The 69,751-nt window shown below is 44.6% G+C and overlaps 5 protein-coding genes across 17 annotated transcripts in view; 4 read left to right on the top strand and 1 right to left on the bottom strand.

Annotated features, from left to right (window-relative positions):
- Positions 1-5,410: 5,410 nt before the first annotated feature.
- Positions 5,411-19,024, top strand: Znf382 (zinc finger protein 382). Of its 8 annotated transcripts, none has more exons than XM_042268148.2 (5): positions 5,411-5,617; positions 8,152-8,225; positions 13,086-13,212; positions 13,930-14,022; positions 16,888-19,024. In XM_042268148.2, exons 1-5 carry the CDS (start codon positions 5,563-5,565, stop codon positions 18,279-18,281), a joined length of 1,743 nt encoding a protein of 580 aa, XP_042124082.2. In that variant the 5' UTR covers positions 5,411-5,562; the 3' UTR covers positions 18,282-19,024. The 8 variants fall into 8 exon arrangements, with proteins under 8 accessions (XP_042124082.2, XP_076401738.1, XP_042124085.2 ...); XM_076545623.1 differs by having other exon boundaries at positions 5,412-5,605; positions 16,891-19,024; XM_042268151.2 differs by having other exon boundaries at positions 5,412-5,617; positions 16,891-19,024.
- A 5,817-nt stretch (positions 19,025-24,841) lies between these two features.
- Positions 24,842-50,780, top strand: Znf567 (zinc finger protein 567). 3 transcript variants are annotated; one of them, XM_076546298.1, is made up of 6 exons: positions 24,842-25,047; positions 27,471-27,789; positions 29,097-29,148; positions 30,292-30,418; positions 30,739-30,825; positions 47,450-50,780. In XM_076546298.1, the coding sequence occupies exons 3-6, from the start codon at positions 29,140-29,142 to the stop codon at positions 47,542-47,544; spliced, it is 318 nt and encodes a 105-aa protein (XP_076402413.1). In that variant the 5' UTR covers positions 24,842-25,047; positions 27,471-27,789; positions 29,097-29,139; the 3' UTR covers positions 47,545-50,780. The 3 variants fall into 3 exon arrangements, with proteins under 3 accessions (XP_076402413.1, XP_042124097.1, XP_042124093.1); XM_042268163.2 differs by lacking the exon at positions 47,450-50,780 and adding an exon at positions 34,532-42,274 and having other exon boundaries at positions 24,948-25,047; positions 27,593-27,789; XM_042268159.2 differs by lacking the exon at positions 47,450-50,780 and adding an exon at positions 34,532-42,274 and having other exon boundaries at positions 24,967-25,047.
- On the bottom strand, positions 43,816-53,345 carry Znf146 (zinc finger protein 146). Of its 3 annotated transcripts, none has more exons than XM_076551464.1 (3): positions 53,207-53,345; positions 46,913-46,961; positions 43,816-46,815 (listed from the first exon to the last, which is right to left on the bottom strand). In XM_076551464.1, the coding sequence occupies exon 3, from the start codon at positions 46,174-46,176 to the stop codon at positions 45,298-45,300; it is 879 nt and encodes a 292-aa protein (XP_076407579.1). In that variant the 5' UTR covers positions 46,177-46,815; positions 46,913-46,961; positions 53,207-53,345; the 3' UTR covers positions 43,816-45,297. The 3 variants fall into 3 exon arrangements, with proteins under 3 accessions (XP_076407579.1, XP_006982083.1, XP_015856094.1); XM_006982021.4 differs by having other exon boundaries at positions 43,816-46,810; XM_016000608.3 differs by having other exon boundaries at positions 53,214-53,294.
- An 80-nt stretch (positions 53,346-53,425) lies between these two features.
- Positions 53,426-65,366, top strand: Znf565 (zinc finger protein 565). 2 transcript variants are annotated; one of them, XM_016000603.3, is made up of 5 exons: positions 53,426-53,729; positions 57,667-57,731; positions 58,878-59,004; positions 60,624-60,719; positions 63,226-65,366. In XM_016000603.3, exons 2-5 carry the CDS (start codon positions 57,720-57,722, stop codon positions 64,497-64,499), a joined length of 1,509 nt encoding a protein of 502 aa, XP_015856089.1. In that variant the 5' UTR covers positions 53,426-53,729; positions 57,667-57,719; the 3' UTR covers positions 64,500-65,366. The 2 variants fall into 2 exon arrangements, with proteins under 2 accessions (XP_015856089.1, XP_076404481.1); XM_076548366.1 differs by having other exon boundaries at positions 53,427-53,729; positions 58,882-59,004.
- A 4,246-nt stretch (positions 65,367-69,612) lies between these two features.
- Cox7a1 (cytochrome c oxidase subunit 7A1) overlaps positions 69,613-69,751 on the top strand; it is a 1,738-nt gene continuing 1,599 nt past the window's right edge. Inside the window, exon 1 of the mRNA XM_006982022.4 lies at positions 69,613-69,746. Within this exon, the coding sequence (XP_006982084.1) occupies positions 69,732-69,746 (15 nt within the window). The 5' untranslated portion in view covers positions 69,613-69,731. The remainder of the gene's footprint in view (positions 69,747-69,751) is intronic.

Below are 69,751 nucleotides of genomic sequence, written 5' to 3'. Positions count from 1 at the left end.
GAATTAAGTTTTTGTACTCTGAATGTACATAACAAATTATGGTCCTTTAACCTCTTCAAGATTTGCTGAATATGACATCTAAAATGTTTAAGTTTTCTGCAGTGAACCATGACCATGCTTAACAGATAGTTGGTAATGCAAATTAGGATAGAAAGTGAATTAGGTACAACCCTTTGGACTCACCAAGATAGGATAGATAATGGAGTATTTTCTCTGAATTTGTCAAATGTTTATGGACTAGACATTGTTGATGTATTTATTGACTGTATATACTGTATATAGTTATTGTATTTATTATAGATATTTTTCTTTTCTTTTCTTTTCTTTTTTTTTTTTTTTTTTTTTTTTTTTTTTGGTTTTTTGAGACAGGGTTTCTCTGTGTTAGCTTTGTGCCTTTCCTGGATCTCACTCTGTAGCCCAGGCTGGCCTTGAACTCACAGAGATCCACCTGGCTCTGCCTCTCGAGTGCTGGGATTAAAGGCATGTGCCACCACCGCCCGGCTGTAGATATTTTTCTTATATTAGTTATAACCTTTTTATTTTAGACAAAAAGGGGGAAATGTGGTGATATTTTATTTGTCCTCTAACAAATAAAACTTGACTGAAGATCAGGGTGGACCTAGCCATTAGTTAACCATAGAGGTCTGGGGGTCTGTACAGACAAGAGAGAGGAAGTGATATGGTTGGGCAGAAAAAGGAATATAAGGTTTGAAGGGACAGGAGCTTGACCCCTTTTCAGTCTGAGAAGTCAAGGAGATAAGAGGTGACTTTGCTACTTTACCTTTCTGATCTTTCAGCATTTACCCTGATATCTGACTCCAGGTTTTTATTATTAAGATCAATTAGAATTTGCAATACAGAAACAGGGTCTCTCTACATACGTAGCCCACGCTGGCCTCACACTCATAGAGCTCTTCCTGCTTCTTCATGCCAAGGGCCCAGCAATCTGTTTCTGTTTCTTAAGAAATATAACTGAGGGCTCAATGCCATGACAGGACAAAGAGACCCATATGCATACCTGGAGTGATTCATCCTGGGCTTTGAGGAGAAAACAAGGGCCCACCTGGCACCTTGCAATGTCAGGGAGATGGGTACTGTCATCATGAGCATGGTGTGGAGAGAGAGAGAAGAACGAGAGAATGGTTCATGTACTGCGGGCAGAGGAATGTCTGAAGAGGTGAAAGTGCTGAGGAGTGGGCTGAGCTTGGTGGTTTGATGGCCACCCAAGGCCATGATGATGACTAGGCCTGGGCTGTTGCCGGGACTCATGTCTGGGTTCAGGTTCTGAAGCAGCCATGGTCTCTGTAGATGCCCATGACTCCTAATAACACCAAAGACTGAGAGGATAGGGCTGTACAGAATCGGCCCCGCCCCTCACTGGCTGCAACACTAGGGAGAACTGGTCCTGCCCCTCACTGGCTGAAGCACTCAGGAGCGAGGGTCCTACACCTCACCTGGGCAGCACAACAGAACGGACCCTGTTTGCAGGGGCATGGGTGAGCTGGCCTTGAGGGTATAAAGATGGGGGAGCAGGTCACCCCTCTCACCTGCCATGTAGTGGTGTGGGTGATGGAAAGATGCCCTCCACCCCTCCCCCCTCCCCCCCTGCAACAGGTGGGAGACAGAAGCACAAGGACTTTTTGGAGGACGAGAGCAAGGAGAGGAGGTAAGCTACTTGCTATTCAGCTTCTCTGAGGAGCAGAATTCCACCTTAACCTTTGAATCTTGAGTTCTTTAGAGGCAGAGAGGTTTAGTTAAGTTCCCTTCATAGCTTTGCAAGAGTTGGAGCCTGAAGGAAGAGAATTCCCTCTGGCTACAGCCCTTGTGGCCTAACCGCTGCTACAACAGTGGCGTTGCAGTTGCTGATTCGGTGTGTTGTCACAAATATTACCTTAAATTTCTATCAATATACAAAAGTCCTTACAAATACAAAATACTTGAGATCAATAGTTGTCCCTTATAGTAGATTCAATATTATTCAATTATTTAAAGTAGATTCAACAATCTACCCTTCCATCCCATCATTCTATATCCCCCCTCTTTTTCTTTTTCAAAGAGATCCCTGAATGTAATGTTTTGTCTGCAGGTATACCTCTGTACTATGTGTGTGCCTGGTTCCTGCAGAGACCAAAGAGGGCATCAGAGTCTTTGGAACTGGAGTTACAGAGAGTTGTTAGCCACCATGTGGGTGCTGGGAATTGAATCCAGGTCCTTTGGAAGAGCAGCCAGTGCTCTTAACTACTGAGCCATCTCTCCAGCCACCCCCATGATTAAAAGGTTTTTGTTTTTTTTTTTTTAAATATTTTTCTTGTAGGGGCTGGAGACGTGGCAAAACACCAATGCACATAAATCAGTTAATCAAAATGTTTTTAAATATTTATTTATGTGTGTGGCTATTTTACCTGCATGTATATCTGTACACCACATTTGTACAAAACCTTTGGAGGTCAGAAGAGGGCTCCAAACCCCTGGCACTGGAATTTCAGACGGTTGTGAGCTGCCATGTGGGTGCTGGGAACTGAACCCAGGTCCTCTGGAAGAACAGCCAGTGCTCTTAACCACTGAGCCATCTCTCCCGCACCAACAATGCTGTTCACACAATGATATCTCCTAAGAAATTTGGTTTGAGGAGATTAATATTATTTGGTGGAAGTCACTTAATCTGTGAAACAACATTTAAAAACATATTTCTGTATATAGAATATACAAATTCACAGAGACAGAAAGATTAGACGTTATCTCAAGCTGGAGAAGAAAGGAATATAGAGCAATGATTTCCTAAGTACAGAATTTCTGTTTTGTGTGATGGAAAAGCCCCACAAATGGACAGTAGTATCAGAACATAATATCATGAATATGTAATAAATCAATATAATTAATATAAGTAATGAATATCATAAATATAGTTATTGAATGAATACTGTGAATGTAATCAATATATACCACAAATGTAATTAATATCATGAGTGTAATTAATGAATATCATGAGTGTAATTAATATTTTGAATGTAATTCATGCCCCTACATTATGAACTTAAAAATGGTTACAATAGCAAAAAAGATTAAAAAAAACATATTTCCAAGTTTGCTTCACATAACTGTCCTCCTGTTCTAGTAATTATGAATACATTGATTTATAATTCCCAAAGACATAAATACTAAAAAGGTTCATTTGAGTATCAGAGTACTTCCTTTTTTCCCCTACATGCACTGAAGTAAAATAAAACCAGTTAGTTGGTTGAATTCCTTTCACAACTAAGAATTAGAGAGGTGTCATTTAAATAATTCACATGAATTTTAGGGGTGGGGGAAACAGAAAATGGCAATGTATACCAAGTCATTGATAATGCATATTCCTGCTAGGTATCATGGCACTTCCCTTTAATCCCAACACTCCACAGGCAGACGCAGGCAGAGCTCCAGCCAGCCAGGACTACGCAGTAAGACCCCATCTCCAAAAATTTTTTTTCTCTTAAAAATGTGCCAGGCATAATGGTGTATGCCTTTAATCCTACTACGTGGGAGGCAGGGGCAGGCAGATCTCTCTGAGTTCAAGGCCAGCATAGGCTACAAATGTTCCTGGCCATCCAGAGCTACACCATGAGCCCTGTGTCAAAACAAAACAAAAGTCTGTCTGTCTGTCTCTGTCTGTCTGTCTCTGTCTGTCTGTCTGTCTCTGTCTCTCTCTCTCTCTCTGTCTCTCTCTCTCTGTCTCTCTCTCTGTCTCTCTCTCTGTCTCTCTCTCTCTCTCTCTCTCTCTCTCTCTCTCTCTCTCTGCCTGCTAGTGGACATCCTTGAATGCCCCATCTCTGGAGCTGTCCATCTTGATGAGATCCTGGGTTTGCTGACTCAGCTAGGCGGCTGGTTAGTGAACCCCAAAGATATTCCTGTCTGCTTCTCCAGCACTGGGACTGCAAGCTCGTACCATGCCAGGCCAGATTTTCTTATGTGGGCGTTAGGAGGGAACTCAGGTCCTCACACTTGTGCAGCAAGCACTTCAGTGCCTAATAATAGTGATAATGCTAAAAGTATAAATACTCAGGTCAACTTATGTTATGGACTATTTTCCTCAGTGAGATATTAATTACATCCCCCCAAAAAAACCATAGTAAAACCTATATTCATTTAAAGCATTTTTTTCTAAAGAAACGGGAAATAAATCTATTATGAATAGTTTGAGGAGACAAGTTAGAAAATGGCAGAGTACAGTACTAAAATCAAATGAAATTTGCCTACAAAGTCTTGTACATTTTAAAAATCTTTTTTCATCAATATAATGACACATTTTTGATAGTAAGATTTGCCTTCCAAAATAAACCATACAATTGAGATTAAATATCCCTTTCAGATTGAATAGTTTGGTCCAAAATAGAGAATCAATGTAGCTTTATCATTGCCTTTTTCCGTTGAATGACCAATTAATACATCATATTGGATTAAATCATTGGAAAATCATTATTAAATACAGGACTTCTAAAACGGTCATTGGAATCCTATTCTTGGAACCTCAGTACTCCATCTTCTCCTGCACTTTACTTTGGGGGAAATTCCAAGAGCTCCATACTGAACACAAGGCTGTGGTATTTAAGTCTGAATTCTAAGTTTCAGATACCAACTTCCCTCTTAATAGCCATTTCACTGCATTGCGCGCAGTGTGGCTATCTGGTGAAATGACAGAGGCGGTGACCGAAATCCAGTGCACACATTCCGAGAAACGACGGAACTTCTCATTGGCGTCTGCGCACGCCTACCCTCTCCTGCAGAGTAATACTGTGCGTGTGCAGACTGGAGTGAGAACGCAGCAGAGGCCGCACCTCGCAGGCTCTTCCACACTCTCAAGAGGATCTCCTGCACATGTTTTTTTTTCGGCCTAGAACCGTCAAAATGAAATTCTGCCATAATACGAAAAAGAGGGGTGGGGGGAGGATGGGAGCTACCTTGGGCCCATGTTGACCAATGCATAGTGCTGCCGCAAGATCAAATGGTCACAGTATGACATTATCGCAAACAGCCGGGTCCCGTTCTGTCACCCAAACCTCACCAGGGCCAGTCAAGCGCTCCCCACTGGGCACACCCACACCGAGGCAGCCACGCATTCCCACGCGACCACGCAGACCCTGGCGAGCAGCTGACAGCCACACGATCCCCAAGTCCCCCATGCCCACTTCGGGTTCCAGCAACTGGGAAGCGCGGCTTCCACTCGGACCCGGGTCAGCTCAACTCAGTCCACAGGGAAAAGAAGAAGAAAAAAAGATGATCACTACGGCAGAGGAAGGTGACCCCAAGCCGAGCTTCCAGCACCGGCCTGGAGGTCTGGGTGGAAGTAATTCAGGCCCCAGCCAAGAGGACATTGGCACCAGCGCAGGGAGAGTGACAGGCGCGCAGCATCTAACGGGCTGCCCCAGAGGCTCCTGGGAATGCGACTCCCCGGGATGTGTGCGCAGGCGCGGATGGCTGAACCACGGCAGGGGGGTGAGGCTGCTGAGTACTGGGGCGTCTGAAGAGGCTGAGGACCGCAGTGGATGCTCCCGATCCCGACAGCGACAGAGAGAGCGAATCCAGATGGGGAGGCCGGGGAGGAAACCAGGAGGCCGAGCCGGGCCTGGTAATTTGGGGGGTAAGGAAGCGGGACCCGGACACTCAGCCACAGCACAGGGCCTCGGGCGTGGCCCGTGGGCGTGACCCTGAGGATGGCTGCTGGTGACCCCGAGGGCGCAGGGGTAGTTTGCTTGTTTAAGCGCAAGAAAGCTCTGTCCCTGGGAACAGGGCCCTGGGCTGCAAGAGTCTTGCCTGTGAGGATGCATGTTGCGGTTTGTCTCCCTCGACTCATCCTGATTATGTTTTTTTTTGGGGGGGCGGGGGTGAGTGTGATCTCCTTGGATGTGTGAAAGATGGATGGTGGAGTCTTGCTTAGGGTTACTGCGGCATGCGTCTGTTTTTAGATTGTGACTCGTATTTGAGACAGGAGATTGAAAGTGATCTGTGAACGTGAGTGATTGTGAGGGACTTTGCCTGGAATTGTATCAGGTTCTGTGGGGCTATAGTTTGGTGGTTGTCTGAAGGATGTTTGGAAGGTTATCACTAATTGTGTGTTTTCTTCTGTTCTTTCTCATGGTTTTATGTCTGCAGAACCCTTAATATGTAAATGATTGAGGTATGCCATACAATCACATATGTGTAATTTTTTTTAAAAGACAGATGCATTATGTATCCCAACTGCTGGGATTCCATGTGGTGTGTGCACCACCAAGCCTGGAAGTTATGTACTATTTGATTATCAGATTAGTAGCCAGCAAGCCTGCTTCACAATTTCTAAGTAGGAACTTAGAAAATACGATGGCACTAATGTTGGGAAGGAATAGGTAAGGTTGTCATAATTCCCAGTGGTGAGGCCAATGACCTGGAAGCACAATAAACACAGTGCAGGCAAGAACGGTGTTGCATGGGAGCCTGCAGGAAGTGCAGCGCTTCCCACACTTTATGTAAGTGGATTTTTCTGCTCCTGAAAATTATAAAAAATATTTAGTACGCTTTTACTTCTAAGAACAGCCTCGTCTTAGTCATTAAAATAACTTTGCCAACCAGAGTATTCACTGTAGCAGTCAGTACCTCGGACTTTGCTTAGCTAAACGGGAGCCGGTAAGTTGTCAAAGCGTGGTTAGTTTCTTTTGTGTCTGCATCTGTACTACTAAAGGGTGTTATGCAGTACTTACTTCTTGAATTAACTGTTAGTACTGAGTAATGCTTATATATTATGCTTGTATAACTTTTTAAAATATATTTATTTTCATGTGAACGAGTGTTTTGCCTGCATGTATGTATTGTACCATGTGTGTGCCTGGTGCCCAGCGGTCATAAGAGGGTATCTCCTGGAACTAGAGTTACCAATGTCTATGAGCTGCCATGTGGGTGCTTGGAACTGAGTCCTCTGCAAGAGCAACAAGTTCTCTTAACCAACCACTGAACCATTCTCCAGCCCAACTATGCTTCTTGAACAGTGTGCTACAAGCAAATCAATAAGGAGATTGAAACAGAAAGTAGAAAATCCCGATTCTTTAAGCTATGGGGAAATGTAACATATGACCAGGTCTTTTGAAGCATATGTAGAAGTTTAACATGTGGTAAAGATGACATGTTTATCATGGGTGGTGGTGGCGGCGGCGGCGGCGGCGGCGGCGGCGGCGGCGGCGGCGGCAGCGCACGCCTTTAATTCCAGCACTTGGGAGGCAGAGGCAGGAGGGTCTCTCTGAGTTCGAGGCCAGCCTGGTCCTCAGAGTGAGTTCCAGGAGAGCCAAGGCTACACAGGGAAACTCGGTCTTGAAAATCAAAAAGAAAAAAAAAAGATGGCATTTACTATTAGTCGAGGAAACATTGATTATACAAAACAATACATAGTTAAACACAGTTTACAGGAGGAGATTTTCACGATGCAAAGCCGAATAAGAGAAACTAAGAAAAGTTATTCGACTCTCAAAATGATTTGCATCTTAAGCAGAAAATAGGATCTAAGAGTATAGTTCAGTGAGAGAACACTAGAAAAAAAATCAGAAGATGCAGTCAACCAATTAGAAAATACCCATGGCTAGGGTATAACAAATCAGATAAGCGTACAGAAAGGGAAATGTTCAACTTATTAAAGGAAGTTTATCACAATAAGAAAGATAGACCTTTAGACCACAGTGCAGAACTGATAAAGGCTTCCCCGGGGCTGGGAAGGTGATGGCATGTACTGCTGGTGACGATACAGGTCAGCAGAGAGAACGTGAAGACGGTGGGGGGGGGGGCAGTGCTGAGCATCGGACACAGAGTCTTGCTCACGCTAGCAAGTGCTGGACCCGAGTCACAGCCCAGACCTGTTCGGTAAACCTGTGTTCCACGGGAAATTGAAGGGCGAAAAATGTTGCATTTGCCAGCTGCAGCAGGTTCTATGGAATCCATCCTAGCTCCGCAAGAGATGGGGTTTCTGGTTTTGGCGAGAAAGCGAGACTCATTTGCTTCTACACAGACCTGTCCTGGGTTTCGGAAGTGCACCCAGAGACGGCATGGGGAAACAGTGCACATGTATGCAGATATAGTAGAGTTCTTCCGAGAGATCTCATTTGAGCCTGGTTTCTTCTGGCTCCTCACGTCCTTCCGTCTTTGCCTTTATAGGACTCCTCCCTTTTCCAAAAGAGGAGCCCAGACGGCGAGGTTCATCTCTCACAAGTCTCAAAGCCATGTCTAAGGTGAGATAGTTCCTTTCTTTTCTTTCAGGAAATAGGGACATTTGCTTAGTAACGCTGCTTCAGCTGCCAGGATATTAGGATTTGCTTCCATGAAACATTTTTTAGACTAGGGCCGGCATCTCTAGTTAAGGTCCTGATTGGAGAGACAGGTGGCACTGGGCTGTAATATTTAAGGTGGTGTCTTCCCAATTTTCTCCTGGAGATGGTTCGCCTGCCTCACTGATTCCAGTGCTGGTACCTAATTCCAACCAGATGAACTTAAGCCTTCTTCAGGTGTACCTCTATTTATGGCCACCGTTCACAGACTGCTCACTGTCTCCTTTGTCCGTCTCCTTACAGAAGTACTGCTGTAATAAAAAATGTATTGTCTTGATTTAGAGAGAAGTAAATTATTGTACTTGAATGAATCCATTTTATCTTGACACTGACTTGAGATCTAAATTGTGAGTACTCAAGGAGCAGATAAGGGTAGGAGGTGAAACTGTTGGGTCACATGATTGGTTTGTGGAAAGATGGCCTGTATGTGAGGGTTTCAGGGTAGACATTTGAATGTGAACTGGTACAGAAAACTGAGGTTGGACCACTGGCCATGGTGATACACATGTAACCCCAGCATGTGGGAGACAGGTGACAGGATCCTGATTTGAGCTGGGGTTCCAAAGTGAGACCTTGTAAAAGACAAAAGTTTTTTAGAACTTTTTTTGCTTGTTTTATTTTTAAGACAGGGTTTCTCTGAATTAGCCTTGGCTGTCCTGGAGCTTGCTCCATAGACCAGGCTGCCCCCAAACTCACAGAGATCTACCTGTCTCTGCCTCCCAAGTGCTGGGATTAAAGGCATGCGCCACCACTGCCCAGCTTACATTTCTTTATGTGTATGAGTGTTTTGCCTGTGTGTATGTATGTGTATCATGTGTGTGCCTGGTGCCCTTGGAGGTCAGAAGAAGATGTCCATCCTTTGGATCCGGAGTTGCAAACAGGTGTTAGGCACCATGTGGGTGTTGGGAACTGAACCCAGGTCCTCTGTAAGAGCAATAAGTGCTCCTAACTACTGAACCATCTCTTTACCCCTCCTGTCTAATTTTCTATTGGTTCCTGTCTGCCAGGAATTCCTACCAACTGTGACCTGCCAGGGGAAATCTGTTCAGTATTCAGTACTATTACTGGTTTATTATTTTCTTTTATCTGTCTTCTAAAATTTTACATCCACTTGCAGGAGAAGAAAATGCATGGGCTAGTCCACTCTTGGAGTAATCTATCCTTGAATCGAAGGCAGTACTTGTTTTCATATTTTTCTTTCATAAAATTCCTCATCTACCAACCTTTAAAGTATTGGTTTTCCTCCAAGTTTCAAACGGTTCATTTTTTTTTTTTTTTTTTTTTTGGTTTTTCGAGACAGGGTTTCTCTGTGTAGTTTTGCGCCTTTCCTGGGACTCACTTGGTAGTCCAGGCTGGCCTCGAACTCACAGAGATCCGCCTGGCTCTGCCTCCCAAGTGCTGGGATTAAAGGCGTGCGCCACCACCGCCCGGCTCATTTTTTTTTTTTTTTTTATGTCCTCTTTTTCTGTATACACAGTCAGAATCGCTTTGCAAGACTACACTTAATTTGATTCTGTGACTATGAAATACTTCTGTCCATTCAGACATCAGAACCATATATTCAACATGCAGGGGCTGGGAGTGTAGGCCAGTTGGTAGAGTGTTTGCTTAGCATGCGTGGAGCTCCTGGTCTACATAGCAAGCTCCACAGCACCACATTAACTGGGTGTGGAGGCACAGGTCTACAGTTGTTCTGAAGGGGGAGCGAGGAGGATCAGTAGTTCAAAGCCATCCTCAACTACGTAACAGCTTTCAGGCTCTCTGTCTCAAAAACAAACAAACAAACAAACAAACAAATTACCCACTAACTGTCACCACCTTCCCATTCCATACACACTTCATTTCCTTTATGACCTTCTGTGATCCAGCCTGTTATTTCCTCTGTTTCCTGTTTTTCTTTTCTTTTCTTTCTTTTTTGTTGTTTATTTTGAGACAGGGCTTCATTGTATAGTCCTAGTAGTCTGGAACTCTCTGTGTAGCTGAGGCCGGCCTTCTGCATCTGCTTCCTGAGTCCCGGGATTATCGGCATGCACCACTACATTCGGCTCTGGTTCCACTCGCCCACTCCCAGCTCTCACATACTTCCTTTTCAGTGAGCCCAGGAGCTCTCCTCTTCCTGCTCCAGGCTGTTACATCCAGTTGTCTCAAACCCCATCGTGTGGGAACCAGTGGTCCTCCATTAGCCCACTAATCCACAGCATAATCTCCAGGAGTGGTTACCTAATCGTCTTCCCTACCTAAGGCATTCTCAGCCCTCTCCAGTCTTGAAGAGTGCCACCTCCCGTGGCCTGCATGGTGGCCCACGCCTCCAGTCCAGCTTCAGGGAAGCTGAGGTGGGGAAATCATGAGTCAGACTCTGGTTTCATTTGTTTATTTTTGAGGAATGTTACCATATAACGTGTATTATGTTTCTTCATGGTTAATTTGTATTCCCGTGTGTGTGTGTGTGTGTGTGTGTGTGTGTGTGTGTGTGTGTGTATGTACACTAATGTGGGTACCTGTGGAAGAGAGAAGAGGTCAGAGGTCAGCAAATTTCCTGGAGCTGGGGTTAGAGCTGGTTGTGAGCTTCCAGATGTGGGTGATGGGACCCAAACTCTAGTCTTCTGGAAGAGCGGCAAGTGGTTTTAGCTGCTGAGCCATCTCTCCAGCCCACTTCGTGGTCAGGCCTGTGTGCATTGCAGTAGAATATACAAGATCATATACTGGAAAGAAAAAAAAAATACTAACAGCATGCATTGAAGAGTAGTAGTGATCATCTATGTAAGTTGCCACTAATGCCTGTTGATGGTTTATCAATAACAATGAATATGTTAGAAATGTGATCAAGTCAATTTTTTATTTTTAAAAATTTTTGGCTGGACGGTGGTGGCACACGCCTTTAATCCCAGCACTCGGGAGGCAGAGGCAGGTGGATCTTTGTGAGTTCGAGGCCAGCCTGGTCTACAGAGTGAGTTCCAGGAAAGGCACAAAGCTACACAGAGAAACCCTGTCTTGAAAAACTATTTAAAAAAATTGTTAGTTTTTTGAAACATGATCTTTCTATGTAGCCCTGGCTGTCCTGAAACTCAATATGTAGACTAGGCTGGCTTGGAATACACAGAGGTCCACCTGCATCAGCCTTCCAAGTACTGGGATTAAATGTGCCATGATGCCATGCTGAGTCCATTTATTAAAATTTGTTATTTTAGCCAGGCAATGGTGATGCTTGCCTTTAATCCCACACTCAGGAGGCAGAGGCAGGCAGATCTCTGAGTTTGAGGCCAGCCTGCCTGGTCTACAGATTGAGTTCCAGGACAACCAGGGCTATACAGAGAAATCCTGTCTCAAAACAAAACAAAACAAAACTTGTTATTTTAATTTGAGTGTGTGTGTGCCTGTGAGTCACACGTGTGTGCTCCATATGTGTGCAGGTGCTCTTGGAGGGGAGAGAAAGGTATTGGAGTGTCTGGAACTGCAGTTAAAGGTAGCTGAGAGCTGCCTCATGTGGGTGCTGAGAACCAAACCCAGGTCCTCTGAAAAAGCATCGGGTACTCTTAACCACTGAGCCGGCTCTTCGTTTGCAAGTTCATTTTTCAGATCTGCACCTTGAAGGGAAGGGTCCAGTATCACTCCTGATATACTTGCTGTCTGCTTTCCTGCAGCTGTTGCCTTTTTGATCTCAAAGACTGTTTGCTAACAGGCTGTGCCTTTTGCTATTCCTTGAGTTTACTAACTGGCCTCCTTCTATGAATTTTTATTCATTTAAAATTTTACTCATTTTTTTTTTTTTTAAGACAGTCTGACTATGTAACCCTGGCTGGCTTGGAGCTCACTCTGTAGACCAGGCTGACTTTGACCCACAGAGATCTACCTGCTTCTGCCTCTCAAGTGCTGAGATTAGAGGCGTCCTGAGTTTTTGAAAACTAATGTCTTTTATTCCTACAATATGGATTTATTCTAAGTTCAAAATTTTGTATGCTCAATGAAGCTTCAGATTACAGAATGAAATTTTCTTTGCTTTGTGATGCATTTTCTGTGTACATTTTCCCCTCATTGTGTTTTTGATCCCTACTGAGTGAATGTTTCTCATATGCCTCTCTTTATAACTTCTCATGAGTAGAATCAAGGTTTTTATAATTTTGGTTCACCAGTAAATCAATGGCCACAAAACTGTGGTCTAAGATTATTTATATTTTTAACATGAGATAAAAGCTCAATATTACTGGATGTATTTTTAGAAAGTGTGTGTGTGTGTGTGTGTGTGTGTGTGTGTGTGTGTGTGTGTGTAGCACAAATTGCACAATTAAGGGGCTAGAGAGGTGGCCCAGTGATTAAGAGTACTGGTTGCTGACATCAGGTCAGTGGCACACGCTTTTAATCCCAGTACTCAGCAGCTGAGGCAGCCTGGTCTCCAGAGTGAGTTCCACGACAGCCAGAGCTGCACAGAGAGACTTGGTCTTAACTCTCCTCCCCTCAAAAATAGTCACCAGCTGCTCTTGTAGAGAGCTTGGATTGGTTCCCAGCACCCACACAGCAGCTCACAACAGCCTGGAACTCCAGTTCGGGAACCTGATGGCCTCTTCTGGCCTCCTCAGACACTGAAGCCATGTGGTACACACACTGTATCCAGGCAAATACTTATACACATAAAATAAACAAATCCTTTTCAAAGATAAAATTTTAAAACTAGTTCATCCACTGACCATCCCCAGACTAGTCCCCAACATTTAGTTCTAACCCATTTCCAATAACTTCAGGATGAACTGCTACAGTGTGCCCTTACAGGGGTCCCTGTCACTCAAGGATGTGACCGTGGACTTCACCCAGGAGGAGTGGCAGCAGCTGGATCCTGCTCAGAAGGCGCTCTACAGGGATGTCATGTTGGAAAACTATGGCCACCTCATCTCTGTGGGTAAGTGTCACTCATGTCCTTTCCAGAATTCCAAAATCAGGTCCTCACGCTTGAGCAGCAAGCACATTACCAACAGAGGCGTCTCCTCCCGCCATGTGACTCTCCTGTTGTTAGCAAAATGTATTATTTTGTTTTTGAGACAGCGCCTCTCAATGTAATCCTCCTGGCTGTTCTGGAGCTTGCTACCTAGGTCAGGCTAGCCTTGAACTCACAGAGATCCTCCTGCCTCTGCCTCCTGAGTGCTAGGATTAAAGGTATGCAACACCATGCCTGGCCCAATATACGATCTTTTAAGGACTTATTTTTATTTAATATATATGAGTGTTTTACCTGGATGTGTGTGTGTGTGTGTGTGTGTGTGTGTGTGTGTGTGTGTGTGCCCACGCGAACCATGTGTGTCCTTGATGCCTGTAGAGGGCAGAGGAGGATGTCTGATCCCCTGAAACTAGATTTAAGGATGGTTGTGAGTGGCCATGTTGGTGCTGGGAATTGAACCTGGGTCCTCTGGAAGAGGAGCCAGTGTTTTTAACTGCTGAACCATCTCTCCAGCCCCAGGATATATGATTATTAACTTTGGTAAGACATTAATTTATAACCCATGTGCCACAATGAAGTGTGTCTTTCCGAGTAGTTTAGAGTCCCAGCAATTGAGATCGTTTCACTTTTCTTCCCCCACTCCCTCTGTCCCTTCCTTCCTCTCCTTTCCTTCATTATCAGGATTTCACATAACAAAGCCTGATATGATCCGCAAATTGGAACAAGGAGAAGAGCTATGGACAGAGAGAATGTTCCCAAGTCAAAACTACCTAGGTAAGTCATAGACATTAGAGTTTGTGGGACAGATGAAGACGTAGCTCAGTGCTGGAGCACCTAAGACACCCAAGGAGCTGGGTTTGATCTCTAACGCTTCCTAAGAAAACAGAGGTCCAAGGGGGGGGGGGCTTGCACAGCTGTTAAAGCCCCAAACAGAGAATCATCTAGTGCTGAATCACAGGCACTGACAGCTTTGACGGTCTGGGTATCTATTTTAGAATTGCACTAGAGTGAAGTTCACCATCGTTATCATTTTAAGCATGTAGTTCAGGGGCATGAACTATATTAGCATTTTTGTTTGTTTGTTTGTTTGCAACCATCACTGTTGTGGGGCTCATGTTACAAAACTGAAAAACTGCCAGGCAGTGATGGCGCACACGGTGGCACACGCCTTTAATCCCAGCACTCAGAGGCAGAGGCAGACAGATCTTTGTGAGTTCAAGGCCAGCCTGGTCTACAGAGTTCCAGGACAGCCAGGGCTACACAGAGAAACCCTGTCTCAAAGAACCATAAAAAAACAAACGGAAGGAAGGGAGGGAGGAAGATATGTTGGTTCCTGTTATCTTACCAAGAATCCATTATAGGCTTTGTAGGTATGATGTGTAATGATACAGCACACAGGCCTCGGCGGGTGAGAGACAGAGACACCATGCAGACTGCACCATGCAGACAGCACTCAGTGAAGGGTTTTATTTGGGGAGAAGAAATGGGGGGAAGAAAGAGGGAAATTGGAGGTGTGCATGCCTCATGGGGGGAGAGGAAGAAGAAGGGAGAGGTTTTTCCTTAAAAGAGAATTTATATCAGCACACAGGGTGGGTCCACAAGGGGTGGGCCAGAATGCCAACATGATGTACACAGAGGTCTGGCACATAGTTCTTCCAATTCTGACAAATGGATAGACCCATGTTCCAAATCCCAGTCTAAAGACTGTTAACTCAGTCATTGCCATTAAGTCTCTTCTGAATCCTTCCTTCACTAAGTTTTGAATTTTACTAGAATTAGTTTTGTCTATTCTACACCATTTTCTTCACTCAGCTTCATAGTTGAAAGATTCATACATGGTTTTAGATGTTTAAGTCTTTTGTGGTGTTTGTTTGTTTGTTTGTTTGTCTTACAAAAGGAGATAGAGAGCAATTCGGAAAGACACCAGTATCAACCTCTGGCGTGGGCATGTGCGTGCACAAACACACACGCACACATGTATGTGCTCACACCCACACAAACACATATACACCCTACCCTACCCCCATAAAAGGCACCTTTGAAGTAAAAACACTTTACTTCTATATTTGCAAACTAGTGTTTTCATTTCTTGTTGAGTTTGTGTGTATGTGTATGTGCATGTTAATGTGTGAGGATGACGCAAACACGGGCAAGCATAAACATACAGGAGATGCAACACAATTACCTTACAGCTTTTGTTCTAAAGATGTTAGCCAGGATGCCTGGTGGTGTTGGCACACACCTTTAATCCCAGCACTCGGGAGGCAGAGCCAGGCAGATCTCTGTGAGTTCGAGGCCAGCCTGGGCTACCAAGTGAGTTCCAGGAAAGGCGCAAAGCTACACAGAGAAACCCTGTCTCGAAAAAAAGAAAGAAAGAAAGAAAGAAAGAAAGAAAGAAAGAAAGAAAGAAAGAAAGAAAGAAAGAAAGAAAGAAAGAAAGAAAGAAAGAAAGAGAAAAAAAGAAAAAGAACATATCTCCATAAGATTGGGCTGTACACAGTTTTCTTAATTAGTGACTGATGGGGGAGGGCCCAGCCCACTGTGGGTGGTGCCATCCCTGGGCTGGTGGTCCTGGATTCTATAAGAAAGCAGACTGAGCAAGTCTGAGGAGCAAGCCAGTAAGCAGCACCCCTCCGTGGCCTCTGCATCAGCTCCTTCCTCCAGGTTCCTGCCCTGCTTGAGTTCCGGTCCTGACTTCCTTCCGTGACAAACAGTGCTGTGGAAGTGTGAGCCGAGTAAGCCCTTTCCTCCTCCAGTTTGCTTCAGTGATGGTGTTTGTCACAGTGGTGACCCTAGCTAGGGCAGAGGCCAGCTTAGCTGTGAGACCCATCAGCTGTTTTGCTTCCAGACCTAGGGAGCCAGGGAGTTACCCCCTCTTGGAACAGAACCTGGGATGAAGACTAGAGTCACTTCTTTTTCTTAGAGGCCTGTGCTGCCATGCCGTTTTCAGAACCCGATGCCGTCCCTCTTGCACAGGTGTCCTGATGCGTTTGTCCGCAGAGGAGCTGTCTTCACTGTGTGCATGCGCGCGCTGCCTGCATGGACACCTGCAGGCCAGAAGAGGGCACCAGATCTCATTACAGATGGTTGTGAGCCACCATGTGGGTGCTGGGAATTGAACTCAGGACCTCTGGAAGAGCAGTCAGTGCTCTTAACCACTGAGCCATCTCTCCAGCCCATGGAACTTTCTCCACTCTTAGTTCTTGTCTTTGTAAAAGTCCTGTGAATGATAGTAGTCTGATCTAGTTTCAAATAGGGATTTCTTTGTTTTACATGAATAACTTCAGGTAGAGGTTTCAGCCCATTTCTCTCACTCTAATGGCATATTTTAATTTGTTAGGAAAGCAGCAAGATGAAATTAGATATTTCACATAGTATAGCCATGTTACAATACCCGTGGTTTGGGGCTGGAGACATGGCTTAGAGGTTAGAAGAATGTACTGCTCGTGCCGAGGACCCGAGTCTGAGTCCCAGCACCCATGGGTCAAGATCAACATCTACATAAGACCTTGTCTCAAAAAAAAAAAAGATTTATTCTATTCATTTTGTAAACCATAATAACAAAACATCATGGTGTTTGTGTGTGTTTTAAGAACTGTTAATTAATTATATTTATTATTATATTATATTTATTCCTAGAAGATGAAGATGTTTTGGTGAAGTTCAAAGACTACCAAGACAAGCATTCTAAATCCATTGTAATCATCAACCACAAGAAGCTAATTAAGGAGAAAACCAATATTTATGGGAAAACTCTTATACCAGGCAAGAACCATATTATTTCCAAAACACTATTTGAATATAAATCTGATGGGAAAGTTTTGAAAAATATTTCAGAATTTATTAATAGAGATATAAACCCTGTAAGAGAGAGGTTCGGGGATAATGGATGGGAGAAATCAATCCTGAATTCCAAACTTGAGAAAACTCATCCGGAAACCACCCTCCATAAACAAATAGAAAGGGGTCTAACGCTGGCTCAACGCCAGAAGGTGCAGATGCCAGCACAGCCTTTTGAATGTGATGGATATGACCGCTCCTTCCTTGTGAGAGGAATGCTATTGCCAAATAATAGAGCTCACAGAGGAGACGGAGACTTCAGCTGCAATAAAGACGAAATTGCTTTTTTAGAAAAGGCAGACCTTGGTATTCATCCACATAATCTTATGGAAAAGAAATCCTCTACATACAACAAATATGGGAAATTCCTGTACAGAAAGTCAGTTTTTATTATGCAGCCCAGATCTCAAATGGAGGAGAAGCCCTTCCAGTGTCCTTACTGTGGGAACAGCTTTCGCAGGAAGTCCTACCTCATTGAGCACCAACGGATCCACACAGGCGAGAAGCCCTATGTCTGCAGCCAGTGTGGAAAAGCCTTCCGTCAGAAGACAGCCCTGACGCTTCATGAAAAAACACACATAGAGGGGAAACCCTACCTTTGTGTGGACTGTGGGAAGTCCTTCCGCCAGAAGGCGACCCTCACCAGACACCACAAAACCCACACGGGGGAGAAAGCCTATGAGTGCACTCAGTGTGGAAGTGCCTTTAGAAAAAAGTCCTACCTCGTGGACCATCAGAGAACTCACACAGGGGAGAAACCGTATCAGTGCACTGAGTGTGGGAAGGCATTCATCCAGAAGACAACCCTCACTGTCCACCAGAGGACTCACACAGGAGAAAAGCCCTACGTTTGTCATGACTGTGGAAAGTCCTTCTGCCAGAAAACAACTCTCACCCTCCACCAGAGAATCCACACCGGCGAGAAACCCTACATCTGTAGTGACTGTGGGAAGTCCTTCCGCCAGAAGGCGATCCTCACTGTTCACTACAGGATACACACAGGAGAAAAGTCCAACGGCTGTCCCCAGTGCGGGAAAGCCTTCAGTAGGAAATCAAACCTCCTTCGCCATCAGAAAACTCACACAGGAGAAAAACCCTATGAGTGTAAGGAGTGTGGGAAATTCTTCAGCTGTAAGTCAAACCTCATCGCCCACCAGAAAACTCACGGGGCAGAAAACGTGAGAATTCAGTGAGTGATGGGATTTTACTTTTTTATTTATTTGTTTTTTAGGTTTTTGAGACAGAGTCTCACTAGGTAGCCTTGGCTGGCCTGGAACTTGGTACATAGACGAGAATCAGAGATCCACCTGCCTCTGCCTCCTCAGTACTGGGATTAAAGGTGGGCGCCACCAAGCCCTGCAGGTTATTTTTTAATACTGAGTGCTTTCGATTCTTTCCTTACATTTACTGCTTGTTAACCTGTCACACACACAAATGCTATTGGGTAAATTAAATGACAAAAAATAAAAATGCAGGCTTCATTTCTTATTTCTGGGCTCAGCAGACCAAACTGACCTCTGATGAATTGCTGTAACCATTCAGATTGGCTTATTTTCAGTCTCATGAGGTACACGTATTTCTTGTAAATCAGTAATAGATCATTGGCCAAATGCAACTTGTTTGTATGAAATAAAAATAGTTACCTTCTCAATGTTAACCACAGTGCTGACTTCTAACATTGTAAATTGGCTTTTACACATTATAAACCTTTACATGAAGTTGAGTTGTTTACCGTATGTTCTTTCATTCACAGCTTCTTTCACTGTCTGAGTCCAGTTACGAATGCATGTGCAGAAGTTCGTTTATTTTTATTCTGAATAGAATACCATTACATAAGAATATCACTTTTACCCATTCTGCTCTAGATGGACTTTTACAGTGTTTACTGCTTAGGGTGATAATAAAAATGCACCTGTGTGCACTTTTCTGTGTATATTCATGGAGTGGAATTGCTGTGTCTTAGGATCTAATCAGCTTTGGTAGATACTACCAGATAACTCTGACCTTTGATAGCATGAGATAATTTTACTCAGAAGGAAAACAAATACAAATATCCCCAATATGACAGTGGTTCAAATGACAGAATTCTGCACTGGAGAGATGGGTCAGCAGTTAAGAGACACTTTCTGCTCTTACAGAGGACTCAGGTATAGTTCCCAGCAGCCACTTAGTGGCTCACAACAGACTGTAATTGCAGTTCCAAAGGATCCAGTACTCTCCTCTGGCTTCTGCAGGTACCAGGCATGTATACAGATGAGCAGGCACAGTAGTAACAGAAGGTAACTCTGTTATGGTGGAAAGTGGAATGTAAATATAAGCGTGTACAAAGGCTTTTAGTCACAGCCAAAATCTTTTTTTTTTTTTTTTTTGGTTTTTTTGAGACAGGGTTTCTCTGTGTAGCTTTGCGCCTTTCCTGGAACTCACTTGGTAGCCCAGGCTGGCCTCGAACTCACAGAGATCCGCCTGCCAAAATCTTAATATAGTAGTGTAATAAACTTGGGGTTGCCTTTAGCCACAATTAATACCTTATTCGAAATGTACTGGAGAAACAGAAGCATTCAGCTTTCCCTTGATCAACACTGGAAAATCTACAAGACTTTTGAAATTGGAGGTGAGTGGAAAAAATACAGCTTTTATCCAAGGCCTATAGATGGTACTGTAGTGATACACTGTGTACCCTAATAAACTTGCCTGGGGATCAGAGGACAGAGCCAGCTATTGGATTAGACACAGAGGCCAGACAGTGGTGACATACACCCTTAATCCTGTCACTTCGTCTGGATCTCTGAGTTCAAGGCTACACTGGAAACAGCCAGGCAGTGGTGGCACATGCCTTTAATCCCAGGAAGTGATGTCTGGGCAGAGAAAGGTATATAAGGCGTGAGGAAATAGGAACTCACTCTCTTGAGGCTGAGGATTTCGTAGAAGTAAGAATGTGGCTGGCTTGTTCTGTTTCTCTGATCTTTCAGTTTTCACCCCAATATCTGGCTCCAGTTTTATTAATAAGACCTTTTAAGATTCGTGTTACATCATACTGTTCATACTCATATGTTGAAGTGTGTGTGTGTGTGTGTGTGTGTGTGTGTGTGTGTGTGTGTGTGTGTGTGGTGTATTCCAGAGAACAACCTCGGTTCTCAGAAGCTGTCTATCTTGTTTTATGAAGAAGGGTCTCTCTATAGGTTCGAGTTTCACAGATAGGATGCCTGGCCAGTGAACCCCACGTGTCTCCATCTCCCAAGCACTAGGGTTACAAGCTTGCACCACCACACCTGGTTTTTCACGTGGTTTCTGGGATGGAACTCAGGTTCTATGCTTGCATGGCAGGCACTTTGCCACCTGAACCAGCCCCAGCTCCAGGGGATTGTGGGATTTCAAGTCCAGAGCTTGGAGCAAGCTCAGGGATTGGTGGGATTTTGAGTCCTGAGCTTGGGCTTTTTATTCTGTAGGGCAGGGACAGGGTGGCTCTTTGTGCAGTTAGAGTGTTACGTTGTTGGAAGCTGGTGGTTGGGGGTCCTCAGAGGCAGGGCCTGGCCACTCAGTGCCTCCAGGGGCTTAGATTCCCCCCTTTTGTGTATTACTGATAAACACTAAAGGGTTGGGAAAGGGGCAATATTATCATTAGGCTACTTCCTGTGGAATGGGGGCATCAAAATCCTTGGGCAAACTTGACCTTCGTCATCAGAGTATGATTGGGAGCTGCAGGCCTCTGCCTTCGTAGCTGGGGCTGGTAATCCTGCAGTAGCAATTGGTTAAAAGTCTGGTTAAAAATCTTTTGCATCTGTTGTTGAAGAAATCTAGACAAGAAGTTTATAAGATAGGGTTCAGCTAGTAGTATTAAAAAAAGTAGGTATGGGATTGTGGGAGGCCAGCTCTTACCTTTTAAAGGGCTCCTATGAGGAGGAGAGAGGAATAAGAAAGTATTAGATAGATAGGCCTAGCCAAGAAGAAGAAAGACAGAAACACAGGATAGCTTCAGAAGAACCTGGATCAAAATCCACTGCCCTCTTCTGTCTCTTCAAAAGGGCTTTTTATAACAATGCCAAGGGGTGGGGCAAAAGACCTCCCCCTTTCTAGATCAAAGCAAACCTCATAGCGAAGTGCAGAGCCTTCCAAACACCTGGTAACCATGCCCATGGTCTAGTCATCCCCTAATGCAGCTCTGCTGGGTAAAGCAACCTCAGATCTCACTAGGAAACCTCTGTGGGATATTTTGATTGCACTCTGACACTCCTGATAAAGTTATACCTCAAACCAGGGGGCAGAGCCAGTAACTAGCTGACTGGAGTTGGCCCCATAAAGAGGCCAGCAACACAGAGAAGACACACAGGAAGGGAAGGGTGGGGCTGGAGTTTGGGACGAGGGAAGAGACAAATCTCCTGTGGTGTCTCCAATGAAAAAGCAAGGTCAGTTAGTTGCTACTCAGCCTCTGAGCTAGCAGATTTTCACCCAGCCTTTGACTTCTGAGTCTTATTGATAAATAGAATGATACTTAATTTAACTGCACATCATGGCCACTTCAGAGCCCACGCTGCATGACCAGAAGCCCTGCCAGGCTGCTACTTGAGTGGCCGACAGGGTACTGAGTAGAGGACTGTGGGGTGGAAGATGATAATTAAAATATCTGTAGGCTCATGGGCAGCCACCATTAAGCCAATAGAAAAACGGGGAGAACCAGGCTGTGGTGGCACACACTTTTAATTCCAGCACTCAAGAGGCAGAGGCAAGTGGATCTCTGTGAGTTTGAAGCTAGCCTGGTCTACAGAGCTAGTCCAGGACTGCCATGCTACACAGAGAAACCCTGTCTTGAAAAAACAAAAAAAGAAAAAATAATAAGAAAAGGAGAAGAGGAGTTAAGAAGGGTTATTATGCTCAAGGCCATCCACAAGACTGAGGTCTGGGGATTGCTTCATAGTCTCTGTGATCAGATAAAAAAAATGCATGCATGTATAAAGGTGCAAATATACACACAACAATAAATCACACTGTAAGTTTTCTAAAACAAACTCTAGGTGTTTCCCCTGGCTCCACTGTCAGTAGGGCCTTCTGGTTTGTGTCCCCACTCATTCACACACCCCGACAAAAGATCTCGGAGTGTTTTGTTCTTTTCTCTAAGATGAGTTTCCTCTATATAGGCTTCATTGATCTGGAACTTGCCATGTAGCCCAAGCTAGACTTGAACTTGTGGTGATCCTCCTGCCACTGCCTCTGGAGTGTTGGGTATAAATCCTGTATAAGCATGTACACACATACTGGCCTTGCCCATGTGGTTTGATAATTACTTTGTGTCTTAGTCACACTATTCTGTTGCTGTGAAGAGACACCATGAACACAGCAACTCATATAAAAGAGAACATTTAATTGTGGCATTGCTTACAGTCTCAGAGGCTTATCATTATCATCATGGCAGAGAGCATGGTAGCAGTCAGACGTGGGCTGGAGAAGTAGCTGAGAGCTACATCTGGGATCTGTAACCAGAGACAGACAGACAGACAGACAGAGACGGGTTGGGGGGGGAGATATCTTGGATCTGGCATGGGCTTTTGAAATTTCAAAGCTTACCACCAGTGACACACTTTCTCCAACAAGACCACACCTCCTCCAACAAGGTCACATCTCCTAATCCTTCTAATCCTTCTCAAACAGTGCCACTCCCTGGTGACTAAGCATTCAAATATATGAATTGTATGGGCCATTCTTTTTTTTTTTTAAATGCATATGTGGTGGTAATCTAATAGCTCTGACCCCCGGACAACTTTATTTATTAACATACAATCAAAATAATAATGCATATAGTGTTCTGCCTGTATGCCAGAAGAGGGCACCAGATCTCATTATAGATGGTTGTGAGCCACCGAGTAGTAGCTGGGAATTGAACTCAGGACCTCTGGAAGAACCACCAGTGTTCTTACCCTCTGAGCCATCTCTCCAGCCCCGGGCCATTCTTATTTAAACCACCACACTTGCCCTCGAGTCCACTCAATCACACTACAAGGAAGACAGTGCACTTGGCTCTGGTTATAACACTTACCATATAATGAGCCTCGAGTGCCAGGCTTCATGTCTGGGGTGGGAGATTTGGAGATAGCATGAAGGGCTGTGTGTTTTGTGGGGTGTTCTTTCTAAGAGCACAGTGGCTGTGTGTGCCCAGTAGTGTGCGTTCCATCTTTGGGAATAACACTAAGCGGGAGGCGATCTGTTTTCACCTTTGGTTCTCAGCTGTAGTACTTTCGACACAGTGTTATATGAATAAGTTTGAGAGGACAGGGAAGTGACTCAGCTGATTAAGGCCATTGCTGTCAAGCCTGAAGACCTGAGTTGGATCCCTGGAACCTACAGGATGATGCCGAGAACTGGCTCCTGCATGCTGTCCTATTGACTTCCACACACAAATATAACTAAAAGTTTTTGTTTTAAAACATCTCTGGTTGTATGTATATCCTGCATTCTAGAGGGTCACATTCTATCCTGGCAGCATATAAGTTCTGAGGTTCTCTTTTAATGTATTTTGAGGCAAGGGCTCACTCAGCCAAGGCTGCCTTCAAAATCTTTGCCTCTGGATGTCAAGTTATGGTTTGAATATAAATGTGCCCCCAACAGGTTCATGTGTCTGAACGCCTGTTTTCCAGTATCTGCTGCAGATGCAGGGTGGGGGTTGTGCAACCTTGAAGAGGACTTGTTTGAACTAACCAGTGAGCAGAGAGAAGCTGAGTTCAGAGAGCTTGCTGCCAGTTCCTCGGAGCTTGCTCTACAGCCTCCGAGTGGATGTCAGAGTGAGTAGTTGGAGGTTTTGCTGTGGGAGGAACAGACTAGGGAAGCTCAGCAAGAGAGAAAGTCAACGGGAAGGAGACACATCCACTACCATCTCTCCATCATGCTGCAAAAGCTCACCACTGCCCCAGCTAGCCCAGGAGGAATATGTATGAAGCCCAGTTTCAATACTGTGAAGCAGGCAAGGAAGGAGTCGGAGCTTGGAGGCAGCAAATTGATGAGGGATAGCATGTTTTAATTTCAGTTTTTGATTTGCAGAGACAGTGTTTCTTGGAGTAGCTGACTATCCTTGAACTCAAAGATCCATCTACTTCTGCCTCCCGAGTGCTGGAATTAAAGGCGTGTGCTACCACGCTTGACTTATTGAGAACATGTTTTTTAATGCACAGATATATTAAAAATAAGAGGCCAGGTGTGGTAGCCTTTAATCTCAACACTCTTGGGAGGCAGAAAGGCATGGATCTTTGTGAATTTGAGGCCAGCCTGGTCTACATTGTGAATTTGAGGCCAGCCTGGTCTACATTGGGAGTTTCAGAACAGCCAGAGCTACATAATGGAGAGATTGGTCTCAAAAAACAAAGATCAAAAATTGGCATCTAGACCGGCACTCATGTTATTGATAGCTGGCTGTATTAAGTCAGGCACTGGAGGCTGGGAGTTCCCCGAGGAAGACAATCAAACCATGCTTTATTGGAAGTCCACTGTTTAACCTAAATATAGTCTGCAGTCTTCAAGGAGTGTTCCAATAAACTCCAAAACAAACTGCAGAAATGAAGCTCGGCCCCATTACCCAGTCAGTACCACACTAAGTCAAGGCAGCACCGTTATATGATGGATGAATTCAAATCCATCACAGCCCACATCACAGGTAATCACGGTCACTCAAAAGGTCCCGCATCAAAGCCCAACCATGCACTTAATCATGACCTCATCCCACAAACACACAAGCCTGAGCTCCAGGCCCTGCCCACCCTGGGAAACCTCTGCGCACCGATGCCAGAGTCAGACCCCAAATCTGCAAAGTTTGAAGGTAGCCCAGTGGTCTGTGGGAAATGTAGTTCAAGGTCCGCAAAACCCGGATGTCTGGAAGGCGCGCTTAGCCAGCCAACTCAGGAACACGCCGCAGAGACCCCTGGGAGAGACCGACCGCGCCGGACCGCGCAGGCGCGCACGGCTAGCCAGTGGTCGAAGGTGAGCCTGGTGTGTCCTCTGTGCGTGTGAAATGGGCGGGTGATGGGTGAGCCCGGCTGGGGATGCTGAAGGGGAAGGCGCCAGCCCGGGTTAGGACGGACAAGCCAACAGAGTCAGGCTTTAGAGGCGGCGAGCAGGGAGAATGCAGCGAGGCAGGAGCCGGGAGCGCGCACCCGGGAGGGAGGCGAGGCCGGCGCGCGCCCTAGGGCTTCCCCGGGAGACTCCACTTGTGTCTCTCTGCGCCTGTCAGTTTTACCGGCGTTAACTATTGTTAACCAGAAAGAATAGTGGGGGGAAACGCCTGTGTCTGGGTTTTAAAGGCAGTCTATTTATTGTAGATTGTAGGACTTTGGAGAGTAAACCGGATTGTGGCAGGATTTTTGTTCCGTGTTAAGTAAGACTGTCGGAGATTGCGCTTGCCTTTGGAACTTCTGGAATTGTTGACTGCAGTGAGCAGTACAGCTTTGATTACGTCTAATTTTGAAGTGTTTGTGTTGGAAGTCCATGAGGAGTCGTTAAGTTGCCCATTATGGGACTTGAGAAAACCTCAGTCCTGGCTACTTAGCCTTGTTTAAATTTTCTGAATAGTTGCCGTTTTATTTGCCTGTAGAATTTGATGAGCAATTTAACAAGTATAATAGGTAGATTTGTTTTGAGACAGTTTCTCAAGTGTAGCCCTGGCTGCCTTGGAGCTCACGATGTAGACCAGGCTGGTCTCAGAGATCTGCCTGCCTCTGCCTCCCATAAAAGACGTGCACCACACCACCGCCTGGCTGATCTATTTATGTATTTTATTTTACTTTTTTTTTTTTTTTTTTTTGAGACAGAGATTGACTATGTAGCCGTGGTTGGTCCTGACCTTACAGAGATTCACACACACCGACCCCCACCCCACCCCTGCCTCCAGAATGCTAGGATTAAAGATATGTGCTGAGACTTTTAGTTATTTTTTTTTTAAGATTTATTTATTTATTTATTATGTATACAGTGTTCTGCCTGCAGGCCCTGCATTCCAGAAGAGGGCACCAGATCTCATTACAGATGGTTGTGAGCCACCATGTGGTTGCTGGGAATTGAACTCAGGACCTTTGGAAGAGCAGCTTGTGCTCTTAACCTCTGAGCCATCTCTCCGGCCCTAGTTATTTTTTTTATGAAGAGAAAATAAAAATTTGAGGGAGTAGCACTGTATATATTGAGAAACCCCATATTGAATGATGACTAATATGTTGGAATAAGCAGAACATCTTTGAGAACATACAGTTTTTTAAAAAGAAAGAAAAATGGCAGTAGTGGCCCACACTTTTAACCCCTGCACTCAGGAGGCAGGAGGATCTCTGGGTTTGAAGCCAGTCTGGTCTACAGAGTGAGTTCCAGGACAGCCAGGACTGTTACACGGAGAAACCCTGTGGGGGTGGGGGTCGACAAAACCCCCGCAGGTCCTGTGCTCAGTGGTAAAGCACTTTTCTGACTTGGTGGAAGTCCACCCCTCACACTCTCAGATGAACTCTAGGGCTTCAGATAAACAAGATGGAAACACTCTTCCCCTAATCTCTTTTAACCGCCACTTCAAAATTACTATTGGGGTAATTTTTTTTTCTCCTACTGCTATACGAATTCATGGAAAGCTCAATAATTTTTGTAAGGCATTTTTTTTTAACTTGTTATTGATTCTTGTGGATTTCACATCACGTATCCCGATCCCACTCATCTCCCTGTTCCCTCACTTCCACCCTCTCTGCCAGGCATTCTTTTTTTTTTTTTTTTTTTTTTTTTTTTGGTTTTTCGAGACAGGGTTTCTCTGTGTAGCTTTGCGCCTTTCCTGGAGCTCACTTGGTAGCCCAGGCTGGCCTCGAACTCACAGAGATCCGCCTGGCTCTGCCTCCCGAGTGCTGGGATTAAAGGCGTGCGCCACCAACGCCCGGCACTGCCAGGCATTCTTAAGATACTAAAAAATTGTTGGGCATTTAAATACAGATCAGTTTCATAGTGGTCATTTAGCTGGTCACACTTGCTTAAGGTTTTTGTGTGAGTGAAAGTGTGTGCCCTTAGAGGCCTGAAGAGAACATCAGATACCTGGTGTGCAGTTACAGGCTGTCTATGCAAGAGCACCGACCACAGCGTCATCTCTCCAGCCACTGAAACGCTTTCTGTTTGTTTATTTATTGGTTTTTGAGACAGGGATTCTCTGTATAGCCCTGGCTGTCCTAGAACTCACTACATAGACCAGGCTAGCCTCAAAGTTAGGGATCTGCCTGCCTCTGCCTCCTGAGTGTGGGACCAAAGGCATGGACCACACCACCCAGCTTTATTTTTTTTTTTAAAGCAAATTCTTCCTGCTTTTGAAAGCCTACAGTGTGAAAGGCACATCCATGACCCCCCTCCCCCAGTTCTCCAACCCCCGTTTTGTCTCTTTACTTCTGCAGGTGCGAAGTCTCTAGCTCGAATGGATTGGGAGCTGGGAAAGAGAAATCAGAGTTCAAAGGACAGTAGGAGGCCATCGTAGCTGGTAGCTCTGTAATTTAGGATATCTTCTCTTATTTCCCAGGAGAAGCTGCATCTGGACCCTCCAGATACACTTCCGTTCTCATGTGTTCAGCTCTTCTCCAGCCACAGCCTCCTGTCCCTCGGGACATGCAGGGCCCACTTGTCTGGGTAGATCTTGTTTGTCCCAGGAGTCCTCTTGGGTAGGATCCAACACAACCCAAGCAGCCACCACCCTTGGGGGCTTCATCTAGAGTTAAGGTGAGAATTACTGCCTTCTGGTTTTATACATTTTTTTGTCCAATGTTCTCATGGCACCTGCAAGAAGCCCTTTGCTTATAAACATACATTTTTCTTCCCTCAGAAAAGTTGTATTCTAAAAACAACTTACCCACTTAAAAATATATTGTTCTTGCCAGGCGTTGGTGGCACACGCCTTTAATCCCAGCACTCGGGAGGCGGAGGCAGGCGGATCTCTGTGAGTTCGAGGCCAGCCTGGGCTACCAAGTGAGCTCCAGGAAAGGCGCAAAGCTACACAGAGAAACCCTGTCTCGAAAAAACAAAAAACAAAAAAAAAAAATATGTTGTTCTCAGCTTTCCAGCTTATTGAGGTATGAGTTAAACTAATGGACACAAAACTTTACAGAGGAGAAAACAGGGTTTATGGGTGTGAGTGAAGGACCCTTGACATTTGCCTCTTGTACTGTCTTTGGGATTTCACTGGGACTGAATCAGAAGTTACCATCCTGTAAAAAAGGCAGTCAGTGGCTGGAGAGTTGGCTCAGGGGTTAAGAGCATGTGTTGCTCTTGCAAAGGACCTGAGTTCTGTTCCCAGCACCCATGTGGCAGGTCACAGCTGTCTGTCATCTTCTGTCCTCTGAGGGTACCATAATGCACATGGTGTATGTACATACATGCACACAAAATACTCATGCACATAAAATAAATAAATTTAAAAAGGAGGTGGTTGGATCAGGAGTTCCAGGTCATCCTCATCTATGTAGCAAATTTCAGGCCATCTTGGGCTGCGTAAGACAATGTCTCAAAAAGCAAAGAACTAACACATCTGTAAAATAAAAATAACCCAATAGGAAAATGTAATGAATTATAAGAGCACATTTGTAGAAAGAAACTGGTTGTTTTTAAACCTAAGCTTTTCTTCTCCAGTGAGGAGAGAACTCAAACTGGAACCAGAATTGGTGCCTGTTAGATAATCATGAGCAGGCTGCGTCCACAGTGCTCCTCAGGTGTGGGGTGTCAGGTAGCCCCATGGATTGTTACACAGGGTACAGCCTTGTTAGGGAGCGGCCGGAAGCCATCCATAACTGTAGGCTGTTTGGGGTAGGTTGCCACTTGTCCTTGCTCCATCGTGTTCCGAAAGCCTGTATCTTGAGGTGTGGGAATGAAATAGCTCCTTAGCTCCAATATATTCCATGCATTAGGATGTACAAAGGAGAAAAGAATCAACACACAGAGATGTTTTAATTTAGTGTAAGCCATGAGAGCTAGCTGTAAGGGAGTAAATTCTCACGTGCCCACCCTTACCCTTCTTGGCTTTGCTATTTTAGGAACTACCCGACGTTCCTGAAGAGGAGCCCAGATCTCAAAACCATGGCTCAGGTGAGGTAATGGCTCCCCTCCTTGGGAAGTTGCTTGTTTTCCTCTACCCTGTCAAACTATCTCCCCTCCCCCCAACCCTCCACTTTGATTTTGAAGTAGAGAAAATTGATGTCATTGGTGAAGCCAGAGAATTTCTTCTGTCTTGTGAGACACCATGACTTATGTGTGTGCTACAGTGGGCTGTAGGTTTATATTCCTATGTACTCTCCTGTGTTCATGCCCGGGGAGCACATATGTTAGAGTCTGGTTCCCAGTAAACACGTGCACATTGTAGGCATGGAGCAACTCCAGATAAGTCATGGTTTAATTACATTTTTACTTTCCTTAGTGTTCACCTGTGTCTGTGTGTATGTGAACATGCATGTACCACAGCATTCATGTGGATGTCAGCACAACTTACAGGAGTCGGTTCTCTCCTTTACCATGTGGAACCAAGATTGAACTCCATCATCAGGCAGCTAGTGCCTTTACCTGCTGAGTCAGGTTATGTGCCTGCCACCAAGAAGCGGGGAGAAGAGTAGTTCCCAGGGCTGTAGAGATGCCAGGCACTCGTTACTCTTCCAGAGGCCCCGGGTTCAGTTCCCAGCACCCACATGGTGTCTTACAACTGTCTAACTCCAGTTCCTGGGACTCTGACACCGTCTTCTAACCTCCAAGAGCACCAGGCACATGTGTGGTGCACAGACACACATGCAGGCAAAACACCCATACACATAAAATAAATCTAAAGAAATGTTTAAAGAGTAGTTTTCCTGTCCCAACCACCCAGTCCTAGATAAACACGGAAGCTTATAGTAATTACAAAATGCTCGGCCAATAGCTCCTACATTTAAATTAACCCATTCCTAATAATCTATGTATTGCCACATGGCTCATGGCTTTATCTGTCCTCTAGCGTCTTGCTTCTTTGGGCAGCTCACTGGCATCTCTCTCAACTCCACCCTTCTTCATCCAAGTTCTCGGTTCGATTGTCCCGCCTGACTTTATCCTGCCTTGCTATAGGCCAGTCGGTTTTATTATTAACCAATGAGAGTAATACATATTCACAGCGTGTAGAAGGATGAGCCCACAGCCATTCCCAGTATCTAGTTAACGTGTGTCAGTTAACACACAAATTCACAAGTTCCAAATTCTGCACTGCAGGGGTCCCTGTCACTCAAGGATGTGACTGTGGACTTCAGTCAGGAGGAGTGGCAGCAGCTGGATCCTGCTCAGAAGACCCTGTGTATGGATGTGATGCTGGAAAACTACGGCCACCTAATCTCCATAGGTATGGGAAGCTGTGACGCTGCTTATTTCCTCTCAGGGCACCTAAGTAGCTGTGCTCTCGAATTCCAGTCATGGGAGCCAAGAGACCCTTTGGTTTGCAGGAGGGGTATTTGCTCTTCGGCTCCTAGAGCAAGGAGCTAGGTTTGCTGTTATGCCAAAGAGAGACATTCAGCCATGCACCTTAGTCACCTTTAGTATTTTTTGAGCTTCTGCACATGTGCAGTCACATGTTGAGATTGTTCCCTCATCTCCCTCACCTACCCTCTTTGGCTGGGTCCCCAGCTACCTTGCTCATTATCGCTTCCTTCTCCCCCTTATCAGGGTGTGACGTGTCTAAACCCGATGTCATCCTCAGATTGGAGAGAGGGGAAGAACCGTGGACATCATTTGCAGGTCATGTCTGCTTAGGTGAGTTTCTGAGTTCCAGACATGAAAGATAATAGAAAGTAAAACTGAAGGAAGCAGGTAACCAGGAATATCATTGAAATGTTTTAAAAGTTCTTAAAATTTCCTAACTTTTGAAGTAACCGGCTCACCTACAAAACTGAACCAAAATTCTGAGCCAGGCCTGTTGGACACGACGGGAGTCCTAGGAGCTGAGTCCAGGAGCTCGAGGCCAGCAGGGGCGCGTGCTTGAGGGGATGAGGGGATGAGGGGTCCTTGCACGTGTCATAGCAGGCAGGGAAACGATCTGCCGAGGCGAGAATGAAAACTCTGATTGGCCCGACCTAGTTGGCCAGGCTGGATCAAGCTTCTAGAGAGTCTGATCCAGGGGATTTATTGCTAGCATATTTAAGGATAGTACAATTTGGAAATGTTTTCTGGTGTAACACAAACCCTGGTGCATGAGGAGGCATAATTACACTGAGACTCAACTCAGGGTACATGTCATTTCTTCCAAGGAGATGCGTTCTGGAGATAGGCTACCCTATATTAACATGAGGGGAGGATCTGGCCTGGCCTTGGTCATATAGATAGCATAGAAGTCATTTGGGCTACTAGCCACCTCTGGTCCTGATTGTAAGGGCTTGATGTGGCCTGGCCCAACAGATAACACAGATCACCAGGCTATTAATCACCTCCAAATCCCAGCCTTCTGGAAAACAGGTCATATGTCCTTCCTTTTAAAAGAACAATCCTAGGTGCTTAACATTTCTGGTTTCTTTGGAGATCTATAAGTGCAACAAATAAATGAATAAACAAAGGAGTTCAAGGCCAACAGGGGAGCGAGCATGTCTAAATAAGTAAATGGGCAGTGGCCAAGCTCTATGGTAAACCTCTTGCCTGACATACTAAAGCGTGGACTCACCTCCAACACCATAGAATAACCAAAAACTACATATCATTTCTCCCCAAACTTGCTTGTTACTAAAGATATTTGCCCCAATGGAACAAAAATGTACTACACGCTCTTTCTCTCAGTGTTCAGTTAATGTTTTTTTTCTCTTTGCTGTTTTCTTTGAGAAAGTGACTTGCTATTTAGCCCAGGCTGGCCTTGAACTCATGATCCTCCTGCCTTAGGCTTCCAGCTGCTGGGTGTTAGGCCATGTACCAGCACACTCTTCTGCTGTTTGTGTTTTCTTTCCCATGAACTGCTGGTGACTATTTCCTGTCACATCTGTCTGCTTCCAGTACTACACACGGTTCATATAGACACAAACATTATTTATAGATACTCTATGCTTCAAGATTCTTTCTCCCAAAGATAAGATCTATTGAAGACAAATCTGGCATATAATGTGTTGAATATTCAGAGTAAACAGTTATATGTGGAGCATGAGGCCCTAGGTTTAGCCCCCAGCACTGGGAGGAAATGTGTGAATGGAGCTGTGTAAGAGATACTTTTGTCATCCATTCAGAAAGCCTGTACTACTGAGCTCTTTTCAAATACACCTGCTTAGGCTGTGACCCTATTCTGACCAAAGTGGTTTAATCCCAGAAAACATCATCGCTCTGAGATTCACAGTAATATTGTGAACTCAGGCATTCAAAGAAGATCACAACATACAACTGTAGCCTAGGCTAGCCTGGTACTCATAGAAATTCTTCTGCTGAGGCGGGTGGTGGTAGCGCTCACCTTTAATCCCAGCATTTGGGAGGCAGACGCAGGTGGGTCTCTGTAAGTTCAAGGCCAGCCTGGTGAGTTCCAGGACAGACAGAGCTGCACAGAGAAACCCTGTCTCAGAAAAAAAAAAAAAAAAAGAAAGAAAGAAAGAAAGAAAAATTCTTCTGCCTCCATCTCCTCGGTGATAGAAATGAAAGGTGTAAGCCACCCTTTCCAACCAAAAGATTTTTTGAATTTGTGTATTTTTATTTTACATGTGTAAGTATTTTGCCTGCATGTATATATGTGTACTATATACATACCTGGGGTCTGAGGCCAGAAGAGGTGTCAGAGTCTCAGGAACTGAACTTATAGACAGTTGTGAGCTTTCATATGGGTGCTGGGAACTGAATCTGGGTTCTCTTAACTGTTTAGACATCTTTCCAGTTCCAAACATCCTTTTCAATAAGAAAGGGTACTCTCCAGACAGTATTTTATGAGATATTTATGAGAAAACGCAAGACTTTAAGTTTTTGCTGCTAAGTTTGGTGGTGCCTGCCTGTATTCCAAACACTTCAGAAGCTGAACTGGAGGACTAGCAGGAGTTTGAGGCCATGCTGGCTGCTCTTCTGAGAACTTTGCTTCCCAGCCCACTTGGTGGCTCACAACCATCCATAAGTCCACTTCTAGATCTGATAGCCTCTTCTGACATCCATGGGCACCAAGCACACATTTGATGCACATAGGTGAAGGCAAAACACTCACATGAAATACAATAAATAAATCTAAAAGTTAAAAACTGTTCAGAGTCATTTTTGGTACATAACAAGTTTGAGGTGAGCCGGGGCTACATGAAATCCTATTATGTTTCAAAAGATTTTTGTTTTTGCAATGAATTTTCTAGATGATAATTATACCCAAGTTTCAAGTAGAGCTTGAAGCAATGGAAGGGAGTATGTGTAGGCTTTTGGTGTTGTTACTGTTCTGTTGTTGGCTGCAGGGTTGAGGATAGACCCCAGAGCCTTGTCCATGCTGGACAGACGCTCCACTGCTGAGCTACATCCCACCCTGGAGTTTGTTCAGCTGGTTTTCACCATGTAGCCACGACTGACATCAAACACTCAATCCCCTTGTCTCTGCCTCACAAGTGCTGGGATTTCACACGTGCACCCTACACTTGGCAATAAAGCTGAAAATTGATGAAAACACCACAAACTTGGGCTGTTGTCACTTGGCTCGGATGACCCAACATTTTAGAGGGTGCCGTTCACTTTCTGCCTTGGCCTTCTCACCACCTAAACATCTTCTTACTTGCTCAAATCTTGATTATGCACTAAGATAAAGAGATAAGCATCTGAAAACAAGTTATCCCAGGAGTTTTAGAGTCAGTTTAGCAGGGTGAGTTCAGCAGTTGTACACACCACTCTGTATTAAACTTCTTGTTAGAGGCATTTTCCTAGTTCTCCTGTTACATGGCAAAATAGTTCTACCTCTTCAGTAGCCTCAGAGCTAGTTATAGGAATTATAGGAATGCTTTTCTAGATTCCAAGAGACTAATCCTTTAAAAGATTAGTGAGCCTGTGGTGCTTTCTGTAAAGGGGGCTGAGCAACATGACTGGCTGTTTCACCACAGTAATTGAGAGGCTTGTGTATAAAAATTTGGGTGATGTTTCCTGCAATAGTTATCTTTCCTGTGATTTCTCTTAACAAATATTTCTACCTTATTGTTCATCTTACATTACTTTGATTCCGTTGATAGATCTGTTTCATCATTTAAGAGTCTTCCCAACCCTGAATTCCTCTTACACCATTCCTTATTTGGTTTGTATTACTTTCTGTATATAATTATTTACAGTTCAAGAGGCATTAACAGTGTTTTTATTCATTCTTTTTTACATTGAAGCACACTTTGTATTTATGCTTCATGTTCGTCCGTAGGTTTTCTATTCTTCTTTGTTTTGCTTTATAACCTGGAAGTGGGTTGCTATAGGTCTTTCACATGTTAGATTGCTTCATAATTCTTTTACCTAGCAAATTTGTAGAAATTCACTAGTTGTTATTCTTTTCCAGAAGAAAACTGGAGATCAAGTGAGTTTTTAATGAAATTCAAGGAACACCAAGATAAGTATTCTAGATCATTTGTATATATTAACTATAAAGAACTAACTAAAAAGAAGAGTAATATGTATCAAAAGACATTTACCCTAATGAACAGTCCTACTAATTCCAAAGATCTACCTCCTGAATATGACACTCATGGAAATATTTTAGAAAATGTTTCAGAATTAATTAACAGTAATCTAAGTCCTGCACGAAAGAGATTTAATGAGTATGATGGATATTTGAAATCATGCCCAAATTCCATGCAAGACATGGGACATCCTGAAATCAAGTTCCATACTCAAAGTGCCAAGGCTTGCAGTCACAGTGATGTACTGGTACAACATGAGAAAATAGGAACTCCAGCACAGTCATTTGGATATAATGACTGTGAGAAGCCATTTCTTAGGAAGGGAAGCTCAAATACACAAAATAGAGCATACATAGGGGAAAATCCATCCATATATAACAAAAAGAAAAGAGCAACAAATACTGAAAAAAATCATATATGCACAGAATGTGGGAAGTCCTTCTGCAGGAGGTCAGTGTTGATTCTGCATCTGGCGATTCACACAGAGGAAAAGCCTTATCAGTGTCATCAGTGTGGAAATGCATTTAGAAGGAGGTCATATCTCATTGACCATCAGAGAACTCACACGGGAGAAAAACCCTTTGTTTGTAATGAGTGTGGTAAGTCCTTCCGCCTAAAGACAGCCCTCACTGATCACCAGAGAACACACACAGGAGAGAAGTCATATGAATGTCCACAGTGTAAGAATGCCTTCAGACTGAAGTCCCACCTTATTCGTCATCAGAGAACTCACACGGGAGAAAAGCCATATGAGTGTCATGACTGTGGGAAGTCTTTCCGTCAAAAGACAACGCTCTCCCTCCATCAGAGAATTCATACAGGGGAGAAACCCTATATTTGTAAAGAATGTGGGAAATCTTTCCACCAGAAAGCAAACCTCACTGTCCACCAGAGGACTCATACAGGGGAGAAGCCCTATATTTGTAAGGAATGTGGGAAATCATTCTCCCAGAAAACAACACTTGCTCTTCATGAGAAAACTCATAACGAGGAGAAGCCCTATCTGTGTAAGGAGTGTGGTAAGTCCTTCCGCCAGAAAACAACTCTTGTGGCCCACCAGAGGACGCATACGGGGGAGAAGTCTTATGAATGTCCTCGTTGTGGGAAGGCCTTCAGAATGAAGTCCTACCTCATTGATCATCACAGAACTCACACAGGAGAAAAACCATATGAATGTAACGAGTGTGGGAAATCGTTCAGTCAAAAGACAAATCTCAATCTACACCAGAGGATTCATACTGGGGAGAAACCCTATGTTTGTAATGAGTGTGGGAAGAGCTTTCGCCAAAAAGCAACCCTCACTGTACATCAGAAAATACATACAGGGCAGAAGTCCTATGAGTGTCCTCAGTGTGGGAAAGCTTTTAGCAGGAAGTCTTACCTCATTCATCATCAAAGAACTCATACAGGAGAGAAACCCTATAAATGCAATGAATGTGGAAAGTGCTTCCGTCAAAAAACAAATCTCATTGTTCATCAAAGAACTCACACAGGTGAGAAACCCTATGTGTGTAAGGACTGTGGCAAGTCCTTTAGTTATAAGAGGAACCTCATTGTCCATCAAAGGATTCATAGAGAAAATATGCTAATAGAATAAAAGAAAGTGATGTCTTTGTAAAGTCTTTCCAATTATTGTAAACCTGCAGTTTCAAAAAGAAAACCATGCTTACACATATCACAGTAGTTATTAGAGTTCCCTGCCACAGTACTATTTACTGCTCCCTAGCATAGGAAATATTTATGGTCATTGTTGAACTGTGTCAGCTGTGAAGGTAATTTGTAACTTTGAGACTGTTCTGCTGACTTTAAATACTTTATGAAAACTACTTCCAATTGTGTGTGGTGTGCACACTTAGACATGCCAGCACTTTGGTGGGAAAGGCAAGGAGGTCATAGTTTTAGAGCAACCTGACCTACATACCTGCTTTCAGGCCAGCCAGGGCTACATGGGAAAGACCATCTCAAAACAACAAAAAATTGTAGAACATGTAGGAACACACTGTAAAATGGTTATCAGCATTAATTTCCATAAGAATAAAAATGAACCCTAAGTTTCATTGTATTCTATATTACTAAAAAATAGCTGCTGCTTTCCCTGTAAGTGCATTTGCATATATTTTTCCTTCGGTTTTTTGAGACAGGATTTCTCTGTAGTTCTGGCTGTCTTGGAACTCTATAACCAGGCTGGCCTATAACTCACAGATGTGACTGCCTCCGTATCCCCGAGTGCTGGGACTAAAGGCATGCATCACCACTGCTGGCTCATATTTTTAAATTTTAAGCATGGTTCATCATACATCTTGGATTTTTTTAACATCCGGCTTTGTGTCGCATTTTCAAGATCAGTACAACAGCATGTGGTAGTAGCAAGTTAGTTTTTAATATTCATTTAAGAATATACTTCTAGTTATCATATTTGTGGATAATTATATTTTTGATAACTGCCATAAAAATACTGCTATATTCTGGTATGTCTTTCGGTGTTTACATATGTGTATGCATTTCTTATTACTTAATACCAAACAGAGGAATTTTTCCTTCCAACATGGAGGTCTTTGCAGTTATGGTAGATTCTGTCATATATCTCAAGACCTTTCATAAAATGATTAAATATAATCAACGTGAAAAAGCCAAACCAGACAGGCCTGGTGGTGCATGCCTTTAATCCCAGCACTGAGTAGGAGGCCAAGGCAGGCAGATCTCTGAGTTTGAGGCCAGCCTGGTCTATAGGACAAGGACAGCCAGGGCTACACAGAGAAACCTTGTTTTGAAGGAAAACACACACAAAGATAGAAAGATAGACAGATAGATAGACAAAACAAAACCAACCAGAACTCTTTAAACAGCCATTCAAACTGGATAATGTTAGGGCCCCCCCCCCCCCAAAAAAAAAGGCAGTCCAGTGACATTGTTCAGAATGACGGTCTGGGCTCAGCTCAGGCTGGACCAGAGATTGCTTTAGGGAGGGGTTTATAAAAGCTCACAGAAGAGCCACTTTCCTTATGTCTTCCTTCTTCAGGCAAATGAGGCATCTGGTTACAGATCAAAGCCCCATGCTAACTTCCAGGTTTCTTCAACCCCTATTACCATGGAGCTGTGGTGCATATCAAAGCCCCTGGGCTCCTCTGGCCCTAAACTTCCAAGCTGTACCAGCTTGAAGCTTCCTCCAACTCTGCAGCTACCTGCTCTCTTAAAGCCCCAGCCCTTTAACTCCTCTCTCCACCCCCTTAGGGTGGCCAAGGCAGCTCTGGACCCCCAAATGCCTCTGGCAACTCTCTCTACCACCTGAGAGAGAGGCACATGACAGTTTCATGTTTACAAAAAAAACCCTTTCTTTACACCCATGGAGTGATCTATTTCAGTAGCTTTGACATGCTCTCACCTACAGATAACATTTGCTAAAAATAAACCTTACAGTCTGGGCATGGTGGCACAAGCCTGTGATCTCAACAATTAAGCTGAGACAGGACCGCGTGAGTTCAAGGCAAGACTGGGCTGTATCGGACCGGGCTTTTGAGGTGCAGTCTCAAAGAGGCTATCTTTGTCTGTGTAAATGCAATGAATGTTGAAGTCTTTAGCCATGCCTCAACACTTACACAAAACCAACAATTCTTACTTAGGGAAAAAGCTATAGTTTTAGGGGTGCTTATAGCCCTCACTTATACCATATCAGAGAGTTCACGCTAGAGTAGAGGTTAAGTGCGGACAACTGAGAGCTGAGAGAAGAGTGCCTAGACTGGAGTGAACTTTCCATGTTAAATAGACCTTTAACTAACCAGCCGGTTTTAGGGTACAGACCAGTAATCCAAGGCATTGGAAACACCAAGGCAAGAGATTCCTAAGTTCAGAGCAAGGCTGAGCTAACAAGCTAACAAGACCCAATCTTGATGAAAAAAGTAGCATTATGGATGTAGCTCGGTGCTAGAACACTGGCCTAGTACATGCAAGGCCCTAGGTTTTTTTTTTTTTTTTTTTTTTTTTTTGGTTTTTCGAGACAGGGTTTCTATGTGTAGCTTTGCGCCTTTCCTGGAGCTCACTTGGTAGCCCAGGCTGGCCTCGAACTCACAGAGATCCGCCTGGCTCTGCCTCCCGAGTGCTGAGATTAAAGGCGTGCGCCACCAACACCCGGCAACAAGGCCCTAGTTTTAATCACCTTTCCAGGTAAAACATGTTAGGGGAAAAATGGGTCCCTGAAAATCACAAATCATGGGGGTCTGTTGATTTTCTTAACTGTGTGTATGGATGTTTCGTGTGCATGGATGTTTTATTTACATGTATGTCTGTGCACCGTGCATGCAGCACTCTTGGAGGCTAGAAGAGGGTGACATCACCTGGGACTAGAGCTAACAAACACTTGTGAGCTGTCCCATGGGTGCTGGAGTTCGAACCCTGGTCTCTGGAAGACCAGCTAGTGCTCTTCTGTGCTTCACTCCAGCCCATTTTCCATTTTAAAAGACTTTTGGGAGTCAGCGTACTGCATGTTTGTGGAACTCCAGAGAAAACCCGAGCAGATCAGTTCTGTTCTTCCAATCCACACCGGTTGTCAGCAAGTGCCTTTACCCACTGAGCCAGCTCTAGATCCGCCCGTATACACATACATGCATGTACTTGTACACTCCACATATAAAAGCACATATAAACTATACACATGAAAAAGGAAAAAAAGGACTGAATTCCTTCATGGTATTGAAGCTATGAAGGCATCATTTACCTCTCAGAAGTAAGATGGCTAAGTCAAGGCCAAATGTTGAAAAGATCTGCAATACTGTCTGGTTGTTTATAATTTCAAAAGCAAAATCTTACCATTTCTAATGGATTGGATTATAATTTCTAGTGGATTTAACTGTTTATTTAAATGAATTAAACATGGGTCTTCCAGGTGACCACCGGTTTAGGAATACAAAGTTACAAATCCTAACAGCTTTCCAAATGAGACTGCAATTATGGCAAGTTATACCAAGGCAAATACTTTATGCATTTCAACACAGTGTAAACCTCATCCTGGGGTCAGTGGAAATGTGTAGCCTCAATCTTCTAAATTCGATACAAGAATCTGAGAACATTTCAAGATTTCTGGGAAAATACTACTTTGGTATATCTAGAACTCCATTTGGAGCTGACATTTATGTTACATGAGTTTTCAAATGTAATAAATACCTGCAAATTTTTTGAATTGACACTCAAACTGAATTGGCATTTTAAAAAATCTGACATTCACCTTAAAAAATTTATCTCTACATTTATCTTTATGAAAGAAAATGCCCATGCCGGGCGGTGGTGGCGCACGCCTTTAATCCCAGCACTTGGGAGGCAGAGGCAGGCGGATCTCTGTGAGTTCGAGGCCAGCCTGGACTACCAAGTGAGTTCCAGGAAAAGGCGCAAAGCTACACAGAGAAACCCTATCTCGAAAAACCAAAAAAAAAAAAAAAAAAAAAAAAAAAGAAAATGCCCATGTATGTGTACACACATTCTTTTGTGTGTAAATTTGTGTAGAGGTCTGATATTCCTACAGTGCTATTCACTTAGTTTTTATTAGATCTTTCACTGCAGCCTGGGGCTCACCAATTAGGTTAGATTGGCTAGCCAGTAAGTGCTATAATGCCACATGCACACAAATGAAGAAATGTACACTCCATCTCTACTTCCCTTTACTCTAAATATTTTTATACCACATGGGTGGGGGTACCTGTGGGAACCACAGGAGAGCATGGGATCCTCTGGAACTGGAAACTGAGCCCATCTTCTGGAATAGCAGTAAGTGCTCTTATCTGCTGAGCCAGCTCGCCAGCACCCCTCCTCTTTTAAAATGTAGACTTAACTCTGTAGCCCAGGACGCCCAGATCTCATCCTATAGCCTGGGTTGGTCTCAAACTTTTGGTAATCCTGCCTCAGCCTCCGGAGTACTGAAATTATGGGTGAGCACCACCACACTTAACTCCACTGAACTCTTAACAAAGTAACACAAAAGGCAGTCATGGTACCACAGAATCTCCAAACCCATCTCCTCCACACAGAATCCAGAGTTGGCCAGAGAACCAGGGAGATGGCTTAGTCAAAGTTCTGGGTGCCAAACTAATTCCCAGAGACACATATGTGGAAGGTAAGGCCCAACTCCACAAACTTATCCTCTGAGCTCTGCATGTGCTGTGACATGCCAAGTGTCCATACATACACATAAAAGACAAATGTGCTTTTAAGAATTTTTTTTTTTAATTTGGGAAGGCTGGAGGGATGACTGAAGAGAAAGAGCGCTAATGCTCTTGCAGAGGACCATTCCCAGCATCCACACAGGATGGCTGATAGCTACCCAAAACTCCAGCTCCAGATCTTCTCCACTCCATGGACATTGACATATACATGCATATATACAATATAGTATTGGCCAGGAGAAACAGCCTTGCAAACTCACACAGTGGCGAATGTCTGCATAATCCCCCATCACATCACACAGCTGGCACAGTGCACATCCATCCTCCAAACCCACCACTGCTCCCTCACTGCCTACCTCATTCATGTCCAGATCATGTCCAAGCTTCACGCTGAGTCACCTCTAGGCTTCTAGCACAGTATTTTGTCTTTCAGTATTTTTACTCGAGAATTATATGTCTGTGTATGGCACGTACAACTGGCTGCAGATGCCGCCAAAAGTGGGCATGGATCCCCTGGAGTTGGAGTTACAGACAGTGATGAACAACCCGGCCTGGGTCCTCTTCAAGGGCTCTTAAGTAGAGCCAGACCCTTCCCATCTCCCATTCATTATTAATAGCAGCAAACATTTACTGTGTACTCTGCAGCTGAACACTGCTTGAGATTTACATAAAAATGTAACCAAGGCTTTGAAATAGGTGTAACTGGAGATAAGCTATGGTACAAACGGTGTTGTCAGATGTCACCCCCAGCACTCCCCTTTTTCCTTTTCTTTCTGAGACAGTCAATGCAGCACTGGTTGTCCTAGAACATCTACGTAGACCAGGCTGGCCTTGAACACACTCACACTGATCCATACAGGTACAATCACACCTTTTGTCCTCTTGGTTTCTAAGCCATTGCTGGAAACGAACACCTGGCCACATTAACGCTGGAGACAGCTTTCTTCCTCTAGACGAATCCAAAAGCTGGCTACCGTCAACATGGCAATGTGGACCATCTTTTCTCTAAATATGCTTGTCCCAGGCTTCTTCTTAGCCTCTAGTTTTAACATAACCTCAGAACAGAATCCAAAAACTCTTACCAGAGAAAAGGATTGCTTTTGGATTCTTAGTTTTGTTAACAAAATTATTTAGAAATTGGATGAGTGAGGTGGCTGAGCGGGTAAAGGCATTTGCCACCAAGCTTAACGGCTTAAGTGTAATCCCTGGGACACACATGGTAGAACAGAACTTATCCATGCAAGTTGTCCTCTGGTCACATGGTCAGATCCACCCCAAGATCTCATGTGTGCTGGTCAGGAATTCTGCCACTGATTATACTCACAAACCTAGGGGGACACACAAACATTTGATTTGCAAAGCTTTCTATTGCTCTAATCCTGAGGAGTCAAAATTTGCTCTCCACTAAGCTGCTGTGAAATCACACACACACATACACACATACACACACACACACACACACACACACACACACACACACACACAAAATGACAGCACAATCCTACAGATAGAAATGGTTAGACTGGTGGATCTGAAGTGTCTCTAGAAGAACATAAGAATCTCTTGGGAACTTGTTAGCAATGCAGATTCCCAGAACCCATCTGAAACTTAATGACTCACAAGCCAGAGGACAGTGACAAGCTGAGCAGTGATTCTAATGTACACTGAAGTTGAGCACCTGTAAAGGAAAACACTGGTTATGTGGTCACTACATACATACACTACTACAGTCATAGGCCTGGGATATACAGCACAGCACACTCAATTAACAAGCACCAAGCCCTAGGTTCCAAACCCAGCACCACAAAAATTATGGTCAGGAATTAATGCAGAATTAAGAGACCAATTTTTCATTGTGTCATTTCATGATATTGAAAGAAAACTTTAAAATTGTTGTTTTATACACAGCTAAGCAGGGCAAGTAAAGGGGACAGAGATTTCCTATTTGGAAGGGGAGGATTTGTTTATATATCTAGGCATACAAATCATGATTATGCCACCAGAGCAAGATGCATGCTAATGTAGCCACATGAATGAATGTTTTAAAAGTTCTGAGATTAACATATGCAGATGTAACTAACATTTGATACATGAGGGGGCAGCAAGACGGCTCAGCATATAAAGGGGCTTGCCATCAAACCTAAGGATCTGAGTGTGACCTCCTGGAACCCACATGGTGGAGGAAGTGAACCAAACTCTACAAGATTCCCCTAGCTGGCATGCACACCACCCACTCACCCGCCCACTTGTGCCCCACACAAAATGTAAGAAACCCCAAGACCTGGGAGCTAGCTGTCAATTAGGTACTTGCCTTGCAAGCATAGGACCTAAACTCCATTTCCTTAAAGCCATGCTTTAAAAAACTTCTTTAAAAAGCTGGGTGTGTGCCGGGCGGTGGTGGCGCATGCCTTTAATCCCAGCACTCGGGAGGCAGAGCCAGGCGGATCACTGTGAGTTCGAGGCCAGCCTGGGCTACCAAGTGAGCTCCAGGAAAGGCGCAAAACTATACAGAGAAACCCTGTCTCGAAAAACCAAAAAAAAAAAAAAAAAAAAAAGCTGGGTGTGGCAGTATGCACTTGTAGTCCCAGCCTTGGTGAGAGGCAGCGCTAGGCAGATCCATGGGACTCGCTGTCAGTCAGCTTGGGCTAGACCAGTGCGATGTGGACAGAGCACAAGCAACATCACACAAGGCTGTGCTCTGGCTTCCATGAACATGCACATCTGTATGCAATGCACATGCCCCACCCCAATACATGATTTAATATTCTGTACCAAATTAAACTGTGATGACCAAGAAGGAATTTTAACTCTTCAGGAAGGCCCAAAAGGTATGAGCCTCTTACCCTACCACCCCTTGGGAAAAGAAACAAGTGTCTGTCAAAACAGTTGGAGGGATAAAACACTGACTATCAAATGATGCAAACGCACCTAAAGTTCTTTAAAGTCCCTACGCTCAAATGTAACAAGGAGACCATACTCAACATAGTGAAATAAAGTTGAAAGATTTAAGAATATGCTGTCACTTTAAATTTTAATAAAATAGATAATTTCATTACATAGAGTGTCAAGTCCATCCACTCATTGTTAAAGTTTTAGAAATATCTTCTATAAAAGCTTGGTATTTGATTGGGAATTAATGGACTATAACATTTCTACAGGTACAGAGTTCCCACCTTTACCTCCATTCTTATTTTTAAAAATACAGAAAAGTACAAAAAATAAGACATGATATCCATATAACACAACCGAAAGTTAGCCAGTATCTTCATATATTTACTTGCAGTAGATAAGAGAATGAACGCTTATATAAAAAGCTGGGGCCAGGCCGGGCGGTGGTGGCGCACGCCTTTAATCCCAGCACTCGGGAGGCAGAGCCAGGCGGATCTCTGTGAGTTCGAGGCCAGCCTGGGCTACCAAGTGAGTCCCAGGAAAGGCGCAAAGCTACACAGAGAAACCCTGTCTCGAAAAACCCAAAAAAAAAAAAAAAAAAAAAAAGCTGGGGCCCTCCCCACCCCCTCCCACTCACTCCCTTCCCTTCTTCACTCTGAGTCAGGAGTGGGTCGCATTCTTCTGATGCATCGCAAACATTTACATACATGTATGTATTTATACCACGATAATTGGCTGAGTTTCAAGAAGGAAAGTGAACTTGACAGTCAATGCATCTATACGCATCACTCTGCAACGTGAGTTTCCCCACATCACTTCCAGAATCTGCCCAGTTACACACACACCTCATTGTTGCATCTGCCGGATGTCTGCATAATAGTCCACCTAAAAACTTCTCATTCCATTCCTAACATGTGGTTCAGTTCTAATAGTTGGCTACTCTAAATGGTAAATTTCCTGGTACCTAACCTCCGGAGCATAATTACTCATGAGAATTACTAAGTATTTTCAAATGTTACAAGGAATGTTTCCCCACTCCCAAGGTCATGCCTTGTACTATGGATAGCATTTTATATTTCTGCTTTCAATTTCCACATACTTTACTTTTACAGTTGTTGATAGTTTGTGGTGTGTAGCTTTGCTCCTCAGAGAACAATTTGCCTCCAAACATAGTCTTGGTGTTCATCTGAAGTAGTTCTTTTCATATAATGCATAGTTATCATTCTATAATTTCTGTCCTCTTGAAATTACGTTACATATTACTGTATGACAATATAATTTATTTTGTTTCTTCTAGTACAACTTTATTAGACTGGTGAAGACTTCCAGATCTATGCTGTTAGCAGCGTCAGGCTTGTTTCCCACTCTCAATTGTAGATAACTGTGTTTAAAGTTTCAGCATTACTTTTGTTTTGTTATGTTCATTGAGTGCAGGCTTCTAATCATACAAACTTCTTCCTCTTCAGTATGACTTCCCCGCTGTTTACGACATTTTATGTGAAATGTTTGGCTGATTTGTGGTGCTCAGCCTCAGAATAACTACACGATGCACTATGAGGTGCAAATTCTTAATGAACACTTCTCCATCTTGAAGATATTCAGAGCATTTAATGAGTATGGATTTTCTGGTGTCTAATATGGTGTGACTTCTGGCTGAAAGCCTTCCCACACTCACTACACTGATAAGGCTTTTTACCTGTGTGTATTCTCAAATGCAGGGCCAGGGTTGAGAACTGAGAAAAGGCCTTCCCACATTCATTACAACCATAGGGCTTCTCACCTGTATGGCTCCTCACATGCACTGTTAGAGATGAACTCTGAGAGAAAGCTTTTCCACATACATTGCATTCATAAGGTTTATCACCTGAATGAATTCTCACATGCACAATAAGTGATGTTCGCTGAGAGAAGGCTTTTCCACATTCATTGCATTCATAGGGTTTCTCTCCAGTGTGAATGTTTTGATGCTTTATGAGGTACTTTTTCTGGCCAAAAGCTGTTCCACATTCATTACATTTAAAGGGTTTCTCACCAATGTGAATTTTCTCATGCTCAGTAAGGTTTGATTTGCCACTAAAGGTTTTCCCACACTCCTTACATATGAAGGGCTTCTCTCCTGTGTGAGTTCTCTGATGTCTGATGAGGTTTGACTTCTGAATGAAAGCTTTCCCACAATCTTTGCACTCAAAAGGTTTCTCTCCAGTGTGAATTTTCTGATGGGTAAGCAAATTTTCCTTCTGGCTAAAGGACTTTCCACAATCATTACACTCAAAAAGCTTCTCTCCAGTGTGAGTGTTCTGATGCTTAATGACATATTGCTTTTGGCTAAAGGCTTTTCCACATTCATTACATTCAAAAGGCTTCTCTCTATTATGAAAGTGCTCATGCTCTGTAAGATTTGATTTGTGGCTAAAGAGTTTCCCACATACCTTACAGGCAAAGGGGCTTCCCCCACTTAAAATTCTCTGTTGACTGAGGTGTGACATCTGAATGGAAGCTTTATCACATTCACGAGGTTTATCTCCAATACGAAATTTTTGAGAACTGAGCACTTACTCTTGGTTGAGGATATTTCCACATTTCTTATAGTTCTAAGGCTTCTGCGTCTGACCTCTCACGCAGATGCAGAGTTAGGGACAAGGTTTAAGAGAACTTTATCAGTATAAACCTTTCTTCCCAATGTAAATTTTCTGACAGTCAATGTTGTTTTTGCAAATTTCACTTGTTTCTCTCCAGCATGAATTTTCTGACGTTGAGGGATCTGTCATCTAGCTAAAGGCTTTTCACTATTCCTTGGAAAAACAGGGCTTCCTCTCAGCATGACTTCGATCTTCAGTGAGATGTGACACGAGTAGATGCTTCCCCACAGATGGTAAATTCATAAGCTTCTCCTCTAGTCTGCGTGCACCAATGGAGAAGTGTTTATTTAAACTGCAGGCATTTCCACACTGGACTCTACTTATAAGATGTTCTTACCAGGAGGAGTAGGCTATGGTAGAGGATTTCCAAACTCTGAAAACGGATGATTCTTTCCCATACAACTTCCTGTTTAAATCTGAATTGTGTTTCAAGCTCAAAGCTTGAAGCTTTGAAAATGTTTTGCCTTTTAATAAGCAAAGCCTGTTCTGAAAAAAAGAAAGAAAAGAAATGAAGTCTGTGAGAAGAGAAAAGATTATTCCAATCTTCTTGCATTCACCACTTTCCTTGGTGGACTCAACTGACCTCCCAGATCCGAATGTCGTTCTATGTACTTGTCATCTCCTGGCTGCTCCTACAACAGATCACAAAGAATCATTTAAAAGAACATAAGTAATGTATGGTAAGCACGCAACAAATACCTCCTGTAGGTTAGTTAGTATTACCCAAATATTTCCCATTATCTAATGCTAGTTTTCACAGTATTAGAAGGTGCCACGCAACCTTCCAGGAGAGGAAAGCAACCAATAATTTCATGCATCTATGACACCTATGAACCATAACAACAACCAACACGGTAAGATATCCTTAAGGGTACAAAGTCACACTCATAGCTTGGTAGTAACCAACAGCTGTCTAACTGGACTCAAGGCATGCTCAACAGAAGGAAAATAATGTCTGGTACTGGAAACCTAGTCAACTACCTGGGGTCTTAAGAGGAAAACCCACTACTGCCAATTTACTAAATCAGTCCAGTCACTAACTGTACTCTAAATATGTATCCTTATATTCACAGTTAAGTGTGGCTCTCACCCATCATCAAATACACTGTCTTTACCACAGGTGGAGTCCATCACAGAAAACCACAACTGGTCAAAATGCAGAGAACAACTGATCATGGAGTGCCCAGCCACAATAGACGCACCTGTTGCACCTAAGGCTCCAGGAGCACCATGAAAGAGGAGGCGGAAAGACAGCAAGAGACAGAGGATCAGGAAAACTGATGTAAGACTGTGTCTCCTAGAAATGACAGGGAAGCTTTACCTTTGATACTCAACAAAGGCTGCCTAAACAGGATGTGAACAAGTGTAACACCAACAGACATGCTAACATGAAAGGGAGAAATCTCATCAGACTTACCCTAAACAAAGAACTACAGGCAACTAAGGAATGCTGAGAAGAGGAAAAAGAGTCTTCCCTAGGGATAAGACCTCTCATTGGTTATCCAATGCCACTAGTCACCCCTGAAATCATATACATACAAGTACCACTATAAATGGACTAAGCATATACATATATATAAAAGAAAAACAGGCCATGAGTCTAGAAGGGAGCAGGGGGAAGAAATGGGACAGCCTGGAGGAAGGGGGGGGGGAGTAATTATATTTTCATTTCAATACAAACTCACTCTCTCTCTCTCTCTCTCTCTCTCTCTCTCTCTCTCTCTCTCTCTCTCTCTCACACACACACACACACACACACACACTCCCCCATTATGAACAATAAAATTTCAGATGGTTTAGTGTATAACTCAAAGGCATAATGTTTGCCTAGCATTCATGAGATTCTAAATTAAACCCTCAAAAAAACCCAACTTGCCAGTTTTGTGCACTCCTCCTCCTGTAACCCCAGCACCTAGGAGGCGGTGGCCGGATGATCAGCTCAAACCACCTTTGTTTGCATAACAAGTCCAGGACTACCCTGAACCACAAGACACCCAGTCTCGAGAGACAAAAATAAGCTGGGTGGTGGTGGCACACGCCTTTAATGCCAGCATTTGGGAGGCAGAGGCAGGAGGATCTCTGTGAGTTCCAGGCCAGCCTGGTCTGCAGAGCGAGTTCTAGGACAGGCTACAAAACTACACAGAGAATCTGTGTCTACAAAACAAAACAAAACAAAACAACAAAAAAAACAAAAATAAAACTCTGTGTTATGAGGATTGTGCTTAGAAAGATTAATTGTGATAGCGCATATTCCAGAACGAAGAAATTCCATGAAATTATTATCTCTTAATTTTGAAAAGAGAATCCTTAAAGGGAAAATCTGGTTTAAAAAAATGATATTCATGAGAATACTCCTGCAAAAATAAGTTTTTCCATTTAAGAAATTAGTAAATTGCATAACAATGAGAAGTTACTCAACAGGATAAAATGATTACTGACTATATAAAAATAAGGTAATTATCACCCAACTAACACAAGTCCATAGAAAACAATTCGTGGAAGTTGGTTCTTTCCTTCTACAGATGGAACTCAAATTGCTAAGCTTGGTGGCAAGTACCTGGTCCTGACTTTTTAAAAATGCAAACCATCTTAGAGGAAACATAGAATGTGGCTACCAAGATGCAAATGTCAAACAATCAAACTGGTTTGTACCACAAACTACAAGAATAAAAAAATGAAGGGACTCGAGTATCTTAAACAGTGGAATGAAAGAGGCAGGAGAAAAGATACAGTATAAAGAAAGCAGGTGGCTGCCAACGTGGCGCAATGGCAGTGTGGCCTGGCAATCTGTAGTCAATCTCCAGCACTAGAATAAAAGTGACAATGCAGGCGCTATCTATAGTAAGTGCTAAATAAACACAATGATGTCTCAATCTCAGTATTACTTAATATAAACAGTAACAGTAAGTTAAGAAGAGAGTTAATACAGAAACTAAGAAGCTTCATACAGTCCAACTATTACTACATTCACTGTAATAACTCAAGAAAAAACAAGAATTAAACATCGTTAGACATTTCTCAAATATTTAAAGCTTGCATGATCTGGAGCCTGAAGTAGGAAGAATGTAAATTCAAAGTCAGCCTGGGCTATATACATTAAGACCATGTCTCAAATAAAACAACAATAGTAATAAAATAAAACCTACATGAAAAAATGTTAAGGGCTGTTGAGATGGTTCATTGTGCAAACCTGAAAACCTAAATTTAGTATCTGGAACCCCAGGCAGTGGTGGCGCACACCTTTAATCCCAGCATTTGGAAGCAGGGCAGGCAGATCTGTGAGTCTGAGGCCAGTCTGGGCTACAGAGTGAGTTCCAGGACAGCGAGGGAACAAAACAAAAAACAAAAACAAAAAAGAAAGAAAGAAAGACTATCTAGAGCTCACATAAATGTGGAAGGAAAGAATCAGTTTTACTGTGTGTGACCTTCACATGTGCATCATGGAACCTGTGCACCCATCTACACACCAAGCACACACAATAATAATTTTTTAAAAAATGTAAACACTTAGCTGGGTGGTGGTGGCACACGCCTTTAATCCCAACACTTAGGAGACAGAGCCAGACGGATCTCTTTGAGTTCGAGGCCAGTCTGGGCTAGAGTAAGCTCTGGGAAAGGCTCTAAAGCTACACAGAGAAACCCTGTCTCATAAAACACACAAAACAAAAGAATGTAAACACTTAAGACTCCAAATGACATCAGAATAAAGCACGTGTTCACAGATAGGAATGTCTAACATTATAAAGATGCTGCTTTCCTCTAAATTATTTTATAAATGTAATACAATCTCAATAGCAATTGTGGGGGACATTCTCCTTATCCAGACAAGCAAATCCTACAATTTACATGAAAAAACTAAGCCTATAACCCTAGCTTCTCAGCAGTCCAAGACAAGAACACCAAGTGTACCACCACGCCTGGCTTATTATGTGGGTGCTGGGGACCTGAATTAAGGTCCTCACGCTTGCATGGCTTTACTTCACTGAAATGAACCAGCATCCAGCCCCTCTGTAGTTTCTATAACAAAACCAATCTCAAGGCCTGAATGTATACAACCTTGGGCTGGGACTCACTCCTCTCCCAGACATTTTCTGGGGATCTTAAATCAGACTATTAACTTTTTTCCAGAGAGTCTACCCTAAGTTACTGCATCCCAGTGAGCAAGTTCTACTTTATCACGTGTAATCCTGTCACGTGCACCTCAATAAACACCCTGTGAGGTTCCTTAGCAATCCTTGGAAGACACTGGCTCCAAACCCCACCAGAATGGTGTATAGGACTCCTGCAGAGACAATGAAATGCGACTCTTTGAGAAACCCACACACATGCTCTGGAATGTCTTTATTCCTGGGTGCCTCTTTTCCTCTATCTTGAGGATGTGTGGCTCAGTTGGAAGACTGCTTGCCTAGCATACAGGAAGCCCTACAGGGTTCAATCCCTAGCAACACATAAGCTGGTTATGATGGTATATCCTTATAATTCCAGAGCCCGGGAGGCAGACAGGAAGAGACGGCCTCAGCTGCTACATAGCCGGTTCAAAGTCAGCCTATGCTAAATGATACCCTATCTCAAACAATTTCAAGAAACTCCCAACTCTGGGGCAAGCAAGATGGCTCAAATAAAGGTCCTTGCTACCAAGCCTAAAGTACTGAGTTAAATCTTCTCTACCCACATAGTGGAGGAGAACCAACTCCTTCCAGTTGTCCTCTGACTTCCACATGCACACTGTGGCACTTGAGAGTTCAACTAAAGGGAGGAAAGGAAGGGAAGGGAGAAATGTAATTAAAATACTATCTCAAAAATAACAGAATATAGGCCAAGCAGTAGTGGCACACACCTTTAATCTCAGCACTCGGAGGCAGAGGCAGGTGATCTCTGAGTTTGAGGAGTGAGTTTCAGGACAGCTAGGGCTACACAGAGAAACCCTGACTCAAAAAAAAAAAAAAGTCTTTTATCTCACTCCAGTTGCAGGGGATCTGGTGCCCTCTACAGGCAGTGCATGGTTGCATGGTGCATGCTTGTGGTGCACAGTTGTACTTGCAGGCAAAATACACACAAAAAATAAACAAGAATAAAATCTTAAAAAAAAAAAATGTTAGTGACATTTCAAAAGATAGGAGCTGGGCAGTGGTGGCGCACGCCTTTCATCCCAGCACTGGAGAGGCAGAGGCAGGCGGATATGACTTTGGAGGCCAGCCTGGGCTACAGGGCTATAGAGAAACCCTGTCTTGAAAAAGCAAAGCAAAGCTAAGGCTGGAGAGGTGGCTCAGGCGTTAAGAGCACTGGCTGTTTTTCCAGAGGTCATGAGTTCAATTCCCAGCACCCACATTGTGGCTCACAACCATCTGTAATGAGATCTGGAGCCCTCTTCTGATGTTCAGGTACATGCAGGCAAGCAGAACACTGTGTATAGATAATAAAGTTTTAAAAGAAAAAGCAGCCGGGCCGTGGGGACGCACGCCTTTAATCCCAGCACTCGGGAGGCAGAGGCAGGCGGATCTCAAAGCTATACAGAGAAAACCCTGTCTTGAGAAACCAAGAAAAAAAGAAAGAAAGAAAGAAAAAGCAAAGCCCCCCCTCCAAAACAAACAAACAAACCAAAAAACTCCCAAAGAAAAGCAGCTAGAATGTGAAGGTTTCACATTTTTTGGTGGTGGTGTGGACTGACTCAGGACCTCTGCATGCTAGTTATGGGTTCTACCACTGGTAAATTTAAAGACTTGCAATGGTACTCAATTGCTTTGCTTTTACTACAATTGCTTTGCTTTTACTATTAAAAAAAAAAAAATAAAGAAAAGAAAAGAAAAATCGTCAATGCCGGTCCTGTCTACAGTGACCGCAATAGCAGGCAGTAGTTTTTCCACAGGCCACGTAATTTACAGACCTAGACTCATGAAGGAGTCATGACTTCTATGATCCAGAACAGCAACAACTACGTTTTCTTCAAAAAATGAGGAACCTGGGCCTGTGAGATGGTTCAGCGGGTAAAGGCGTTCGCTTCCAAGACTGCCAACTTGAATTCGACCCAAAAACCCACACCGCGGGAAGACAGAACCGACTCCAAAATTGATCTCACCCCTCCACACATGCGTTCAGGCAAGCATGGCCAGACAAATACAGGTAAATAAAATATTTTAAAATGAGGAACTATGCCTGACCTAAACCTTGACTCTCTAATCCTGGGTTTTCAGTGGAATGACGCTCCTCAAAAGGAAATGCGAATTGCCTGGCAGCTCTATTAACGTACCTGAAAAATCAGAAACGGAGTCTGCTGCAGGCAACCCCGAAAGAAAAAAATTCCAAACGAAATTTTGTATAATTAAGCATGCCAGGGTAATCTATATCCTACCTCCATTCATAAGCAACTGCGCTTTAGTATAAAAATCGTTTTTTAAGATCTAAACATTTTTATTAATGTTTACTAAACATTACAAAACTCAACTGCCTGGCTATAAACTCACTATTAATAAACACTGTTTTATTAAAAGTGGTCACTCCTTAGCTTCGTCCTCCTCTCAAGTCCTCAAATAAAACGGATGCTCTTGGGGAAGATGGCCCCGTTACGATGATCAGCACTTTCGACTCGGGACCTACGGCGCAGACGTGAAGCCTCAACACCCGTCTCCACTGTCTCATCAGGCACAGCCGCCCTTAACCCCACGCCCAGCTTCACCTTCCCTCAACAATCCCCACAGCGGGGCAAACTTCGCGGCCAGAGTCGGCCTCGGACGTTCGCACGCTCCTCGGAGGCCCCGTCCCCGTCCCCCACGCAGGCCGGCGCTCTAAGCCCACCCTCGACCCCCGCGCCGCGCCACCAAAGCTCGGAAGCCTCCCCGCAGCCTCCCGGCCCCACCGACCCAGGACGCCCAGATCCCACCTCCTACTTTGGCGCCACGTGGACCCAGAGGCCGTGCTGACCCGCGGACAAAGACCAAAATGTCCACTCGCTGGCCTGCGTCTGCGCACTGCGAGAGCGGGCTCGCACTCCCAGAAGCCTCCGCGGCGCTCGGGGCTTGCTCGCCACTGGACCCGCTGTCGTCTATCATCTGCGGCGCCGCTGTTCCGGCCTCGGACTACACTTCCCACAAGGCACTGCGGGTCGCGGGTCGGTCTCCCGCGCGCAAGCTTGGTCGCCTCTTCTTGGGTTCTGGGGTTTCTTTGGGTAGATGGTCGTCACTTGGACCCAAACAAGCTCACACCTGGTGGGATGTTTGGAGTGGGGGCTTCTTTGATACCTCGCAGGCGCCGCTCAGAAATAGACTGAGCCTTGCCTCCAAGAGGACGACATCTTGTCCATGGCTGGGGTGGCTCTGAACTACGCTTCCCAGAGTCCATAGCGAGCTGACGTTGCATCTCAACTTGGTGAACTCTTCAGCGCTGGCGTCCTACGGAGACCGAAGGTGAGGGGTCTGGGAGTCCTGGGCGGGGACCGGGCGTGTCCCGAGTCTTGGGACTGTGCACGTGGGAGCAGTCCCGGGCTGCAGGATTCTAAGTGGGTTTTGATGGTGGCAGTGTGACCGGTTGTGAGTGCTTATAAGTGTGCTGTTGTAATCACCTGTCTCCAAGGTGTACACCTGATTGTTGCTGTACAAACATAGGTGATACTGTGTGTTGTGATGCCGGTATCTTGTGATTGTGGAAGTGGTGTCTCGTGTTCCTGTAGTGTGTTATGTGCCCGTTGCCTTTATTCCTGGGGGGAGTGTGAATAAAGTTGTATCTGTGACCGGTGTTTGTGTGGGTTAAGTTACCTTGTGTAGTACTGTGTGCAGGGTTCTGTGTCCGTGGCTCTGCATCAGCACTGCGTGGGTATCCTTACTGTGTCCCTTGGGGAGAAGGGAGGGGGAAGGACCTTGTGTGATGCTGTGTATGCGGACTGTCTTTGCTGATGACTGTCTCCAGAGTGAATGTTCAGTTATGGCTGGATGTAGCGTACTGTGCTTTCTGTGTGCCACCATGTGTGGTGCCTTTAGGATGTTAGTAATGGACAAGGGAAGTGACTGTGGAGCGGATGGAGGTATCTAACTCTGACTGTAACCTTGTGTGTCTCAGGGGATGAACGAAGCTGAGCGTTGTAGTATATACTCCTGTAATCCCAGCATTTCGGCTCCTGAGGCCAGAGGATCTCAAAATCATGGCTAGCCTGAGGTGTACTGCAAAACAAACCCTGTCTCAGGAAAAAAAAAAAAAATGCGGAAGGGTGCTGGAGAGATGCCTAAGTGGGTAAAGTTCTTGGGGCACAAACATGAGAATGTGAGTTTGGATCCCCAAACCCACATCAACTCAGTTGCTGTAACGTGTTTCTAATTGTGTAATCCCAGTTCCTGCAGGATTCTAGGACAGGAAAGTCTCAAAAGCTCTCAGATAAACTAGCCTGGAGGGCATAGCAGTGTAAAGCACAAGATAGAAGGCTTGCACCAACATCTGAGGCTCTGCTCTGCCCTCCACATAGCTGCCAGGGCACACACATACCTGTACAAGTGCACACACACAAAGATAAAGAAAATGTTTTTTCTAAAAAAAGAGTTGATGTGCTGTTTGTTGTGTTTGTGTGACATCTCTGGCAGGAGCCAAGTGTGTCAGTGTGACGTGTCCATGACTACTGCTCTGGCCCCAGCAGGTCCTGTGACATCTGGGCACATTCTGGCCCTGGACAGTAGTGGCCTCAGTTTCCCGAGGTAACACTGACCTTGGACTGAGTGCCCCATCTTCTGTGACCTCCATCCCCTGCAGAGCCCAAAACTGCCCTGGCCACTCCTGATTCCTTTCTTCTAACCCTCTTCTAAGAAGGTGATGAGGAGCCGAGACAAAGCTCAGTGGTTAGTTATCGAACATCCAAAAGCCAAGTTCAAAATGCACTGGGTTCTGTTCTTTCCCCAAAACCCTTGCTTCTCTGGGCATGCTTTCCTGACAGAATCACCTCACCACCCTCAATGATCTGACATCCAGTGTTAATCCCGAGAGTACAAGCTGAGCGGCCTGAGGATAAGTGGAAGGCTCATATCCTCTCTGCTCCCTGCATCCCTAATGTGGGTTACATTTTTTTCCCTAAGGTTTTGAAATTGTTTTAGACTTGAAAATGTTACAAAGATAGAATTCCATATATTCTTTTTTTAACTTTTAGATTTTATATGTACAGGTGTTTGCCTACATGTGTGTGTAGGTGCACCAAGTGCTTGCCTGCTGCCAAGGTCCCCTTTTCTGAGGTGACTCCAGTTTGGGTCAAGTTGACATGCTGTGTACACCACATAGTAGTGCAGGTGCCAAGGAGGCCAGGAAAGCACACCAGAGTAGCCAGCTGCCTGACGGGGCACTAGGAACTAGGCCCAGGTCCTCCACAAGAACAGCAAATGCTCTTCACATGACAGTGTTTTTATTTATTTTTTTTTAATTACATTCATGATATTCATTAATTACACTCATGATGTTAATTACATTTGTGGTATTCACTGATTACATTCGCAGTATTCATTCAATAACTATATTTATGATATTCATTAATTACATTAATTGACATGACAGTGTTTAAAACCAGAAGGTTGACATTGCTTCTCTAGTACCAACTACTTCCAAACCTTATTCACCATCGTCCTGATTTCTCTTGTTAAAATGAATTTGGGGGGGTACGTGTGTATGTGTCCCATTTCAACTGCCCTTTCACCAATAGCCTCTCCTGGGCCCTCTTCATGGTTCCACGTCTCAACTCTCTACATGACCTTCAATCCTGGGGCTCCAACTGCCACTGAAGCTGCCCCTTCACCAATGGCCTCTCCTGGCTCTCACAGTGCCAAGCCTCAGCTGCTCTCCATGACCCCTTCATGCCTTCAAAACCAGAACCACTGGGAGACTCTTACACATGACCACGTTTGGCTGCCAGCATGTGGTTCAACCTTGACCACCTCTAGAACACAGCTTCTGTGTGCTCACCCTGAGGAAACACTTCCCAGAAGGTTTCTCCTCAGTGGTTCTGGTCTCTTGTTAATCACGGCTGATTCTTCGGCCCCAGCTGACCAGACACTACAGATTCTTAGTTCAAAATAGTGTCTTGAAATTTCCCAAGCCAGGCTCCCATAGCCTGCATTTCTCTCAGCATTCTTACCTTCTAAGCTCCCAAAGAACGGCCCATTGAACTCTGAACACTCAACAGCTTTGCCAGCCCAAAGGCCTACAATCCTCCAAAAACCAGCATAGTTAGTTCTGGTACAACAATACTCCACAATCCTGTTTCCAGTTTTCTGCCTTAGAGTTTTTACTGCTGTGATGAAACACCATGACCAAAAGCAACTTGGGATGGAAAGGATTTGTTTGGTTTACACTTCCCTGTCACCGTTCTTCATCAGAGGAAGTCAGGACAGGAACTCAAACAGGACAGGAACCTGGAGGCAGGAGCCGATGCAGAGGCCACGGAGGGGTGCTGCTTACTGGCTTGCTGTCATGGCTTGCTCAGCCTGTTTACTTATAGAACCCAGGACCACCAGCCCAGGTATGGCACCACCCACAGTGGGCTGAGCCCTCCCACATCAATCACTAATTAAGAAAATGCCTTATAGCTGGATCTTATGGAGGCATTTTCTTAACTGAAGTTCTTTCCTCTCAGATGACTCTAGCCTATGTCAAGTTGACTTAAAAACTAGCCAACACTCAGTCTGGGAGGAGGGGACTGGACCTGCCTGGACTGAGTCTACCAGGTTGATCACAGTCCTCGGGGGAGGCTTTGCCCTGAAGGAGGTGGGAATGGGGGGTGGGATGGGAGTAAGGGAAGGGGGTGGGAGAGGGGAGAACAGGGGAACCCGTGGCTGATATGTAGAACTGAATTGTATTGTAAAATAAAATAAAAGGGGAAAAAAAAAAAAACTAGCCAACACAAGGCCAAAGGTCAACCTTCCTGACCCTGGAGGCCTGGAAGTCGGGCTTGGGACAGTGATGGAATGGAGAAAGGACAGAGACACATACAATGCAGCTGGGATCAAGTGAGGTCCTCTGACCTCTGTAGCTGGGAATGCTAGGTGTTCATAAGTACGGGGTGGGGAGGGTGCTAGCCATCTGTAACGCAGCCCCAGCGTCACCGCTGTTACTCAAGATCATTCCTTGTTCCAGGGGTTTCTCTCTGATCATTCTCACCGGTGTCAAATCATTTTCTCCACGACCAGGTCTGGGCCGTTGCCACCCTTATCTCTGGTTCATTTTTTTTCTACTTTCCACGGGTGTGTGTGTGTGTGTGTGTGTGTGTGTGTGTGTGTGTGTGTGTATTCTGGCTCTTACCCAGGCCTCAGCCTGCCGAGTTCTGGTGCTAAGCTTGTTCATCAGGCCTCTATCCTTCTCTCCATTTTCCTTTTCTAGGATTCTTCATTTATCCAAAAAGAGAAATCAGAGTAGGTTCTGAATGATTCACCATGGCCCTTCAGGTAGGTTGAAATTTCCTCTCAAATATTTTTGTTTTACATGTTTTAAATGTATTTATTGGAGATAGGGTCTCACTGTATAGTCCTGGCTAGCCTAGAACTCACTATTAGACCAGGCTGGTCTCAAACTCACAGAGATGTGCCTGCCTCTGCCTCCCAAATGCTGAGATTAAAGGCTTTGTTTACATTTAGTTATTTTGTTTACATTTAGTAGTTACTTTGTTGGTGGCATGTGGTATCCCAGCTCCTGTGTGAATGTGGTCCTCCGAGGACAGCTCAAAGGAGTCAGTTCTCCTTCCGCCCGCCGTGTGGGTGGAGATGGAGCTCGGATCATCAGGGTTGGCGGCAGGTGCTCCGACGTGCCGAGCCGTCTCACCAGCCTGTAATTTCCTCCAGCCCTTCAGAGCATAGGAACATCTGTGTTCTTTATGCCACCATGCCTGTGTGACCTGCTCTCAGGGAGCAAATGATGGGGCCCCTCCCTCTCCATCTCCTCTCTTCCTGGCACTGTTTACAGTGCTCCTCCGGGGTGCCGGAGGGATGGAAATGCATTCTCTTGAGGAAGATGGTAGCTTACTTTCTCAGGGCCATCAATGGGACTGAAGATGAGGTGACCCTTTCCTGTGACTTCAGCGGCTTCTTTTCCTTTGCTGTTTCATGTCACTCCCTCTTAAGAAACCTATTTCATGGGGCTGGAGAGATGGCTCCATGCTGAAGAGCACTGGCTGCTCTTCCAGAGGATCTGGATTCATTTCCCATCACCCTCATGGTGGCTCACAACCATCTATCTGCAGTTCCAGTGGTCAGAAGCCCTGTTCTGACTTCCACAGGCACCAGGCACACAGATGATACACAGACATACATGCAGACAAAACACCCATACACATAAACTAAAAACCATATTTCATACTATCAGAAACTATATACAAAAACTTACGTCTGTGTAACTGGAGGCAGTGGTGGTGGCGCACGCCTTTAATCCCAGCACTCGGGAGGCAGAGGCAGGTGGATCTCCGTGAGTTCAAGGCCAGCCTGGTCTACAGAGTGAGTTCCAGGACAGTCAGGGCTACACAGAGTAAACTCTGTCTCAAAGTTTAAAAAAAGAAAAGAGAAAAAAATCTTTAATTCACTCAGAGTCTGTTGTTTCAGGAAGTGGTGACATTCAGGGATGTGGCCGTGGAGTTCTCTGAGGAGGAGTGGAAGTGGATGGAACCTGCTCAGAGGGACTTGTACAGAGATGTGACTTTGGAGAACTTCAGTCACTTGCTCTCACTAGGTGAGGCCTCGACAGTACCCAGGGCCACCTAGGAAATGGGACCCCGGGACTGGGGCAGAGGGAGTTTGCTGTGTGCACCTCTGGCCTGAGGGGTGAACAGGGGACAAAGGGATGCAGCCAGCAGCTGTGAGAACTCTCCACGTGTCTCCCAGGTCAGAGGGGAGGGAGAAGGCTAGGAAATGCCCCCATGTTCACCGCCCTTGGCCTGTGACCTGCCAATCACAATGGACGTCACTGACTATTAGAGGGGAGGGAGAAGGCTAGGAAATGCCCCCATGTTCACTGCCCTTGGCCTGTGACCTGCCAATCACAATGGACGTCACTGACTATTAGAGGGGAGGGAGAAGGTTAGGGCATCTAATCACAGTTTAAAACTAGTGGTCTGGAACGTCTAGGGATTTTGTTTGCTTTTTGGAGTCTAGAAATTGCACCTAGTGCTTCGTATTCAAGGCATTCTGCCACTGAGCTACAGGCTCAGCCCATCTCTCTTTGATTTTCTCGGGCTACTTTCAAATGTCTCGCTGAATGGCTGTCCTCCATTTTTTCCCACGAGAATTGTTTTGGAGCTGGGCGGTGGTGGCGCACGCCTTTAATCCCAGCACTCGGGAGGCAGAGACAGGCGGATCTCTGTGAGTTCGAGGCCAGCCTGGGCTACCAAGTGAGTCCCAGGAAAGGCGCAAAGCTACACAGAGAAACCCTGTCTCGAAAAACCCAAAAAGAAAAAAAAAAAAAAAAAAAAAAGAGAATTGTTTTGGGCTTTGGCCATTCCACCTCCATCTCCTTGTCCTTTGGACAGTCTTCTCATCCTTATTTTATAATTGCCTCCGTTCATCTGGGTCCACACCTGTAATCCCAGCACTTGGAGACAGAGGGAGGAAGGTCAGGAATTCTACGTTGTCCTCTGTGGTAAAGCCAGGAGAAAAGACCAAATCCATGACTGTCCAGGTAAAGCAAACTGTATTTTGGGGTGCAGTCGGGACTGGCCAGCCAGCTGTCTCACCCTAAGTTTGGATCTGAGAGAAAAGCCACGTCCCTTTTCTAGGAGAGATAAAGTGTTCATAGGAGCGAGAAAGTCTAAATTGTTAGAAAGATATAATGAAAGGGAAGGAACAGGGGAAGGATATACATCATGGGAACGGGTTGCAAGCAGTTTACAGCAGAGCTAAGAAACAGGAATGCATTCCTTCTTTTTTTTTCTTTTTTGGTTTTGGTTTTTCAAAACAGGGTTTCTCTGTGTAGCTCTGGCTGTCTTGGAACTCACTCTGTAACCCAGGCTGGCCTCGAAACTCAGAGATCCACCTCCCTCTGCCTCCCCAGTGCTCTGTGATCAAAGACATGCTCCACCACGCCTGGCCTACAAAGTGAAATTTAATGTTTGTTGTTGTTGATTTCGTGTGCATTGGTGTTTGGTGTTTTGTTTGCATGTATGTCCATCATGTATGTCAGATCCCCTGGAACTGGAGTTACAGACAGTTGTGCGCTGTCATGTGGGTGCTGGGAATTTAACCTGGGTCATCTGGAAGAGCAGCCAGTGCTCTTAACTACTGAGCCATCTCTCCAGCCCCAGAGTTTGAAATGTAAACAGTATGCTCATGCCTCATTTCTTTTCCTGTAAACAGGACTTGTCCTTTCTAAGCCTGATGTCATCTTCTTATTGGAGCAAGGGAAAGAGCCATGGCTGGTTACAAATTATATGACAAGACCTTGGCACCCAGGTGAGTAAGACCTGGTCTGGCTGGAGAGGTCATGGGACTAACGGTACAGTGTGCCAGCTGATAGCTGTAACTTGAGTGATTGTAGGGAAACCTGATGTAGAATGAAGGCCTGAGTTAGGAAGCAGAGCAGGAAGGACCCTGTCAGCACTGGCGTGCACATAAACATTTAAAAACATTCTGTATTAGATAGTATTTTCTCCCACTGCCTTCTGTCTTCTATGGTTGATAAATCAGGTAGTTATACTTTGGGAAAATATTTCATGTATATGTATTGTCTTATTTTTATTTTATGTGTATGGGTGTTTTGCTTACACGTATGTCTGTACCATGTGCATGCCTGGTTCCCTAAGGAGGCCAACAGAGGGCATCTGGTCCCTCTGGAATTGGAGTTACAGAACCGCCATGTGGGTGCCAGGAATTGAACCCAGGTCCTTTGGAAGAGCAGCCAGTGCTCTTAATCAGTGCCACCTCCAACTCCTCTTCCTCTTTCTTTTTTCTTTTTCTTTCTTTCTTTCTTTTTTTTTTTTCAAGACAGGGTTTCTCTGTGTAACAGCCATGGCTATCCTGGATCTTACTCTGTAGCCCAGGCTGGCCTCGAACTCACAGAGATCCACCTGCCTCTGCCTCCTGAGTGCTGGGACTAAAGGCGTGTGCCACCACAGCCCAGCTCTCTGTCTCTCTGTGTTTCTGTCTCTGTCTCTATCTCTCTGTCTGTCTCTGTCTCTCTGTCTCAGAATAAACACCTTTATTCCGTGAGCTGCAGATTCTGACCTGTCTGCCTCCACCCTTGCCCTCTAGCAGGCCTTCCTGCCCGCCTCTCTCGCCTGTTGATGTCGGCAGGAGACTTGCCCTGCTGCTCCTTCATGAAGCTGCTGCTTTGGGGGCTCTTTTTTCCTTTCTTCACATTTCTTTTGGATTTTCTTTGATCATTTTTTGTTTAAAATCCCTTCCTTTATAGACTAGGCTGGCCTCGAACTCAGAGCTCTGCCTGCCTCTGCCTCCTGGGTGCTGGGATTAAAGGCATGTGCCAATATTGCCAGGTAGCCAGGGCTACACAGAGAAACCCTGACTTGAAAAACCAAAAGGCTGTAAAATGCCTTCCTCCTCAGGCGTCAGCTTGGCCTGCGGTGCGGGTGTCGTGGGACTCTCACCGGGACTCTCGCCATCCCAGTGCTCTCCACGAGCACCATGCAGCTCTCCCCCGGGGCCCTGCTGCAGACGGCCTTGTCACTGGATGTGTTGTGGACAGCATCAGTGGTCCCTGTTTTGTGAATACAGCAATCAAAGCCCAGGAAACGTTCTCCACACCCAGTCTCAGGGCACGGTAGTTTTCATGGCCTCCTAAACTCAGACAGGGTTTATACCGGGGTCCCATCTTAGTGTTGGCAGCAGGCCACCCCAGCTCTTACCTCTTCTTCTCGTGGGGGAGTTTTCACTTGCCCCAGGTCTGGTGCCAATTGTTCCAAAAGATGCCTATCCATCACAAGCTACAAAGATCTTTAAATAAATAAATAAATAAATAAATAATAATAAAAGGGGCTGGAGAGATGGCTCAGCAGTTAAGAGCACTGACTGTACTTCAGAGGATCCAGGTTCAATTCCCAGCACCCACATGGCAGCTCACAACTGTCTGTAACTCCAGTTCCAGGGGATCTGATGCCTATAGCAAAACACCAATGTGCATGAAATTAAAAAGACAAACAAGTTTAAGTAAAATAAGATAAATAAGTTACTTTTGTTTATTGTGTGTGTTTATCTATATGTGGAAGGCAGAGGACAACTTGCAGATTCCACTCATTGCCTTCCACCTTGTGGGTCCTGGGGTCAAGGTCAGGCGGCAGCTTGGTGGCCAGTCCATGTACTTGCTGAGCCCTGTGCCCCGCCCTGTTCTTTCCTCTTTGACTTAGTCTGGGATCTTTCACCCTGGGTGAGGGCTTCATCCTCTCGTGAGTTCAGTTTCTGTGTCTGTTCTCCCTCCATCCTCATTTCCAGCTGTTCCTGCTTTGCTAGTATACATGCGCACACACCAGGAGGGCATTTGGACATTTGCACTGCTAACGCATTTTCTGGGTTACTCTGATCAGTTTCAAGACTGGGAACCTCAGGCTTAATGTCTTTTCTTGCCCCAATCTGGCATCAAGTATACTTCTGCCATATTTGTGCATTCTTAAAAATCGTTCAGTATGGGGGCTGGAGAGATGGCTCAGAGGTTAAGAGCACTGACTGCTCTTCCAGAGGTCCTGAGTTCAATTCCCAGCAACCACATGGTGGCTCACAACCATCTGTAATGAGATCTGGCACCCTCTTCTACGTATACATGCTGTATATGTAATAAATAAATAAATCTTTAAAAAAAAATCTTTAAAAAAAATCGCTCAGTATTTGAGATGTATTAAGCCATTAGTTTTTTTATGATGAAAATTTTCATTTTATTTCCATATTTTCTGTGGTGTTTTTATTCCTCATAGTAAAAATAATTTGTTTTTGTTTTTCTCTGATTTTTCAGACTTGGAGTCAAAGTATGAGATAGTTCCACAGACAGGACTTTTTGAAATAGAGTCGTTTAAATGGGAGGTGATGAAAAGCTTTCAGCACCGTGACCTTAAGGACTCCCATCTCACAGATGACTGGGAATGCAGAGACCAGTTTGAGAGACAGCGAGCGAGACAGGAGTGCCATTTCAAGCAAGTGGAAGTCACCTATGAAAGCATGCCTGCTTTCAAGCATTACACATCTGTCACCCTACTACACCAGAGCAACAGGACTGTTGAGAAACGGATTGAATGTAGTGAATGTGGGAAAGCATTTAGCCGTGGCTCACACCTTGTGCAACACCGGAAAACTCATACTGGAGAAAAGCCCTTTGAGTGTAAGGAGTGTGGGAAAGCTTTTGGTCGTGCCTCCCACCTTGTTCAGCATCAGCGAATCCATACCGGTGAGAAACCCTATGATTGTCCGGAGTGTGGGAAAGCCTTTGGTCGTACTTCCGACCTTATTCTCCATCAGAGACTTCACACTGGTGTCAAACCCTATGAATGCAAAGAATGTGCAAGGACCTTTAGGCAGCAGTCACAGCTTATTCTGCACCAGAGAACTCATACAGGTGAAAAACCCTACGTGTGTAAAGACTGTGGGAAGGCTTTCATTCGTGGTTCCCAGCTTACTGTGCACTGGAGAATTCACACAGGAGTTAGACCCTATCAGTGTAAGGAATGTGGAAAGGCCTTCAGACAGCACTCACAGCTCACTGTACACCAAAGAATCCACACGGGGGAGAAGCCCTACGAATGTAAGGACTGTGGGAAGGGTTTTATCCATAGCTCAGAAGTTACTCGGCATCAAAGAATCCATTCTGGGGAAAAACCTTATGAATGTACGGAATGTGGGAAAGCGTTCAGACAGCATGCACAGCTCAGGCGACATCAGACCGTTCATACTGGTGACAGACCCTTTGGATGTAAGGCCTGTGGAAAGGCCTTTAGTCGTAGTTCATACCTCATTCAACATCAGAGGATTCACACGGGTGACAAGCCTTATGAATGTAAGGAGTGTGGGAAAGCCTTCATTCGTGTTTCCCAGCTGACTCATCATCAGAGGATTCATTCATATGAGAAACCCTACATATGCAGGGAGTGTGGAATGGCTTTTATTCGAAGTTCACAACTTACTGAACATCAGAGGATTCATCCTGGTATCAAACCTTATGAATGTAGAGAATGTGGGCAGGCCTTTATCCATGGCTCACAGCTTATTGACCACTACCGAATTCATACTGACTAGAGCATTGTGGGATATTTGTACCTGTGGGAAGATGTATTGCTGTGATTTTTGTAATAAAAAGCTGAATGGCCAATAGCTAGACAGGAGGTATAGGCAGGATTTCCGGGGAGAAAAGGAAGAGGAGAAGGAATCAAGGCATGCAGGAGACACAGAGAGGAAACAGGAGGTACAAGATGGAAGAGAGGTAATGCCATATGATAGAATGTAGATTAATATAAATGGCTTAATTTAAGTTATAAGAGCTAGTTAGGAACAAGCCTAAGCTATAGGCCGATCTTTCATAATTAATAAGATGTCTCTGTATCATTATTTGAGAGCTCGCTGGTGGGACAAAAAAAAGGCTCGTTACATGAGAATCCTAAACATCAGTGGCATGGTCAAGCCTTTATGCTAAGTTTAAATCTAGCCAGAGCTATATCGCCCCCCAATGTAACTCATGTCAGAAAAACTTCGTTCATCTCTTCTGCTATAGGGTATCAGAAAACTGAATGCCAGTAGAAAGATCCAATGAATATGGGAATTCATTTTGCCTCATTCACTGATTATTAAGCATCAGCAAACCTGTGCTAAAAATAACTTCATATTAATATAGAAAAGCCTTTTATTACCTATCAAAATATGTTCGATTTCTTTTTGTTTTTTGTTTTTTTCGAGACAGGGTTTCTCTGTGTAGCTTTGCGCCTTTCCTGGATCTCACTCTGTAGCCCAGGTTGGCCTCAAACTCACAGCGATCCACCTGCCTCTGCTTCTCTGGTGCTGGGATTAAAAGTGTGTGCTACCACCACCACTCAGCTATGTTCAATTTCTGAGAATCCCAAATAGATAGTGATCCTGATTAAAAGATTATTGGTTTGATGTGCTGAATAATGAATGTGCCTTTTGGTCGGTGTGGCATAGACAGTTCTTACTGCGCTGATTACTGAACGTCATTGAACATATTATGCAGTTTTTACCCTCTTTGTCCCTTACATCTTTTTACTTCTTTGTTGTTTTTTATTTTGTTTTTGAGACAGAGAAACATTTAACCTTGGCTGGCCTCAAAATTATGTAGCTGAAGATGACTTTGAATTCTTGATCCTTCTATCTGCACCTCCCAAATTCTGGAATTACAGGCTTGCACTACCATGCCAGCTAACTTCTTGGGTGTGTTTTTGTTTTTTTAAGGAACTGTCACTTACCTTGTAGAAGACCTCCATGTTGTAATTTAACATGCATCTCTACCTCTGGCATTTCCTACAATTGGTAGTTAAGATTTTAGAGACTTAGCCTAGGTGGCAGCACACACCTTTAATCCCACCGCTCTGGAGGCAGAGACCAGCCAAAGCTATAAAGTGAGACCCTGTCTCCAAAAGGGAGAGGGCACTGGAGCAATGGTCAGCCATTAGGAGCACTTGCTCTTGCAGAAGACCTGAGTTTGGTTCCCAGCATTGTGGCTCACAATCATCTGTAACTCCAGTTACAGGGGACCCAGCACCCACTTCTGGCCTCTGCAGACACCAGCATGTACTTGGTGCACATAAATTTATGTAGACTTTTTATTTTAGTTTTTTTTTCAACTTAAAATTTTTTAATTTTTTAAAAATTTGAACTTAAAATCCCAAATGAACTTGGAAGATATTTTATGCTTACTTTGGGCATTGGGAAATGCAGTGAGACATGTTCTCATGTAGCCCAGGCTGGCCTCAAATTTGTTCTATAGCCAAGGATAAAGTTGAACGCCTAGTTCTCCTGACTTCACCTCCCAAGTGCTGAGATTGCAGATGTTTTCCACAATTTTAAACTTATATTTACTTATAAAATCTGAAACTTAGGGACTCCAAAAGAGAAGAGATGTATCAGAGGGTAAGGGGTGCACAGGCTACAGCTTCTGCCCCACCACCCACCCCCTTTTTGAGACAGGGTTTCTCTGTGTAGCCCTGCCTGCCCGGGAACTCACTCTGTAGACCAGGCTGGCCTCAAACTCACAGAGATCCGCCTGCCTCTGCCTCCTGGGTGCTGGGATTAAAGGTGTAGGCCACAACTTCCTGACTGTGCCATCTTCATAATGCTTTAACATGGTCACAATCCTGGAGCCCGCCAAAGGGCTATTTAACTACATAGTAAAGTGTTTAATCATCAACCATAAGTGATTCCATCATTCCCTTCCCTAGAATCCCAAGGATATTGGGAGGGCCAGATAGCCAACCTTTTCTTCATGCCCTGGTCTTTCTGGTGACCAGCCACCAATCCTCAACCTATTTGGGGGCCTCTACCATCTCATTAGCAAATAAATAACACTGTAAATCACTCTGATGATTCCATGAATTTTAGGAACTGGAGGCAGGACCAAAAATATATTTTCTGTTATACACGTGGTACCTTCATTCAAGCAGAAATATTCATGGGTTTTGTTTGAGGCAGGGTCTTACTATACAGCCTCAGCTATCCTGGAACTCAAGATCCTCTAGCCTCAGCCTCCCAAAAGGTTTACAGGTGTGCGCTTGTGACATAGTTTAAAGCACTGTGGGGTGCATTTACTTTCTAACGTTGATTTTAAAACGGCAATTGTAAGCCTAGTTTGCTGGTAGATGCCACTAACCTCAGTGATCAGCCCGCTTAAACATGGGGATCACAAGTTCCAGACAGGCCAGAACTATGTGGCCAGGCCCTTCTGGGGAAACAAAGGGAGTGTGCGTGGGGTAGAGCTAAAAAGTAAATCCTAAATTATCAGAGGGATCAGGTTGGAGCGCAGTTAAATGTTTCAGCCACTAGATGGCAGAAGAGTGCTACCAAACAGGTTTCGCCTTGCCTTTCACCACAAGCAGCAATTTTGCTTGCTTGCTTCCTTGCCTGTTCTTTATGTTTTGAGACAGATCTCCCTATGTAGCTCTGGCTGTCCTAGAACTCACCCTGTAGATCAGGCTGTCCTCAAACAGATCAGCCTGCCTCTGCCTCCCAAGTGCTGGGAGGCAGGCGTCCACGCCCAACTTGTTTTTTGATTTTTAGTTTTATGTATATGGGTTTTTTTCCTGCACACCTATTGTGATGAGTTGAGGGAGGCCATGGAGAAAGGAAAAGCCTCACATTTTAGTACATTTTGCAGGATCAAAGGGTGGAGATGCAGTTCTACATAGCCCAGGGTTGCCTCCAATGTGAAATCCTCCTGTCTCAGCCTGAGTCTTAGGATTAGAAGCAAGGCGTGAGCCACAGGTTGCTATAATGCTCCTTTTCCCTGCAGCACTAAAGGTTGAAGCCAGGGCTTTGCACAAGCTAGGCAAGAGATCGCCCCCTGAGCCAAAACCCAAGCTCCTAACTGGTGGATTCTAGACAGACAACGCCTTTTCATCTTCCTGTTCTAGGGATGCATGGATGGATGGATATTTGTGTGTGGGGGGGGATGTATGTGTGCATTCGATATGCATATGGTGCTGTGTATGTTGTGTATGTGTGTTTGCACACAGGTGAAACTGAATTAAATGCCAAAATATTTGACTGCAGCTCACAGGTGTTTCATTGTGAGCTCAGGCAGAGAGCTTGCTCAGCATGAGCCAGGTGCTGGGTTTGATCCTGGCTTTCGTTTGATTTTCTCAAATCACATTACTAGTTTCTTCTTTCTCCTTTTCCTCCTATGCTTTCCTTTTCAGTGTCTCAGGTAGCTAAAGCTAGCCTGGAACTTTCTGTAGCCAAGGCTACCCTGGAACAACTGCTCCTCCTACCTCCACTCACCAAGTGGGTTTCTTTTTACTGTATTTTATTGATTTTACCATTTGTATATGATGGGAGGCCCACGTCTGCCACAGGACAGCCTTGTAGAGCTGAGCGGCAAGCGTGCTTACCTGCAGAGCTGGCTCACTAGCCTGTCTTTTTAACTGTGCTAGCGAAGTTATGCTCTGAGCCTACTTCATTGCCTGAAGAAACCTGATCATAGACAAAAGGGCCGGAAATCAAAAGCAAAATGACCTGTTCTCTAGCAGTTAGACCTGGTGACCTATGACACTGCATCTACAATTAAGGCCAACTCCTAATGGCCCCTGGTGGCTCACCCGAATGGCCAGTCTTAGAGAATGACAAAAGAGTGGACTGCCCTCTCCAGCTCTCTTCAGGCTGGACCCACACAAAAGGCCTAGAAGCTTCCAAAGAACCTCGTTTTTCTCTCAAGGAGTACACACACTCTCTCTCTCTCCCTCCCTTCCTTCCAAGGTCTCCTCTGCCCCTCAGTTTGCTCTTGTGTTTCTGTACAGTCTATTTCTCCTTTTATGTTTGTTTGTTTTTTTTAAGACAAGATTTCTCTGTGTAGCCGTGGTGGTTCTGGAACTTGCTCTGTAGAGCAGGCTGGCCTTGAACTCAGAGATTCACCTGCCTCTGCCTCCTGAGTGCTGGGATTAAAGGTATGCACCACCACCACCCAGCTATTCCTTATAATCTATTTCTTATGTGCATTTGTGCTTTGCCCACGTGTGTCTCTGTAAAGGTGTTGTGTCCCCTGGAACTGCAGTTACAGCTGTGAGCTGCTATGTGGTGCTGGGAATTGAACCCGGGTCCTCTGAAAGAGCAGCCAGTGCTCCTAACTGCTAACCGCTGAGCCCTCTCTCCAGCCCCCCTCCCCCTCCAACCCCCCAATGTTTATTCTTAAAAGTTTGTTTTTGGTTTTGTGTTTTGTTTTATTTTGAGACAGTCTCTTTATGTAGCCCTGGCAGGGTTGGAACTCACGGTGTAGACCACTCTGCCTTGAAATCGCAGAGATTACCTTCCTGTTTCTGTCTCCCGGCCTGAGTCAACACTCCCAGCTTTTTTTTTTTTTTTTTTAAATCAATTCTGGCCCAGTAAATAATTTTGTCCCGGTGCCTCCCTATTTCCTCAAGGACACTGGGGAAGATCCTGACTTGGCCCTCAGGAAACAAATATGAAAAGGAAGGCCCTGAAGTGCAATCATTCGTTCTGCAGACGGAACGAGGAGTTAGTTTACCTCTGCCCTTACTGGATACCGGCAGGGTAGCCCTAGATGGAGGCTGGGAATGGCGCGTCCCCAGCCACTGCCTCGGCAAAAAAACGTATTCTGATGGAATCAACCCAAACACGGGAACAGATGACTGGCAGGTTGGAACACCTTCCCTCTCAGCCTATTGGACAAATCTGAGTTGGCCACGCCCCCAGGCCGGGTGCGGCAGGCCTGGCTTGGGATTCCCTCAGGGGTAAAGTGTCGCACGTCCTTGGGCAGAAAGGGGAGGTGACTGGAGCAGCAGAGGACGCAAAATGAGAGCCTTGCGGGTGAG

This window comes from Peromyscus maniculatus, chromosome 1 (genome assembly GCF_049852395.1).
Source record: "Peromyscus maniculatus bairdii isolate BWxNUB_F1_BW_parent chromosome 1, HU_Pman_BW_mat_3.1, whole genome shotgun sequence".
Taxonomy (NCBI): domain Eukaryota; kingdom Metazoa; phylum Chordata; class Mammalia; order Rodentia; family Cricetidae; genus Peromyscus; species Peromyscus maniculatus.
This window is presented reverse-complemented; position numbering and strand designations above follow the sequence as displayed.

Excerpts from the sequence above, each read along its gene's own strand:
- Znf382 (XM_042268148.2), top strand. The coding sequence starts at position 5,563 with ATGGGGAGGCCGGGGAGGAAACCAGGAGGCCGAGCCGGGCCTGGTAAT. Across the intron at positions 8,226-13,085 it reads GTCTCAAAGCCATGTCTAAG|GGGTCCCTGTCACTCAAGGA; the intron begins GTGAGATAGTTC and ends GTGCCCTTACAG. Across the intron at positions 13,213-13,929 it reads TGGCCACCTCATCTCTGTGG|GATTTCACATAACAAAGCCT; the intron begins GTAAGTGTCACT and ends CTTCATTATCAG.
- Znf567 (XM_042268163.2), top strand. Across the intron at positions 30,419-30,738 it reads CGGCCACCTAATCTCCATAG|GGTGTGACGTGTCTAAACCC; the intron begins GTATGGGAAGCT and ends CCCCCTTATCAG. Across the intron at positions 30,826-34,531 it reads TGCAGGTCATGTCTGCTTAG|AAGAAAACTGGAGATCAAGT; the intron begins GTGAGTTTCTGA and ends ATTCTTTTCCAG.
- Znf146 (XM_076551464.1), bottom strand. The coding sequence starts at position 46,176 with ATGTCACACCTCAGTCAACAGAGAATTTTAAGTGGGGGAAGCCCCTTT.
- Znf565 (XM_076548366.1), top strand. The coding sequence starts at position 57,710 with ATGATTCACCATGGCCCTTCAG. Across the intron at positions 57,732-58,881 it reads GATTCACCATGGCCCTTCAG|TGGTGACATTCAGGGATGTG; the intron begins GTAGGTTGAAAT and ends TGTTTCAGGAAG. Across the intron at positions 60,720-63,225 it reads GACAAGACCTTGGCACCCAG|ACTTGGAGTCAAAGTATGAG; the intron begins GTGAGTAAGACC and ends CTGATTTTTCAG.